The sequence below is a fragment of the Gracilinanus agilis genome, chromosome 3 (assembly GCF_016433145.1).
Source record: "Gracilinanus agilis isolate LMUSP501 chromosome 3, AgileGrace, whole genome shotgun sequence".
In the NCBI taxonomy this organism is placed as follows: Eukaryota; Metazoa; Chordata; class Mammalia; order Didelphimorphia; family Didelphidae; genus Gracilinanus; species Gracilinanus agilis.
Genome location: NC_058132.1, coordinates 583,799,372 through 583,871,460, shown reverse-complemented (window position 1 = coordinate 583,871,460; position 72,089 = coordinate 583,799,372).

Genomic DNA, 72,089 nt, shown 5'->3' with positions numbered 1-72,089 from the left:
ATTTAGATCAATAAAAGTCAAGTTCTCAATTAAAAATGATTATTTCCTTCTATCCAAGAGTCAGATACAATGTCCTTTCTAAAATACACTAAAAAATTTTCAAGTTGGATATATGAATTATATGATCATTAGACAATTTTCTAGCACCTTTATTTTATCAGATCCTATAAGAGAAATGGGAGAAACAGAAGATAAAAATACCATTGGGGATTGGAGATATAAGTCTTTATCACTGAGGGAAGGTGTCTAAGAGTTCTACCACCTATTTCTTCTGTCTGTTCAAAAGAATATTTTTCTTTTTTTAATTTTAATTTTGAATATTTCCCCTACTTACATATTTTATATTCTTTCCTTCTCACCCAAGCCCCCCAACTCCCCTTAGCCTACTCACAATTCCACTGGGTTTTACATGTATCATTGATCAAGACCTAGTTCCATATTATTGATAGTTAGACTAGAGTTATCATTTAGTGTCTATATCCCCCAATAATATCCCCATCAGCCCATGTGTTCAAGCAGTTGTTTTTCTTCTGTGTTTCTCCTCCCACAGTTCTTCCTCTGAATGTGGCTAGTTTTCTTTCTCATGAGTGCCTCACCGTTGCTCTGGATTCTTGCATTGCTGCTAGTAGAGAAGTGCATTATGTTCAATTGTACCACAGTACCACAGTGTTCAAAATAATATTAAGAATATACTTTGTATTTTATTTGTGCCTTAATTGTTTATATAAAGCAAAACATGAAACTAAGAATGATGAGTGCTAAAGTCTACAGTGTTAATGCTAAATATTATGTGTTCTAAGAGTAGAGAAATCAGACCAGTGTCTATTGAGACAACTAAAGAAATTGGGACTGAAGTTAGAATTTAATGGGTGAATATGATTAATAATAAGAGAAGAGGAAGGGTCTTCCAAGTGAAGACTACAAGAGAAGTTAATAACTGATCGTCTTTGGATCAAATCTATCTTCAGAAACTACCTGTGTTAAGTAGGCCAAGTAACTTAACTTCATTTTGCCTCAGTTTTTTTCAATTGCAAAGTGAGAATGATAATAGCAACTAACTCACAGGCTTGTTTTGGGAATCAAATGAGATCACTTACCACAGTGCCTGGCACATAATAAGTACCACATTCATGTTATTATTGTTGTTGTACATTTGGAGGTGAGAGAAATCTTAGAGGTCAAATAATTCAACATGTTCCTTTTACAGATGAAGAAATTGAGTTATAGAGATGATAAATGACTTGTGAGGTGGTAATTTGCAGTGTTAGGATGTGAACTTAAGTCCCCAATTGGGCATTCTTTCCACTTTATCATGCTACGTGAAGGCATGAAGACAGAAGTGACCAGTATGTATTCACTGGATTTTGAGGGAAATATTTCAGAACCACTTTGACCATTCTAATTTCTATTTTAACTTGCAAGAGTTCAAAAGATTATTTATTTTTAATAATTTGTATTCCATTCATTTAAAAGTTTGAGTAGACAGTGCATATGCTATATGAGCTAACTTATAAGTTGAGAGGGTCTGAGAATTAGATATTGCCCCTCTCCCACCACACTGACAGGAAAAGGGCTGAGCACTAATCAAATCATGACCTTCAGGTGTATGTGACTATAGTGTATCCTATCCTAATCAGATTCTATTTTCTTTTTAGTTCTGTTAGGTAATTTGACCTTTATAAATCGATTTTACCATCCTAATCAAAGAACCATAACATTTTAAAATGACATGATATTAGCAATTTTTATAAGAAGAGTATAACTCTTCTGTAAACAAATTTCTCTTTGCCTCCCAAATCCATTTTTGCTTCTGGATTTGCCCAGCTAACTTACCAATATAACTGATTACTTGCATTCAAGTAACCTTATCTAAAATTTCAGCATCATATCAAAGTATGAACTCTGGATATATTATCTACCACATTCCAAGGAGGCAGACAGAAACATTGACTGGTTTGTCCTCACACAAATTCTAAATAATTATAAATTAGGTCAAAAGAGCTGTCAGGTGAATCACAGTGTTGGAAGAGAACTTATTGCTTTTGAGTTGTCCAGTTGTGTCCAACTCTTTGTGAGGCCACAGCCTTTTTTCCATGAAGTTTTCTGACTAAAGATAGTGAAGTGGTTTGTCATTTCCTTCTCTAATGTGTCCACATTTTACAGATGGGAACTGAGACAAATAGGAATTGTGACTTCCCCAGGGTCACTCAACTAGAGTCTGAGACTACACAGATCTTCCTGATTTCAGGGCCACTATAACTCCTAGCTGCCCAGAAGAGATAATAGTTCCATCTAAATTTACAAACAAAGAAGATGCAGTAGAATGAGGTAAAATAGTCATTTTGATCAACATTGGACAATTATTTCATGGCAGAACCAGAACCAGAGGCAGATCTTCTGACACACAGAAAATTGTTCTTTCCTCCTTAAGGCAGCATAAAAGCTGAGGAAATAAAACACTGAGTTATTCCAAAGGTTCCCTTCTATTATTCTACCTGAGTCACTCTTAGGGCTACGAACTGGTTTAGAGCCATCTACTCTTTATTTTAAGGACCGTCAGGTCAATTTACAAACTCAAGATCATCACACTTTTCCCATACTGAGGAAAGGAATTGAGCCAAGGAGTCTTTCCCGCTTTGCTTGCATTTGCTACTTGCATCAATATGGTTCAATGCTGTCTCTGTAATACATCAAGTCCTGAAATGGGACTATCATTATAGAAACTCTGCTTTAAAAGAAATAGAACATGAGAAGTCATTCCATCTATTATGTTCAAAGTCCAACACAGTGCAAATCAATTTGTTACCATTCCAGGTTGATACTAATTCTTCTGCCTGGCCAGATGTCCTATTGCATGCCACATTATCTAATTTCCAATGAGATTTCATTGCTCTGGCCTTTTAGTGACAACAGAATGCAATCTTGGGCCAAAAGCTCAAAGGTTTATTTCTATTTCTTCTGTAGTATGAGAAATTAAGGAATTTTGAGCACTAAGTTGAAACTGGATTCAGGAATGTATAGATTTTCAGAGTATTTCAGTAAAATAATCATTTTAGTAGAATCAAGGAAAATCTGGCTGGGGGAATGAATTCCAACTCTGGATTAAAGAAGGTAACTTAAATTTTCCATAAATCTGCTAGTTATAGAAGGCATAAAACTGTGATTGATTTTATTTGTTCCTCCCCTGAGGGAGTGAATTTACCAAAAGTTTGAATGATCACTTCAGAATGAAATGTTCACAATCTTATCCAAACTGGGCAGAATCATATATTACTGAACAAAGAGAGAGAAAATTTCTCTACGGAGCGATACTTTTTAACCTTTAAAAATTTTGTTTTCACTCATTGATGACAATATGGAATAGTGATAAGACAACTGGGCTTGGAGTCACTAAAACCTGTGTTCAAATCTTGGCTCTGATACACATACTCAATGTGTGACCCTGAGCAAGTCACTTAACAAACTAAAACAATTCTCTAAGACTTTAAATTGCTGAGTAGTTTCTAATCCATAACAGGGAGATTTCTCACTGGGAATTCATTGTACTAATGATATCCCAGTCTTCAACCCCAGCCCCTATCTTATAAACTAAACAAATAAGTCCTAATCACATACATTTCTAGTTTGGTATGTGGCAAAGACCATAGAGCAGAACTAGTCACCATATGCCTAAACAATTTCTGAATTTGTTTTTCTAATGTTTCCTAACACTTCTAAATTCTTCAGGCCACAGAGACTACCTGTGCTGAACAATTTGAAGATCGAGAATAAATAGAAGGGATTTGTACCTTCACGAACCCCTGTGAACTTCAGTGGTTGAAGAAGAATTCATTTTTATATATTTAATTCAGAGAATAAAAATTTTAAACATCTTTAAATTTCTAACCATATTCTCTAAATCAGATAACTCTTGGCCTAAGGTTCAGATCTTTTGGTAATGGATAATAATGTATCCAGCAATCTACAGTTCTATATGAAGCAATATTTTTGCTTCATTTGTGTGATAATAAAAAGCAAGTTAGAACAGAGTCCCTTAGAATAATCTTACAGAGTGATGTTTGGAAAAATGACGCATAAATACTATATCTAAAAACTATACTATAATAATAATACTATGCTATAATACTATAATAAATGACACATAAATACTATATCACTACTTAAAATGATCAAAATGGTGGGCTCTTTTCCTTAGGTGGTGTATTTGTGTGTACTTGTGTTTGTGTGCCTGAGTGTGTGACCATGTGTTGGCCGGAGGAGGAGATATAGGAGAATGAGGTAGAAGAAGAATGGAAATTTACTAGAGACTTGCAAATCTCACAGAGATGACTTTAACAGGAAAATGGTAATGGAGGAATGTAACAGTTGACAATTACCTGTCAAGCTAGGTATGAAAGAATAGTAAATACAGCATAGAAAGAAGAAAGCCAATAGAGGATTCTAGTAAGTCACAGGAGTTGAAATCCAAAAAAAGCCATTTACTACAGCTGTTTATTCACAAAGCATAGATAATTCTAGAACTTATAAAAAGATGCTAAATTTCACTTTATACTTATCACTGATTCTTGGTGAAATCATGCACATGAATAGAATATGGCTACAAAATATACCTTATTTTTTAAAGGAAAAAAAGATAGGACCAAATTGGCAGTGGAATAACATTGCCTAATGAGAATACATAATCATATGAGGAAATGCATGAATCAGAAGAATAAATAATGATAAAAATCAATGGGAGTTGGAAGAAGGAGAGAACTAAAATTGTAGTGAAGATACAGCATAGGCTATTGGCAAGAAGGAGGGAATCAATGATAAGTTCTGGAAATATATTCATAAACTTGGCATGGAGACCTAATAGAGTGTTATGAGACATTTGAATACTCAGATATCTGATGATATACTTTTCCTCTGCCAAAAACAGAGCTATTGCTAAATATATGACTTAACTTAATGAAAATTTCATTCTTTAAAAGGCAAAGGAGAAAAAATGTTATACTGGATCGTATTCTTGCCAAGGAGGAATTGGTTGCTAAAAATAGAAGTGACAATAAGCTTGGTACAAAATGCCCTCTACATCAGTGGTTCCCAAACTTTTTTGGCCTACCACCCCCTTTCCAGAAAAAATATTACTTAGCCCCCTGGAAATTAATTTTCAAAAATTTTAATAACAATTAATAGGAAAGATAAATGCACCTGTGGCCATCACTGCTCTCCTGGATTGCTGCAGCACCCACCAGGGGGTGGTGGTGCCCACTTTGGGAATCACTGAGTCTACATCTTAGAATAACTATCAGAGAGGAAAGTCCTGAATAATCTGGCATTCACTCTAGAATTTAAGGGGGACCAAATCTTATAGATTCTGAAAAAAATGGTTTAAATTTATGACCTAAATTTTGAGAAGGCAGATTGTCTGAAAAAGAATGAAATGTCTCAGAGAATGACATTCTATTGATAATTGAAAATTATTCCAATATGTAAGAAATAAGGTAGTTGAGAATGTGAATGCACAGAAACCTCACGAACCATCTTAGACTTTTAAAAGATGTACAAAGGAAAGAAGCAAAGACATGTAACTTTGAATGAAATCATGCCATGCCATAATCATTTCTACAATGATGCTTATTTCAAAAAAGGTGAATTTGTTTGCTACATCAGGGATCATATTGAGTATAATATCAATTTAGAGTTGGCTTATGAATCGTTTCTTAGGCAGAAAGCTCCACTACACTCATAATCATTTATAAGTTGTAGTCCTTTCAATGCCTACTACTACAAGCAAACTTTGGGTCTTTTTCAAAAAGTGATGTTTATTGTATCTTCTGGTATATTAAGAGGTATGGGCAGAGTGGTATTGGTTTATTCTTCACCCCTTTACCCACTTCCTCAATGACCAGAGGTCCCACAGTTGAACTTGTAGCTTGTTAATCTTGCAGGAAGATTTACAAGACCTTCTTATGGGAACCAGAGCAATATCCAAACCACAACTGGAGGCTTTTAACAGTTGGAGTCTGAAAACTATCACTATTTATTGTAGTATTTCTCAATTTCTTAATCACAACATTTATAAAACATCAATTTTATCAGATGCCTATATTTTATGTCATTGATGCATTTTTGAGCATTGTTCCCCTAATCCCAATTTCCCCATAAATCCTATTTTTTACATAATTTTGCATAGTGAGTTGATTTTGAGGAGTACATGTTTCCCATTGTAGCAAGACTGTCCTGTTACAATATCAAGAACAGGGGAGCTCAGCATGAATTGAGACTACTGCACAATGCTAACAATAAAAAGAGATATTATTTATAGGGATAATAAGGAAAAGAAAGGATTAAAGAAGTAAAACAAATAATAGTCTAATAATTTGAGCTATTCAAAAGTGGAATGCCTTATATTAAAAGTTTGTGGCTATTGTTCCTATCTAGAGAACCTAAAGCAAGTTGAGTGATCAACTCATTGGGATGGTAAAATGAATATTCCAGTTTAGAAACAGGTTGATCTTAACATTTTGTAAAGTGATTTCTAATCTGACAATCAATTTTTCATAAAGAGGACAAAAATAAAGGACAATAGAAAGAGAGCAGAACTACTTAACTCTGATTATATGTTTCTTCTTTTTGTTTCATCAAAAATGAAAAAAAAAACAGATGTATTTACTGACTTCTCTGATTACTCCTTTTTCCCATAGAAATGTATTATCCTTCCCAATGGAAATGGCCATGACCATTTTCTCCTTACCTATAGAAAAAAGTATGTGGGAGAGAAAGGAAAAAGAAAGAAGGAAATGTGACTCGCCAACCTAGACCCCTATTAAAAACTACAAAGAAATTGATTAATTTTGTCTAAGGCCTAGAATTTGTCATCTTTCCTTAGAAAATCTGCAGAATAGAATTCATGGCTTAATTCTGAAATGTACATTTGATGAGGAAAATCATCCTCATATAGAGAGTTTTCCTCCTCTTTCAGTTGGGATAGTTGGAATTAATGTCCCTGACAGATCTCCATCTGCTGTTCCATCTGCCTCAGAATATCAACTAGATGTTGGGCCTGGGGAGTGAGGAAGTGTCCACGAAGACCCAGGAGCAGCAGCCCCAGCTAGAACGCTTTCCTGGTCTCTACCTTGTCACTGGCCTCTCCTTTATCCTGGGGACAGAAAGCTTGTCATCTCACCAAATAACTCTATTTCCCTACATGCTGCCTCAGAATTTCCATTGTCCACTGGGTCCTAAATTCTTGGCATTGCTTACCCAGAAAACTGTAGGAAGTTGTAAATATATATGGATACTTCTTTGAACATTTTCAAAGGCTTTCAATGGTCTTTCAAAGATCATTTAAATAAAGACAGGCCATACTGCCCTTCATATGCTAAAAAAAAAGTCCCTGAGTCCCTGACTCTACTTACCTTAGAATCATTTAAAGCTAATAAACTAATAATACCTCATCTTATATCATTCCTGAGGCCCAAGAAGTGATTGTCCATATTTGCCAATCATTAACCATCAAGTAACACTGTTGAATAGGTATCTGGCACTATTCAACATAAGGATCAAGCAATGTTATTTACACATTCATTTATTAAACTTGTTTTACCCAACAACAGAGAGCCCTCTTGAGTAAAAGGCTTTATGTTTCTCAGAAAACTTTGTACAGTCTTTCTCCTTTTCCCACTCCTTTTGCAGATGGCATTTTTAGTGTCATTATTCTATGGATTTGGAGAATATGAATTTATGTAGCCACAAACAAAGTATAATATTATCCCACTTTCCATTTCTATCCTGCTGTTTCATTAGAATTTTATTCCTGGCTATGGGTGGGGGAGTTAAAGGGGGTGAAGGGGAAAGTAAAAACATGAATCATGTAAACATGGAAATTTTTTCTAAAAAAATTAAATATTAAAAAAAAATAATTTTATTCCTTAAAAATGATATCACCATTTAGATCATTGATCATGACTTCTTGTTGTTCAGTCATGTCTCACTCTTTCTGAATCCATTTTGATATTTTCTTGGCAAAGGTACTAGAATGGCTTGCTGTTTCCTTCTCCAGCTCATTTTACAAATGAGGAACTGGGGCAAACAGGATTAAGTGACTTGCCCAGGGTTACAAAGTAAGTGTCAGAGGACAGATTTGAATTCATGAAGATGAGTCTTTGTGATTCCAAGCCCAATCTCTATCCATTTTGCTACCTAACTGCCTTTAAATATGACTATAGGAAAATAAATAAAACAAAGTGTATTAAACATCCTGGATAGGTTATGTATTGACAGCTTCTTTGAGACAATATAGTAGAAAACCTTTTAGTCTTCACAAAAGGCCAAATCTCAGATGTTTGAAGAAACAGATATTTGGATTAAAAGTTCCCCTTTATCTGAAGACAAGCTAAACAAAGAACTCCAAAAACACAGTTCATATAGTAAATATGTCCTTCTGGTCAACTCAGTACCACCAATTCGAGTAAGAATTTGGATTAGATACTGATTCCTCTTCTAGTAATACCCACCACTGGTAACTTTCCTTTGGCTATATTTCTAACCTTTGGCTCTTCATATATCCATTGTTTGCTCCTGAACCAACTATTGTCTCCTTATAAAGTCTTGTCATCCGGAAGGCAAATACAAGACTAGAAAAATTCTGAGACTTTGTCAATGACCATTTTTTGTTTTTCCTTAAAATTTATATGCATTGGTAATATCTAACTGATTAATTCAAACCCCACCTTAGCCATACCTGATCTATTCCCTGCCCTCCTCCATCTTTTCCCTCTTCCTTATTCTACATCCCTGCCAATATTCCCACCCCATTAAGCATGTGGTTGGGTCAGAATGAAAATCATATCAAGGGCATCTAACTAAATCAGGAAGCAGATTGTTAAATTTACACCTTGGAAATTGTTAAATGCTACAGATTTAGGCTTTATTGGGTTTTTTTTTTTTTTGCTGGTCTAGATTTAAGAAGGTGATGGAGAAAACCTCATAATGCAAATTAAATGTAAATTCATATCATGTGTATATTCCCCCTATCTGAATAGCCAGTTGTTAAACATTTACCAGCACACCACAGGGTGTTGGATATTATTATATTTTGCTTAATGAAAAGAAGTAATGAAAAAAAGTTAATTAGGAACAGATCATATCAAACTGAACTCATTTTTTTTGGATAGGATTATACTAATAGAAAATTCATAGATAAAATTTATCTAGAGTTAATTTCATAAAATTCTTCCATTTTTAATGGAAAAGATGGACACTAACCTGCCACACAAATGAAAATGTATATGTATTTTGAAGTGGTTATATTTAGCAATTCCCAAAGAATACAGTTTAATATTAGCTCAGAAAGAAATTTCTAGTATGCTTCAGATATCTGTGCTTATACTCTGATATTAGATATTTTTTAATCAATGAATTTTTAAAAAATATGAATAGATGGTATCATTATCAAGTTCACACTAGAAAAATATTAGTTATTTGTTTCAGGTTCTGATTCAAATCAACTGGTTCAACTCATTAAATATTTATGTACCAGATACTACACTATGTGTGAGGAATACAGAGAGGTAAATTAAATAATTCCCTACCCTCAAGCAGTTTACATTTTAATGTAATGCGGTAACCAAAAGGAACTAAGGCAACTAAAGCAATCTGAAATTAATAATAATAATTTTGTTAAATCTTCTTTTAAGAAAGTAGTAAATTTAAAACTCTATTACTTTGAAATATTAGTTTACCCCAATTTTTCATAGGATTTAAAATATTTCTGTAATATGCAATACTTTAGGAAAAAAACACCTTGATAATCAGTAAATAATTTTAATAAATACAATTGAATTTCAATGTTAATTCACTTGGGATATGGGAAGATTAACCTATTGAGCTCTCTGCTTTTCATCTTTACTCTCTCCAATCCTTCATTTCACAGTTTTTGAAATAATTATCTTATCCTTGGATTCAGAAATATTCACATCACTTGTCTGCTCCAAACATTCAGTGATTATGCATGCATTTAGAATTTACAAAAGAAAGAAGTACAAAATTAAGCCTTATATCACACATTTTCACTTTGTGGACTTTATGTTCTTGTCTAATTTTTCTATTAAATATTTTTCACACTAAACAATTTATCTTCTGTTTCTAAACATTGACACAAATTTCTTTCATTTTGGAATTTGCTAATTCTTCATTTCAGAGTCTCAAATACTTATATTCAAAACTGTCAGTACTACCATGAAGACTTCTTTGATATTGTTAATGTTTTCTGCTTCACCAAATTGCCTTTTGTTTAGTGACATTTTTATTTATTGTATCACTATAAAATAATATCTGCTATGTGAGAGCAGGAGATATTTTATTTTTGTCTTTGATTACACAGAATTCTCTATAATTCTTTACATTTTTGACGGGGTGTGGTTGGGGAGTGAGGCTTGGGCAATTAGTGTAGTAGTGACTTCCCAGGGACCGAAACTTCTTGATTAAGTTATTAATATTATAAAATGATTCTGGTAGAGTGTTTGCTTTCTCAGTTTTTGGCAACAATTTGCCTAGTATTGATACTATTTTTTTTTTAGATTTTAGAATTAGAATTTAGTAGAATTCAACTGTGAATCTATCATGACCATGAGGTTTGTTTTTCCCTCCTCCTTCAATAGTTCCTTTATAACTATAGCTGTATTTTCTTTTCTGAGATTGGGTTATTTAAGAACTCTACTTGGTCCTCTGTTAATCTAAGCATTTATTGTTTTTAAATGTATTCCTTTATTTCTCTTTTGATCGTTTTTTTCCATTTTTTCCTGGTTTGGTTGAGATTTTACACTGTTCATTTGATTTTTTTTACTTGATTTTCTGATGGTCTATAAATGTTATTATTCTTTTCAAAGAACCAGATTCCATTTTGATTGATTATCCTTTTATCATTTTTGAGGGAAGCTAAAGGTTTACCTATTTCTTCTTTAATTTGGATGTCTCCTATTTTGTGCTTATTTTAGGTTTGTTTATTTTTTGTGTACTAATTTTTCAGTACATTATTTATTTCATGAATTGTCTACATTTCTGTTTTGTTAATGTATATTTGTAAGGATATATATTTTCCCCTGAGCCCTTCTTTAGCACAGAGATTTTATGTAATGTTTCACCATATTAGTGAAAGTCTGCTATTTGGGATGACTTTGCAGGAGACAGATTCAGGTACAATAGGAAATGTAGGTAATGTAAGTAGATTAATATAATCAATTTAACAATGATTCACTAACCAACTTTAAATAATAATAAGTAAAAAATACATGGTTAAATCATTTTATAAAAGACATAAATAAGCTATAAATTCCTAATAGTATGGAAAATGGAAACCTGAGTACATCTTGAAAAAGCAGAGTTTGAAAAAACTGTTTTCATTGAAGAAAGGGAGGCTGCTAAAAGCAAAACCCTTGTTGACTTTAGAGCATTCAGTCAAGCAGCATTGCATGAATTTTTCTTTATTAGACTACATATCTAGAAAATACATTTTTATTTATTTTTAAAAAAGAAAAAAAAACTTTGCTTTCCCAAGAAGAATGAAGGTGCTTCTAGAGAAAAGATTTTTTTCTTCAAGATGGGTGGCTAACTTCAAAACCTAACTTTAAAGGAGGAATTATATTTGAACAAAGAAGACAGCAATATCTATCTGTCTATCTCTCTCTCACACACTCTCCATATTTATGTCAAAGAAAAATTTATGCAAATATAAGAATCTTCTTATTGCTAGTCACAAAAGCTTTCATTTATACCAACTAATTCTCTAGCACTTTTGGGAGATTGGAAGGCTTGGAGAGTAATGTATCTTTGGTCAAGTCAATTCATCTCTCTAGGACTCTAAGATCTGCATAACACATGCATTATGCAGGAGGATATTGTCTAAGATCCTTCAATTATAGCATACAGTGATCCTCCTATTTTTTAACAGGAAAGAGAGGAAGCTATTTAAACTTTATAGAGATAAAAGCTTTCTAGGACTCTTTCAAAGCAAATATACTCTAAAGAAAAAAGTTCTGATAAATTATGTTTATTAAATGGGACTTCAAATGATTAGAAAGCATATTTGATGTTTTATTTATACATAAATAATTTAAGGGATCATTTTATTATTATTATTTCTTTCTTTTCAGTATTCTTTTTTAAAAGAGTTCTGGATCCATCCTCTCTCCTCCACTGAACATTGAGAAGTTTAGAAATTTGTTATCAATTATACATGTGAAATCATGCAAAACATACTTCCAATATTAGTCACATTGGGGGGAAAATAAGAAGAAAAATTTTAAGCAATGCTTCAACCCACACTCAGTTTTCATTAGTTCTCTTTCTCTGGAGGTGGATACTATTTTTCATCATAAGTGTAAGGAATTATTTTAATAACATTAATGAATGACTTGAGATACATCTTTGTGAACATTGATATTGTCTAATATTATTTTTCCTTTTAAGGAAAGGGTCAGACTAAGTTTATGCATAAAATACTTGAATTATTTTTTAATTTTAAAATATATTTTGCTTTATTGAAATTTTCATAAAGATGTTATAACATATTTTATGATTCATTAATAAGAGCTTAGTTTGTTACAATATCAGTTTTTGTGCTGCCTTATAGTTAATAGTCTATCTATTAGCTAGTATGGTCCAAGATACAAAAAAGATGATGAAGCTATAGGATTATTGCCTTTTCTGGAGGTAGTTTCCTGTCTTCCATAGCCACCAGTTTTCCCCAAACCCATTCAGCCTAGAGAAGGACCCAAGGGTGCACTCAAATATATGTGTGTGCTTGTGTGTATGTGTGTGTGTGTGTGTGTGTGTGTGTGTGTGTGTGAGCAGTCAAATTTCTCACACCAATTCAAAGCCTAAGTTCCTCTTCTGTTCTACAAAATGTGACCACTTTATCTTCCTCCTTTATGTAGTCTAAGGAAAGTTTTACTTTTTGCCTCCTTATTTACATAGTTTTCAAGTGACAAAAAGTGGGGATGAGGAACAGAAAGGGAATAGTTGGTGTCCTAGCTGAGGCCATTATCTTTGGTCAAAGCAGGTTTAATTGTTGAAGGATGATGTAATGGCCTATTTCTTTCATGTTTTCCTTCCTCTAAAATGTTACCTTGACTTTTCCCCAATCTCCACAAACACAAAACACATTGAAAAAATTAACAATAGTTCACTTGTCATTTATTCTTATTTCAGCTCCTAATATTGTGAAGAGGAAATAATGAGTGTAAAGTAACTTCCCTTGATTCACATGCTTAGCAAGTACCTTATTTGGAATCAAAACTTGGGGCAATGATATTCAATATTCCATTTCTTTTGCTCCATCTACTATGCCGTCATTGTCAACTTCAGCAAGAAATGGGAGGCATTAAATCATACATAAGGATGTAAGGATCACTGCAGGGTATATATTGACCTAGAAAAATCAAATATTTATACTATGTTTATTTTATACATTATATACATATAGTGTATGCTCACATATTTTATTAAATGAATCCCAATTACATTTTAATCTGATTAGATTACACATGGGAGTATTGTGGGCTTAAATGGCATGTTTGATATGAATGCACTATCCCATGTTTCTCTTTGTTACAAAAGAAATTTATATTTGAGCAACCACAAAGAAAAACTAGAAATTTAATAAAGATGAGGTATGTTCATAGCAAAGAGTCTCTGAAATTATGATGTCCAGGGGAAAAATACAAAACAAAACAAAAATATTGTATTTATAATTGGCGAATTAAAATTATATTCTTCTTGGGTAGGGCAATTACTACCTACGTGGAGTTAGAAAAGCCACTGTACCTGAATCTTTCTAACATGCAAAACATGTGAATTTAACCTATCATCTTTTTTTTTTTATTTTGTGAACTTTTAATATTCAAGAGATACAAAACAAATTCTCTATTTTTTAATTTTTTAGAAAAATTTTTCTTATGGTTACATGATTCATGCTTTTGCTCTCTCTCCCCGCAACCCCTCACCCCCAATAGAGGACACACATTTCCTCTGGTTACTTCCTGTGTCATTGATCAAGACCTATTTCCATATTATTGATACTTGTTCTAAGGTGATCATTAAGAGTCTACATCCAAATTGTGTCTGCATCAACCCATGTGTTCAAGCAGTTGTTTTTCTTCTGTGTTTCCCCTCCTTCCTCTGAATGTGGATAGCGTTCTTTTCCATAAATCTCTCAGAGGTCCATTACATTTCATTTTACCACAATGTATCAGAGTCTCTGTGTACAATGTTCTTCTGGTTCTGCAACTTTCACTCTGCATCAGTTCCTGGAGGTCATTCAAGTTCACATGGAATTCCTCCAGTTTGTTATTCCTTTGAGCACAATAGTATTCCATCACCAGCATATACCACAATTTGTTCAGCCATTCCCCAATTGATGGACATCTTTTCTTTAAGGGACCCAATAAGTTCAATTAATTTGTATCCCTAGAAGAAAAAAAAGATATTGGCAAATATTAAAAATTATTATTATCAACAGGATAACTAGAAGAAATTTACATAGAGGGAACAGTGAAATGAAATGCATGATATGTCTATATATATATATATATATATATATATATGTATATATGTACAAATATATACAAAACTAGAGGGGAAAAAAAGAAGGTAATAATAAGAAAATTGGTAAAAGAAACAAAATGGAGTAAATTTATATTCCATAAAGAAGTGCATGGGGCCAACATGGAAGAATAACAATACACTGGAAGGGTAAAGAGGTTGGAGAGAGGAAATATTTAATACTTAAGTGCATTGAAATCAACTTAAAGAGGGAAGAATAATCAGATCCATTTGGGCAGAGAATTGATTTGAGGCCTATAGAGAAGTAGAAGGGTAACAAAAGGACTGGTGGGGAGGGAAGTAACACTAGGAAGGGAGAGGGCCGGGGGTGGGGGTAGCTTAACCTATCATCTTTTTGTTAATTTCTGTCCCTGAAATCCTTTAATATTGGAACAAATGAGTGAGCACACATATGTAATAAGCAATTTAAGTTAGACTAGATAAGATCTACATCAATGAGAGGTAGTGCCATGTAAGATCATCAACCTGAGGCTATGGAAAATTGTGATACCTTCAAAAGAAATAAAGAAGTTTAGAAAAAAATGGAGAATTAGGAGGAAAAAATGTGTGTGTGTGTGTGTGTGTGTGTGTGTGTGTGTGTGTGTGTGTGTGTATGTGTGTGTGGAGAGGCGGGGGACAGAGGGGAAGAAAGGGGAAGAGGGTAATATTTGTAATTATTATCTTACTTGAATGTAACAATAATACTCTAAATTTAGATGTTATCCTTCTCAGCATTATTATTTGTATTTTACTGTTCATTAAAGTAAGGAAAATAGAGATTAAAACACTTTCATGGTCACAAAGTCAGTAAGCATCTGAGGCTGAACTTGAAGTCATGTCATCTTGACTCCAGGCAGAGTTTTATCTACAATACCATCTTTTATCTACAATACCATCTTACCTCATATATATACATATATATATATATACATACATACATACCTCATATATATACATATATATACATACATACACACAAACACAAAATGAGTGGCAGTGCTGCATAATGGATAATGGACTGACATAAGAGTCATAAAAGCCAAGGGTCAAGTATCACTTATGACAGCTACTGTCTCTATTACTCTTGGCAAGTCACTTAACTTCCCAGTGCCCAGTCTAAGCCAATTTATAGGACCATAAATTGCAAATCGGGAGCCAGTCTACATCAGTAAAGGGAGGCTTCTTATCCAGGATTTCATTATAACAATGAAATCAATAGCCCTATCTGAAGCTCCTAATCTACTACTATGCTACACTACCCATTTGGGATATTCTGTATTTCCTATTTCTATGTATCATTAGAGAATTTAGAGCTTATAAAAATGACTAAGAATATTAGGGACTAATCAGAAAAAAAAAACACTTAATAGGAGATGTGAATCATTTAGGAGTGTTTTGCAGGTCAGGAACTCTGTCATTACATAATGAGAAAGGTGAGGGAGACTTATCCATAGAAGAATTCTGATATTCAGGTGTGTAAGCAAGTGAATACGAGTATGTTTGCTGTTGACACATGGATTCCTACAGTTGTACACAGAGAGAATAATTGATTCAGAGACTTAAAGCCGAGGACTAGGAGATTTGATATGATTCGCAAAGCAATAATTCAATAAAAATCTTGCTGCTCACAGACATGAGTAATGAAAAGAAAGGCAGATTTAGTGATATGGAGTGTATTTCTAATTGGTATTAAGCTTGTAAATCTATAGCTAAATTTCTCTTAGGACCTTTTTTGTTTGTTTGTTTCACAGTCTCGGGTTAATGTAGTCAGATGCCTGCTTCATTCATTCATTCAATGAGAAATTAGAAACTCCTTCTCTGGGTTAGGTATTGTGCTAGATGCTGCAGTTAAAGAAGATGAAAATTAAATTTCCCTCCCCTACACTTGAGGAATTGATACCTACTAGTCTGGGAAATCAAGAAATAAAAATATAAGTACATACAAAACATGGAGAATTGAAGGAGGCTATGCATTTGGGAGGATTGGGAACTTGCAATTGAGCTGAACCTTGACATTCTTAACTGCTTATTTTAACCATTTTCAGAAAGTAATGAAATAATGACATTAACCAGAAGATACAGGATATCTTGAAAGGACCTTAATCCAAAAAAGAAACTGAAGTATCAAGAGGCTAAGTAACCTTCCCAAGGGCACATACGGAATAAGGAGAGTTCAGACTAGAGTCTGGATTTTGTGGAATCATTCTTTCTACTGTTGTAAACTGTTGTTTCCATTTTGAACACCATTTTTGTCCCACTCTGAATGCTTCATATATCTATTTTTCAACTTTGAATATTTTATTACTGAAATGAAAGTGACAAGGGATTTTGAGATAATTTAGCTTGGGAAGTGTTGCCATGTGCAATTGAATGTAAAGCTAATTGGAAAGCATAGGGAATAACATCAAAGAATAAATGCATTTAAAATGTGGCATTTATTTAGTGAGAGTTCCTTTAACCAGTAAAATCGCAGGCCCAATTAAAAACAAATGCTGTTTTAAAAAGTACAGATTTTATCTAAAATTATAATTGTCCAAACTAATAGAAGTAGAGATCATTGAAATTGTTTACCATCTTTATTAACAAAACTAGATTATTCTGTAATTGATTTGGAAAAGGAATATTTTAACAGAAAGGAAACTTAAAGATCACCTATTTCATTCCTGTACCCTGCTTTAATAGGCAGGAAAAAAAGAAAAACAGAAATTCGTAAAGGTCAATGACTTATCTAAGGTAACACAGCTAAGTAGCAAAATAATTGAACTTGGAACCCATATTTCTTAGGACCTTCTCTAGTGATAGAAAATTTTTCTTTCTATTAGTTGTGATCATGGATAAGCTGTTCATCCCAATTTTGTAATGTGTCAGGCAGACAAACAGAAACAGAGAGGCAGACAGACAGAGAGAGAGAGACAGAAATAGAGAGAAAGGTAGACAGAGACAGACAGAAACAGAGACAGAGAGGCAGACAGAGACAGAGAGAGACTGAAACAGAAAAACAAGTAGATAGAGACAGAGACAGATAGACAGAGAGAGACAGAGTCTAAAGAGCTTGGGTCCTTGGATATCTTCCAAAAAGTATAACAACTTGCTACCAGAGATCTTTGCAGAAAGACCAAAAGTCAGGGAAAGTAAGTTTTAGGAACTAGGGAAAGATTTTTCTCATCCAAGGCAATCTTTTGGGACAAGAGATGTCCTTTCATATATGTATGTTCAGTGAGTTTTGAGTGTGGAAGGGATTGAAGCCAAAGGTAAAGACTAATTGTAAGAAGGGGAGGCAGTTAGAGGAGACAGATAAAGCTCAGATTCCTCTGTCTATAAAAGATGTTTTGTGGAAACTGATTCTCAGTGTGCTCTATACTTAATATCAAAATTTTGTAGAAGACATTCAGGCAAAGAAAGGTGAGATTCAAGATGAATAAAGCCTAGTTCTTTGTGCATCTGCCTCTAGGAACAATCTTAACAGACAAATCCTTATAATCCCATATATTCATTGCATTTACCAGTTGTTCCTCTTATATTTTTCTCCCTGTTACTACAAAGTAAAAATCTTAAAAATACTAAAGAAAAAGCAGGTGCCAGTTTTGAGAGAGAGAGAGAGAGAGAGAGAGAGAGAGAGAGAGAGAGAGAGTAAAGGATAAAGATGAATCCTTGGTTTGATTATTTTGGCAAACCTAGGGTTGTGGGGAAAACAACATCCTGTAAGAGAGTTGGTAGCAATAAATAACTAGCTAAGGTAGTATCAATTAGAAGCCAGATTCTAAAACTGATGGAAAAAAAGAGAATAATCTCTTGGCCTCTCACCCTACCTTGGTGTGTCACCTAAGGGAATAGTACTTAAGTTAGATGTAGTCTGTAATTTCTAACAAAATGGAAATTGAGTTTCTTCAACCTTGGAAATGAAATCTATATGGATATAAAAATGTGTTTTAGTTTCCTGTAAATGATGTTTAAGTGACCTAAAATGAAGTACTTTTTGAACTCTACAATTTTTACAGCTTGTTTTAATTGGCCAAAACTTCATTTTAATGAAAATTGGCCTGAGGTGCTATTATTTTCTTTGGCAAGACAGATGTGCCGCCCGATAGCCTGCAGTAGATAATTCTTCAGGATAATTCTCAGGTGACTAATTCTCACAGAAAAAAGGCACCAAATGTATTGCAGGAAATGAAATTCTGATGGAATTTATGTCTGTTTATTGCCAATAAAACAAACAAACAGGGAGGCAATGATAAAATTAGACTACATATACAAACAAAATTCCTTAAGAGAAAATTTAATCATTTCCATTTGTGAGCAGTGGTATTAAGTATATAAATTAACAAGTTTACCACCAACTACAGCCCCGTTATTTGAAACTTACATTGTATACTTTACATTGGTCTCTGCCCAAGTGACGTTGCATATATTTTGTAGTCATATATAGAGATTTTTTTTCTTGTGTGATGGATAGAGGTGAATCTGGAGTTAGGAAGAAATGAGTTAAAATCTGGCCTTAGACTTTTACTAGCTGTGTGGCACTGGACAAATCACTTAACTTCTGTTTACCTCAGTTTCTTCATCTTTATTTGTTTTGTTTTGTTTTGTTTTTTAATTTTTTAAACCCTTAACTTCTATGTATTGACTTATAGGTGGAAGATTGGTAACGGTAGGCAATGGGGGTCAAGTGACTTGCCCAGGGTCACACAGCTGGGAAGTGTCTGAGGCCGGATTTGAACCTAGGACCTCCTGTCTCTAGGCCTGGCTCTCAATCCACTGAGCTACCCAGCTGCCCTCTCTTCATCTTTAAAATTGGGAATATATGAATATCTGCCTCTTAGGGCTATTGTGAGGATCAGATGAGATAATAATTATAGAATACTATATAAATGCTAATTATATAAAATTATATTTATTATTAATGGTGACCCAGCAAAACAAGGCATCAAATCTATTTTAGAGACAACATGACAACATAGTTTAATGAATATTTTTGGAAGACTTGGGTTCAAAATGTACTTTTTTTTTTGCTTACTCTGTTTCCAGAGAACATGATAGTAAGTTCCTTAACCTCTGTCACCTTCAGAAAACTATGGCTATTTGTTAGTCACACACTGGTTTTTGTCTCTGTTGCTGGATGGAGTGGTCATGTCACCAAAATCAGATACTGACACATTTGAAGAGAAAGTGACTCTTAATCCCTCTTCTACCAGTACTTCTGAGCTATCCATCAGGATCAGATTAGCCCAGTAATGATAAATTGGTTACTTTATGCTCCTGGGTAAAGTAGTGCTAACTCAGCCATCTCTTGTGAAAGCAAATAAAAATCTGAAAGGTGGCTAAATATGTCTTCCTCCTCTCCACTGATGCAATAGCAAAAGTTGTAGACAATATTCTGAATATACAGTGTATTTATTTGACTTTTGGTTCAGAAACATCAGTGTGGGGCAGTGAACATGACAGGATCTCAAGGCTACTCCTACTTATTCCTGTTATCATTTCATAAATAATTCCTTTTGGCTAAGGGAAGATTTCCAGAATGAGCCTTGTCAAATAGTAAAGGGTTATAGAATCATGGACTTGGGTGAAATAAGAACTACATAAAAGAAGTAAATTTTCACAGTTCACAGATCTTGTAAGTAACCAAACAGTAACTTGAACAGAGGTCCACCTAATCCAGATTCAGAGCTTAGAGTTTATACTTGGTGACCTTACTAAGTGACAAAAAGGAAAAGTGCTAGACTCAAAGTCAGAAGACCTGCATTAGAGCCTTGCCACTCTCCACTAGTTACATGAAAACAATGATGCTATTTTCTCTTATACCCCAAACTAGGATTGCTTAAGGGTCTAACTATTCCTTTTCACATGTGAAAATTACAGGGAATCCCTATGAAGATAGCCAATGTGATATGAAAAAATTTGATTGCATTTTCTCAACACTGTTCCATCTTCTCCTCTCTCTTTCCCCAAACTGATATGGCTGTGTCATCAGGGCACAGGCTACAGATCCAGTGCAATGCCTCTGAGGCTTTGATGCACACATATGGTGAAATAGCCTTGCTACTACTAGCAAGGTAGTAGTGGTAGAAGTAGTAGTATATAACACCTATCATTTCCTTTCTCTTCTCTTCCTCAGGTCAAGGCATTAAAATATCTCACATTGTTACACTTATGCTCAAAATCCTAGGCTTCTTTGACATGTCATCTTTTTACTCTCTCATATAATATACATGCATACATTTCTATAATTTTGGGTCCATATTTGGATTAAAATTGGTTTTGGATTAAAAATTTGGATTAAAAAATCTATAATTTTGGATCCCCTTTATATACATGTATATATGATGATGATGATAAGAATAGATTTTGGTTTTTGTTCAGAAAGTTAAGCAAGGTTTATAAGTGAAAGCATAAGAAAATTCTGAAAAAGTTGCCTCAGGCTTGGCTTGGAATTTGGAGAGCAGCGGAGATGCCTGAGATTCTGTGGAATGTTGAAATTTTTTTTTGAATCAAATGCCACTCCTCTGGGCTCTCTGAATCTGGAGCTTGATCAGAGAGGTTGCTAACCTCTTGAGCTTCTTGGTGTTCCCTGTATCAGTCTGGGAATACCAGGATCAAAGTTCAGTGACTTTTTGGTTATGGATGGAGAGCTATTACTAACTGAGAAGAAACAAGAAGATTGGTTTTGTCTCTGTGGGTCTGGCAGAATGAAGACAGACTGCTGGCACAAGCTGGTCAAGAAACCATTCTTGGCCTACCCGGCCTAACCTTAGAGGCAGTATATATTTTGATCAATAAGGATTTTGGACATGGGTTTAGATAAGATAGATATTGAGATTTAATACAGTATAGGGAGCAATAGGATGGTTTTGAGGTTACTCGAGGCATAAAGAAGAGCTTTGCAGCTCAGAAGGGAGTGGGAAAAAGCTTAGTACCCCAAATAGACTTTAGGGAACTCTCTACCTCAACTCCATTTACTATCCTTCCTTCTTTAAACCTCAATATATTAAATAATGTTTCTGTTTTTATAACCTGCCTCCAAGGAGTTTTTTAACTACTCCATATCTTACCTCAACTTAAACACAGTCAGATTGCTTTTATCAAAAACAATAATATAGTAAGGGATTTTGGATAAAATTTAATATCCACTTTTACAACACACACACACACACACACACACACACACACACACACAGACGTGTGCGCGCGCGCCCGTGTGTGTGTGTGTGTGTGTGTGTGTGTGTGTGTGTGTGTGTGTATTGTCAAAGTCACAAAGTCACAAAGTCACCAAAGGGGATTGATTCATAGTTGTAGACTTCATAATAAACTCATCCTCAGAAGTTTAAACAAGATAATGTTTTGTGAAATCCTTTGCAAAATTTGCTGTATGAATGCTATCATTTTCATTATAATGGTTAAGATTTTCTAGCTTCTTCCTATTATATTTCCATTGTAATCCACCTTCTGCTTCTGACCTGGTCCCCCCAACTCTCGCTTTGGAGTGTTCATTTGTTATATGAGATCAGGCCATCAGATGAGGTCATCATATTGAGCTATCACCAGAGCCATTCTACAGTCCAACCATTTTCCTGCCATATTGTGAAATGTTCATCTACTCCCTCCTACTAGTTCCTCTTTTTGCTCTGGGGAGAGCAATCAATTCAGTGCTACCATTCCTGGAAAGTGCATGTCAATCTATTCTTCTATTCATCTTCTCTATAACTTCCAAGACCAAAACACCCTTATCTATTTGTTAGATTTCCTATTAGAATGTAAATGTCTTATGGATAGGGATTGTCTTGTCTGGCATTTTCTCATTTTATTTCCAGATCTTAGCACATATCTGGCACTTAGTATATATTTTATGAATGTGTTTTCATTTTTTTCATAAATTCATTTATTCATCTAAGGGGTCTAGCCTCTGGAGAGAGTCTGTAGCATTTTGAGTCCCTCTTTTTATCTTTTGTAAGTTGAAATTATAGCTATTCTATTTATCTTAGACTTATGGTGAGAAAAGAACTTTTAAACTAAAAAAGAATAATATGATTTATTTTACTATTAATTCTTCAATTTTTCTTCCATTTTTTCTCTCCCTTCACCTGAAAGTTATAGCCTCCCCCAAACTCAAGATGATTAATTGTTTTAGTCTTACATAAAATGATTATAATTATGATAACTTTACAAATAAATTTTAGAACGCTATAGTTCTCTGGAAAATAATTTAAGATCTATGAAAAAAGTTGATTTAACTGCCTTAGGAGGCATTCATGACTAGAGCTCTCACCAGAAGTCTTTATTTTGTTCAAAGCCTTTATTTTCTGTCTTGGAACTAAGTTCCAAGACAGAAGAATAGTGTTAGTGGCCAGGCATTTGAAATTAATGGACTTGCCCAGGGTCAAACAGCTAGTAAGTATCTGACACCAGATTTGAACCTAGGACCACCTGTTCTTGTATCTGGTTCTCAGTCCATTGAGGCATCTGGCTACCTATCACTAGAAATATTTAAATGGTAGCAAAACAACTGGAAAACAAGGGTATGCCCAAACGATTGAGGAATGGATAAACAAATTGTGGTATCTGCTGGTGATGGAATAATACTATGCTCAAAGGAATAATAAACTGGAGGAATTCCATATGAACTGGAGAGATCTCCAGGAATTGATGCAGAACGAAAGAAGCAGATCCAGAAGAACATTGTACACAGAGACGGATACACTGTGGTAAAATCAAATGTAATGGACTTCTGTACTAGCAGCAATGCAATGATCGAGGACAATTCTGAGGGATTTATGGAAAAGAACCCTACCCACATTCAGAGGAAGGAATGCAGGAGAGGAAACACAGAAGAAGAACAACTGCTTGAACACATGAGTTGATACGGACATGATTTGGAAAGTAAACTCTAAACTACCACCCTAATACAACTATCAATAATATGGAAATAAGCCTTGATCAATGAAACATGAAGAAACCAGTGGAAATGTGCATCGGCTCTGGGGGTAAGGGATCGGGGGGAGAGAGTAAGAACATGAATCATATAACCATGAAAAAAATTTTTCAAAAAAAATAAAATAAAAAAAACTAGAAATATTTAAATACAGGCTGTTTGACCATTTGCTAGGGAGAATATAGCAGGGATTTTTAGTCAAGTGTAGGTTAATTTGATAGCTCCTGAGGTTGCCTTGTTCCATCTCTCTGATCAAAACCCCCATTCATAACCTGCATTTTCAAAATATGTAAAATATTATGAGCATCTTCATAATGTATGCTTGTTAGCCAATGTTTATAACCAAAAGCAAAAGATCCAGAATTCTTTTTTCTGGTAAGTTTATGTCTTCTGCTTTCAAATGAAATGATTCCTAATCTTGACTGTGAATTTCCCCTTGAGTATATTAGAGAAGGGTGTATTTGCAGAGAGGCAAATTTATATGACTACCCTTCCCTTGAGGTGTATTTACATGAAACAGAATTTTACTTAATATTCTGTTGGAAGTCCTTTGGTGAACATTCTAGTACAACTACTGTTAATTATTGAGTAAGCATTTTGCTTCCAAAAAAAAATAAAGAATGCATTGATAAATATTGACTTAGAGATATTTATCCCCCACTTGTTAGAAGTGAATGAACAGGAGCTGTTAGGTAACTTAGTGGATTGAGAATCAGGCCTGGAGACATCAGGTCCTGGATTAAATTCTGGCCTCAGACCCTTCCTTCCTGTGTGACCTTGGGCAAGTTACCTAGCTCTGACTGCTTAGACCTCACCACTCTTCTGCCTTGGAATCAATACTTAGTATTACTTCTAAGATGGAGAGTAAGTATTAAAAAATGAAAGAAATTGAGAGCCATTAAATTTTTTGATAGAGGTTGATGTTGTCTGATCTGTGCTTTGGAAGATTAGTTTCATGACTGAGTGAGGTGGATTAGAGTATGAAGAAACTTGTAGGAGGCAGATTAATCAATAGGCTATTGCCACTGTCCAGGTACAAAATGAAGATAACACACACAGGGTGGTGGCAATAGCAGAAGAGAGAAGGCGGGCATATGCTTGAAATGGTATGCAGGTAAATTTGTCAGGCCTTAACAACAGATTCTTAAAAACAAAACAAAACAAAAAACCACTTATTCTTATTTTCTGTCTTAAAAATCCTAAGAGAGAAGGGCAAGGGCAAGGGAAACAGGGTTAAGTGACTTAAACTGAGTCACACAGTGAAGAAGTGTCTAAGATCAGATTGAAACTAGATCTTCCAGACTCTTAAGTCTGATTCTCTATCCACTGTGCCACCCTTAGCAATAATAGATGCTTTATGGGGACTGAGAAAAGATGAGGAGTTGAGGATAAAACCTAGATTATGAACCTGGGTAATTCAAAAGATGGTGATGCCCTGAAATAAATCATGTTTTTTTTTCAGTTGTATCTTACTCTTTATAACCTCATTTAAAATTTTTCTTGGCAAAGATACTGGAGTGGTTTGTGATTTCCTTCTCTAGCTGATTTTCTCAGATAAAGAAAATGAAACAAGGATAGTTAACTAACTTGTCCAGGAACTCACAAATAATAAGTGTCTGAGGTCAGATTCAAACTTAGGAAGATGAGTCTTCCTCAGTCTAGGCACAACACTATCTACTGTGCCACCTACCTGCCCAAATAAATGGAGAAATTCAAGAAGGGGAAAGATTTGAGAGGTAGGGGAGGGAAAAATGGGTTCAATTATTGATACATTAAATTTAAAATGTTTGTAAGGGATCTAACTTTAGATTTCAAATATGCAATTGGAGAGGTAAATCTGGGGGTTTAGAAGAGGTAAGAATTGAATAAGTAGAACCAATATCTTTTAGGGATGATAATAGAATTCATAGGAGCTGATGAAATAACCAGTAAATTAGAATAGAAGAAAAAGAAGACCCAAGATATAGCTCTGGAGGATTGCCAATGTCAATGGGCTACTTTTAAGTGACTTATGTTTTTTTATGGAGAATAGTAGGGAAAAGCATTAAAACCCTCCCTAAGACTTCCTTTATAGGGGCTCTGACTTTTCAGAATTTTCCAGCTAACTCTCATTTCCATTAGCAGTTCTGCGTGGTTTAGGTTCCACAGGAAACCATGACCTCACTCTGCATCCTCCTAATCTCCTTGAAGGCAGGGGCTATCCTTTCTTCCTTTTATTTCCCTTATTTGTATCGCCTGCACTGAGTAATGTCTGTTATATAAGAGATATTTAATAAGTATTCATTGAATTGAATTGAACTGGAAAAATATCTAACAGGATATTAAGGAGTGTTCAGACAGACAAATGGAAAACCAGGATGGAACCACATCTTAGAAGTTAGGAAAGAATTGTAAAAGGAAAATAAATACTGCTGGGAAGCAAATTTCTGGATTTAAACTGACATTTTATTGGAAATTTCATAAATTAAAAAATGTCAGAGTATAGACTCATCCCAACTCAGCAAAAAGACACAGAGAAGAAGGAATGACCATTATATTTAGTGTACACACAAAAGAGTCAGATTATCCCCAGAAAGAGGGTGGAGGTCAGCTGAATGTTTTTTCTCAGGACAACAAAGTTTTCATCTAAAAGGCTTCCTTCTTCCAGAAAATAAATTCTTATCTTGGGACCAATTATGTCATCTCTGTTCCATGTGGCAAAAAGTCAAGGTCACTTTATAACTTCAAAGACTACTGAGATGTCATAAATTTCCAGTCTTAGGAACATCTGCATATTATTCAATACACAATTGAGATTTTTACTTACTATTAAATCTATGGTTATAGTTTATGATTATATACTGGGTTTCTAATAATAACATTATATATAATCAATAATAACATATAGAGGTATAGCTCTAAAGAGTCATAAAACAATGTATATAAATTTATTAAAGTTACTTAGATTATTTTTTTTACAATTCCCTCTTTGGTCCACCTTTGGACTCAGTGATAGTTATGAGAGAAAAAGCCTTATAAAGCTTATAGATAAAAGGGTTTTTCACTTTTAATTTTTCCACATAGTAGTTAACTTTTCATTTTTTAAAATTCTCTCATCTCAAATTTTTCTTTTTTTCTTGTTTGTCCTCACCAAATCTTATCACTCTATAATGGACCTAACTTAAGGGATTTATCCAAAATTATTACAATTTATGTATCTGGGAGTTCTCAGGGGCTATAGGCTTGTTTCTCTTTTTCTTTTAAAAATTGCTCCTTTGGTAGTGGGTAAACAAGGCAGTTCTTAAATTTCAATGAAAAAAATTTCAATTACAAAACAAATAGATGATACATACACTTGACAGTAAGTCTCCTTAATGTCTAAACGTTCCAGTCAAAACTCTAGTACTTTTTGGTTATTTCCAAATTGATACACATTTTTTTCTTTTTTTGTGAGCCAGGAAAGGGTTTATAAATTTGCAGAGAGTTTGATATATTTTTTAAACTTTCACAAGCACTGCCCCCAAAACTCTATAATTAACAATGGCTTCATCTAGTTGTTTACCCATAAAACTGCAATAATGGATGTTGGGAGATAGAAAAATGTTCTTAGTTGCTTTAAAACAGAATAACAATAGCTCAAAGTTATTAGGATTTAAACATTCAAACATTTTACCTTCAAACCATCTGTTTATTCTGTTAATGCAAACAGATTACAACTTTCTTTAACTTTCTTCACTCCTTTTATTTCTATATACTTAAAACTTTCTCCAAATACTTCCCATTAGATTCTTATTGCCTCCTTTGGACTTTAGTTAAAACCCCTTACTAAAACTTCATATCTTGTTTCTTTTATATTCAGACCCAATTCTCCTTGTAACTTATTTAATTTGCTTGCTTTCACCTATTATTTCAAATTATCTAAACTTCACCAAGAATAATTTTAACTGCTAATCAATAATACCTAGGAATCCAGATTTTAAGAAAGGATTTGCAATTCAATCATTAGATCTTAGTACAATGCTTTTTTTCAAACCTGTATCAAGCATTAATTTATTCCATACTACAAATTGGTAAACTGAGAAAGCTTCTCAGAAATGAAAAAAGAGTCCTTGATACATGCAATTAGTATCTATCACACTGAGTCAATTTTTGTACAAATTGCTTGGTATGAAATTTTTACATCAAATCAAAGAAATCCTTTTATTCTGAAAGTATCTATTTGAATTAAGAAGATCATTGGTAATTTCTGAGAGATCAGCTTTTTGTTGAAGGATGACATTGGAAGCCAGTCTAGAGCAAGGTAAGAAGAAAGTGAGAGAAAAGGAAGTGGAGATACAGATTGTTGATAACAGAGAGGAGAAATATGGAATTCTAGTTAGTGGGAATGGATGAATAAAGTGAGGTTTTTTTTATTATTATTTTGGGGGAAATGGGCATGTTTGCACGCAGTAGGGAGGGAGCCAGTGTTTTTTTGAAACTCATTATCCTTTAGTGTTCTGTTTTGATGTTGGTAAGGGCCAACTGGCTGTCAGTTGAAGCTGAACTGGTTTGAGGTAATGTTCAAATGTAACTGCTTTTGTCCTACACAGAGTGAATGGCTCAGAGACAGATTTAGGGAAAAACCCTTCTGTTTAATAGGTTTGAAAAGGTTTAAAAGAAAGGTAAAAAGGTTTTAGGATAAGGTCCCTAATTCTAAGGGTTATCTATCTTATCCCACATTCCAAGGCTTCTCACAAAGGCTGCTTCTGTCTGGGAATTCCCAGACCTGCTCTATCTCCTTATCTCTATCTTAACCCAATTTCCAACTACATAAACCTATTATATATATAAATGCCAGCCTAGTCAGGGTTAGGCCTACTCATCCAGAAATGGCTTCCCAGCCTAGGTAGGCCCAAAGCCTTGTCTTCATGCCACAGGCTCACAGAGATAAAGAACAAGGTCTTCTGTCCTCTTTCTGTTAGTTTTCTTCTGTAGTCACTGCCAAACTGTCACCTTCTCTCTTTTCAAACTGTCAATCTGGAATTCCCAAGGTTTCAAAGGAAAATCCCAAAGAGCCAGAAAACCACCAGCCCCCAGAGCCAAGGCAAGCTCACAGAGACTCTGACAGTTGGAAAAACCAACCCTTATCAGTACCTCAGAATTTCAGCAGGAAAATCTGGCTCCAAGTTCTAAGCTGGGCCTAAAAGCCCAAGACAGTATGTCTCATTCTATTCTTAGATACTAATCTTTTAATTAATCCCAAATCTATAATATTCCCAATACCAGAGGATAAGGAGAATTTGAAGGTAAATTCAAGAGTGGGGATATAAGAGGGGGCAATTATCTGGACAAGACAAGATTATCAGTTCAGTGTGAACTTCATTTTTGTTTCTCTAGTAAAGTCCTTTTTCAAGGCCTCATTATATTGTAAATCTCACTCAGGATTCTTAAGGTCAATCAAACAATCCCTTGGTTCCATTAGATTCTCCAAATATGGACCTTATGACAATGTCTGCTGTTTGAAAACCAAAAAGTAGTTTTAAGTTCAATTGAGGTTTGTTAACCCAAGAGGTTCATGACAAGAAAACAGATGACAGGGTAATGGTTTTGTTTCTGTGAGTGTGTATGTGTGTTTTGTATGGTTATATTTTGGCTAATTCATCATCATAGAGAAAATGCTGCATCATTTCAAGTACAAAAAAAGGAGTATATGAAAATAGGCCTAATGCACTTAGAATATTGAACTTTATTCTCCCTTTTACATCTGTGAGTATCTCTCATTCACTTGAAAGTCCCAAAAAATCTACACACACACACACACACACACACACACACACACACACACACACACACACACAAGTAAATTCAAAGGGATAGCTTATAGCCTTTTGGTAGGGGTGATGAGAGCCTTAAGTTATTGCTCGGGGATAGCAAGAGATTGCTGTTAGTGTGAGAGCTCTGTAGGGTGGAAGGGTGGGAGCCTGCCAGAACCCCGGAGTTGGGAGAGCCCCAAAGAGCAGCCCTTCCTCCAGGCGCTCTGCGTCTGCGCACACCTCCACTAGAAGGCCACCCTTCTGACTGTGCTTGGTGTGACCTTAGTGAAATGAGTGTTTATCTGGAGATGGAGAATTGCCAATATCTGTAAAAATTTATAGAGAAGAAATAATTTTTTTGTTTAGCTCAGACATCTATTTTACTCATTAGCTCAAGACAGTAGTGTGCCTTGGACAGACGGTAAGCTTTAACTTGATCATTCTTGTCTGCCAGATGGGTCTGGTACCCAACTGACACATGGAGCAGATTACTACTATAATGCCAAAGGGTTCAATAATTTTTAATGTGCATAAAGAAATAATTGGTAACCACCTTGCTTTTAAAAAATAAATAAATAATGTATCAATGTACATACAATGTGGTTTATTTTTATAGGTATATGTATATAAAAAGATAGTAGGTAATACAATATAAGTTGTAAATGTTTATCATATATATTTGACATTCATAATGTTGTGAAATAAGGCATATTGCTTACACTAGAAAAAATTCATGGGGAAAATAAATTGAAGAATATTATATTTCAAAGTTCATTGAGATTATTACTTCCTATGACAGGGGTTTGTCTTATTCTTTAGATGTTCCTTAGGATTTTTCTGGATTTGAGTTTTGCTGATAATAGTTAATTCATTCACAATTTATCATTGTACATTATTGCTGTTACTCAGTACATCATTCTCCTTGCTCTGCTCACTTTGCTTTACATCGCTTCATATAAATTATTTCAGGTATTTTTTTGTGTGTGTGATTGTATTATTTGTCATTTCTCATTGCAATCATATACCACAGTCTTCAGCTATTCTCGAAATGAAGCACATTCCTTCAATTTCTAGATTTTTGCCACCACAAAAAGAACAAATATTTTTTGTACAAATAGGTCCTTTTTGTCTTTCTGCAATCTCTTTTGGGTATAGAACAAGTGATATTTCTGAGGCAAAGGATGACTATTTGATAATCCTTTGGGCCTGGTTCATAATTTCTTTCCAAAATGATTGAATTAGTTTACAGTCCCACCAATAATGTATCAGTGTCCCAGTTTTCCTACATTCCCTTCAACGTTTGTCATTTTCCTTTTTGTCATATTAGCCAGGCTGATAAGTATAATAGAAAGAATTAGAGTGGTTTTAATTTCCAGTTTAATTGATAATGATTTGGAGGACTCTTATTTTATTAAAGATAGTTTTAAATTTCTTCATATGAAAATTGCCTATTCATTTTCTTTGACCATTTATCAGTTGGGAAATGTTTTGTATTCTTATTAATTTGATTCCATTCTCTATATAGTCGATAAAAAAGCCTTTGCAGTCACTTGCTATATTTTTTTTTCCTTGCAGTTTATTTCCCTTCTAATCTTGGTTGCACTGTTTGCACTTGTGAACACCCTTTTTAATTTAATGAAGTCAGAGTCATAAATTTTATATCTTTTAGTGTTCTCTCTGTCTTTTTTGGATATAAGTTCTTCCCTTATCCATAGTTCTAACAGGCAAATTATTCAATTCTCCCCTAATTTGTTTATATCACCCTTTATTTCCAAATCATATATCCATTTTGAGTTTTCCTTGGCATATGGCATGATATATTATCTGTGCCTAGTTTCTGCCATACTATTTTCCAATTTTCTCAGTAATTTCTCTCAAAGTGCAAATTCTGAAACGAGTTTTGAGGAAAGGTAGGGAAACTAAGAGGCATATTTAAGGAAGCAGAATCTTCCAAGCACAGGAAGAGCCAGTATAAATAAATAAACAGGACCAAGCTTTGGAGTATAGCATTTGTGAGAAACAGCAAGTAGTGCAGGTTGGGGGGTAAAGAGTAAGAAGAGTTTTTTATATGTTGAATAGATGATTTTGTATTTGATCCAAGAGGTAAGAGGGGAGCAGTGAATTTGTTTAATTTGGGAAGAATGGTAAAAGCACATCTAAACGTCAAGAAATTCACTTTTGTACCTGAGTAGGACAGAGATTGTAAAGGGGAGAGATTTAAAACATAGAGATCAATTAGAAGGTTATTGTGATTGTGGAGGTAAGAGATGATGGAAGTCTGTACCAATTTAGTTGCTCTGTGAATGTAGTGAAAGAGACAGCATATATGATAAATGTTGTCAAGGTAGAAATGGCAAGATTTGACATCTGATTAAATAAGTGAGTTTAATGTAAGTGTGGAGTTCAATATAACACTGATATTGTGAGTATAGGTAGGTACATGATCTGGTTTAAGTTTATTTGGAAAGTGTTTGTTATTTTTTGCTAAATAGCTTTCTTTATAAGTAAACTCTGGGGAGCCATTGGTTGAGAGGAAAAACCCTGGACAAGAAACCCATCAATAAGTGTTCTATTCTTGTTCTTTGGTTTGATTGTATGACTGTGGAAAAGGTTTATAACTTGTTTCATCTTCATATTCTCCATCTATTAAATGTCAAAATATAAAAATTGACTTCTTTCTTACCCCATTATGAGGTAGCAAGTTAGACATGTGGTTGAGGAGATGAAATCCATGAAACTTACTGTAAAATTTTTTCAGTATAAATTATTGTGACTAAGCCCTACAATATTTGTTATTTAGACATACAAAACCTATCAGCTTAACATTGATTTTCATACAATGGCTTTTCTTCATGTAAAGCAAACCTAACAATGAATTGTGCCTGCTTTTAACCTCTGTTTGATGGCATTAGCAACTGCCAACCCAATATGAAGAAAAAAAAAGTAAACATTGTCACTGCTTTACTTCTGAAGAGTCATTTGGGGAAATCAAGCATAAGTAACCTGTGAAACAACTTCATTTTGGACTAATTATTTCTATAAAAATTCTTTTTCAAAGTTGCTGTTTGTATAGTTTATGGTTCTCAGTCTTCTTTGTCCTGGGGAACACTAATTTCTTTTGGGCAGAATGAGGAGTAGCTTCCTCCACCTTCCTTCTTTCTTCTTCTTGATTGTTATAAATGTCACAGCACCATGGAACCTCAGATCTTGGATAGACCTCAGAGGTCATCTATTTGAAACCATAATGGAATAGGAATGAAGTCTACACAATCCCTGATGAAAGTTCCTCCAGCCTTTGCTTTGAGATCAATAGTGATGGGTCCCAACTCCCAATAGCACATTCCAAAGCTCAAAATTTAGTTTCAGGGAGTAATTTAACTTCTGTAGTCTATAACCTCCATGAAGCTCCCAGGTCACATTTAAACTTTTGTATGGCCTTTTCAGAATATCATAAATGAAAGAAAATAGATTTGGTTCCAGGAAAAATTGTTAGAGGTCACTTCTAGCCAGCTGTGACCCTGAAAAACAACCAACCAACTAAAAGTACTGAATCAGAGCATATCCATAAACATTCATTTTATTAATGTACAGCAAAGGGCAACTATTTGTGCTTACAGAAGACTTTCCCTGATATTATTACATTATTATCAATCATAAAAGTTCCTTCAATTCTCTTGTTTCTCTCATAATTTAGCTACATTGATTCCAAAGTGTACCATTATAAACTGAAAATAAGAAAAGTTGTCTTTGGGAAAGAAGCTCTAAGTGATGGTTAAACCACTAACAATTTTTCTCTAGACTGTCAAATATGGAAATGGAAGTTGCTGTTTTGCAGTCCCTTGTCCAGAGTTTAAGACATATTGCTTGTAAGTCACTTAATCTCACTTTATGTACAATGACCCTACAGCTTGCTCTCTTGTCCTATTAGGAGTCCTAAGGTCTCATTGTTATGGAATATAGGTACCTGGGTCTTCCTTTCCATTACCTCAATCCCCTTGAGGATATTGATGCTCCTTTCAATGAAATGAATGATTGGATTGTCTTTCCTATTTTTCTTCCCTTTCCATCCCAAATCATATTTTGGGTCCATATACCCACATTCTGATATATACCTGCTCCTCACTTGCTTTTTCTATCATGTCTATGCTATATAATCTGCCTATTCAGTACAGGAAAAGGTATTTCTAGATAGACTTCCTCTACATCTCAGCCACAAGTACTAGGATTAGGAAAATGGATTGAAGATATTTTTATATTTTGTTTTCAATAACTTTCTATGTATTACTTTACAGAGGCAGCATGATGCTCTGGATTTCACATCAGAGGGCCAGCTTTGCCACTGTGACCCATATAACCTTGAGCCAGTCACTTAAGATCTCTTGGTCTCATCTATAGAATGACAAGGTTGGCCTGGGTGAACTCTAAGGTTCCTTTTGACTTAAAAATCTTTTATTTCTTATAAAAACTATGCCTCAATTTAACTATCATTAAATGGTGAGAAAATGTTCTAGTTACTAGATACATTTTAAGTCTCAGAAGTTATTGAGCATGTGAGAGAAAGATCAAGAAAAATTTTCTTATAAATGTATATTTTCCTATGCATGTTTTTTTATAACTCAGATTTATGTTTAACCTTCTGCAACTTTCTAATAGAGCTGATTCTTAAAACTAATAGGCAGGACTATCTTTTTTATCCAGAGGACTATCTATTATTAACCTGGGCTAGCTGTTATTTTAAAGTATCCAAGCTCTAATTGCCTGGAAAAATGCTTTTATCTTAGTAACAGGAGCTCTGATACTTGCATAAAATTGGATGAGAGAAACTCTTTTTCAGGGAAAGTCAAACTATCAAAATCAATGTCTGCTCCTCCTGACCACTGCAAGCATGGCTAGCTTCTTCTCCTTTGATGCCTCTCTCCTACCACTTCAATATATTTTTCTATCTGTTCTTAATTTGAAAAGTACATCAAATGAACTCTTTTAACATCACAATAATTTTCCAATTGCCCCTTCATGTGAAAGAAAGAGAAAAGTCTATGTACTTTGACCTGCTCTGTCCAGCTTTTTTCTTTTATTCTGTCAATATACAGCACCTGTCTTCCTAACATGTTAAGGATACTCTGCAGGGTGCAAAGTCTATATTCTGCTTACTTGCCTATGATTCCCACAGACTTTAACATGAGATACATTGGGGTTGGACTGGCCTCTGTACACTGAAATTGGAGCAAAACTTGCTTCTTTGTTGAAGGCATTTTAGATCCAGATTTAAAACAGGATTGACTAAGATACAAAAAAAAAAAGATCAAATGTCTTAACCAGTGACAGTTGACATCTGTTTGTTCATCTACATTGTGATATCTAATTGTGACTTATCTTTCCACTAATTACACTAAAAGCATCTTCAGTAGTGAAGATTCTGCCATATTAGTGCTAAGTAATGGGAACCAGTAGAATGAACTAATCCTATCAAATTGAAATTGAGTCAATTTCCCATCTTGAGAAAGGCTTAGCTCCTGATATTGCTTTAGTTTTCCCTTAGGGTCTATAAAAGACACTAAATAATAGCAAAATAAATGTGGGTAGAAGTTCGAAAGTATCAAGTGGGACAGGTGAAATAGGTAAATAATTTTTAATCATTATAGTTATTAATGTGAAGGTTAACAATTATAAACCTAGTATAATTATAAGCCTGAAATAAAGATATTTCTCTCTAGCAGTGGTTCATGATAACACTGAAATGAATAATAGCCATTCCATTATAATTACCTTATTTTGTTATGGCAGTAGATATGTCATGTTTGTAGAGAAAATAAGAGTAGTATCATGCCATTAATGGAGGAATATATATGTACACACACACACATATGTATATATATAGATAGATAGATAGATAGATAGATATATTTGCTTTAAAAACCTAAAGCCCTGGCTATCACAAAAAAACAAACATGGCATACACTATTATTCACATAATTTATGGTGCAACATAGATTTTATTTAAACTTTTGATATAATTGCCTCATTTTTACACTCATCATATGTAGGAACATTTTCCTCCTAACTATAAAGAAAAGATTTTAATAGTTAAAATATACAGTGAGATCCCAATTTGCAAACAATACATTTTGTGAAGTGGTCAGATTTTTTGAATTTGCATGGCATATCTCCAATGATCAAGAACTGATTACCTATTTTGCATAATTGTAAATTCAAATAATTTAATTTCAAATCCATGTGATAAATTCACTTATTTAATTATTTGCACCAACAGTCCCTTAACTATATTAGAAAAAATTTAAAATGAACATATTCTGTGAGCTAGGTGTGTGTGTGTGGGGGGGGGGTGGTGCATGTATGTGCACACCTCACTTAGGGGTAGGAAAGAACTAAATTTACATAAGGCATAATCTCTACCTTAATGGAATTTTTAATCTAGTAAGAAGACAAACAAATTTTGATTCTTGAACTTTCAACTAACATCTCCTTAGTGATGTCCAAAACGACATTGTTCGTTTCATGAACAAGTATAACATTGACTTTTAAAGGGTAATTCAAAACATTTTGCTGTAGCATTATTGAAGAAAAAAAAAAAAGAAATCTCACCTCTCAAATTGAGTTCATGAAGTAGCAAAGGAGAGTGATTCACAGTGGATTCAGCTAGAGTACTTGAGTTCCAATTCTACTTTGATTACCTATGATTGTGGAACTTGGGTTTCTCAGTTATTTCACTTCTTTATGCCTCATTTTCCTCAACATTAAAATGAGAATATTTGATTAGATGACCTCTAATGTCCTTTTCACCATAAATATATACCCTATTCTTTTAGGCAACAATGCTATATTTTTAATTTCATATTTAAAAACCATTATGTTCTGAAAAAATCTGCATCCTGATTGAAGGTATATCATAGAAAGTATCAGTTTCTTTTTTTTTCTTTTTCTGTAACATGTTGATGCAATTTTTAGTAATCATTTTCTGACATTTTGGGATATATGTCCTCTCTCTCTCTCCCCCCTCTTCAAGATAACAGGTAGTATGATATATGCTGTACATGTGTTATCCTACAATAAATATTTCCATGTTCATCTTATTGTGAAAGAAGACATATATCTCTTAAAATAGAGAGAAATTATGGAGGAAATAAAGTGAAGAATAGCATGTTTCAATATGCATTCAGATTCCATCATTTGCTTCTATGATGGTGGATAGTCTTTTTCATAATGAAGCCCTTGGAATGGTCCTGAATCTTTTCACTGTGATAGAAATGATTCTTTATACAATGTCTTTGCAAAATGAAGAGTAAATTTCTGAAAATAAAGATAAATTGGAAAATTTCACAATACATAAATTTTGTAGGCATTCCATTCAAGCATTTGACATTCATATTATTTTTCAGAGTAGTTCATTAGTAGAAAATAATTCACTGAGAACTTTCGTGTATCATTAGTTTATCAGAAAAAATCACTAGAGAGTTGAATTATGTAACCTTCTTCAACTATCACTCATTCCTGATTTCTCAAATATTTTATATGTCAGAATTTTCCAAAAGTAATGACCTATAGATAAAAGTTAGTGTGAGGCACAAAGCAAAGACATATAATCAAATAGTATACATGATGAATGGATCATAAATACATCAATTTTTTCAACATAAATTTCTAACCTGATAATAGAAATTTGCCTTGAGTCAAGCAGTAAGTAAATAATCATTTATTAAATGCCAGGAAATATAAAAACATTAGGAATATAAAGAATTGGAGGGAAAAAATACAACCTCTACTTTAAAGGATCTCAAAGATAAAAAAGAGAGACTCTGCATAAACTTATATGTAAAAAAAGTGCAAGATGAATTGGAAATAATCGAGGGAAGGCATTAAAATTAATTCAAAATGGGAACAGTTTCCTGTAGAAGGTGTGATATTAGTTGGGACTATTTAGTCACTAGGACAGGAACGTAAGATTTTGGTGGAGAAAGAACTCTTTCTCTTACAATCTATTTAACCTAATAGAGTTCTAGAGTTGCTCACACTCTGAAATCAAGCAAACAATAAGCATTTATTAAGGGCAATGCTAAGTGATTTGTTTTCAGAAAGTAAATTCCCAAAAGGATAAATCATCTTAATATAGAAAGTGAAAGCATAGTTCAATTAGAAAAGTGAATAGTTTTATCTTTTACATGTTTTGATAGTAAGACTCTTCTTAAGCTATAGATAAATTAAGGATATTATGTAAAACAAAATAGATATTAAAACTATAGAGAAATAAATGTTTTAGTATAAATAAAATCATGGCAGTTAGAATAAGAAAATGAAAAATAGAAAAGGAAATTATTTTCATTAGACATCTCTAATGAGCATGGGGCACTGAAATTTTTGGGGAAATTAGCACAAATCTTTCAAAATCATGTTCCCAAAGACAAGTGGTGAATGATTTTTAAATAGATAGGAATTACCAGTTTGCAAAATATTTTAAAACTCAAAAATTTTCTGGAGAGGGTTTATAAATTGTAATGATCAAATTCCCAAGTAAAGCAACTCTAATAATATATCATCCCATATCCATCAACTGGGCAAAGATGAAAAAAGATGGAAATGTATTTGTATCAATTCTGGAAATATATATATACATATATATATTCACTTTTAGTCACTTTGTAAATAGGTTCAACAATTTTGATGAACAATGTGGAATAATACAAAAAATTATGTGACAGTTTTTGTACCTTTTGAATCAGGGGACATAATATGCATTAATAAATGCTTGCTTACTAATTCAATAATTGGTTTAAGTATGTTGAAAAAATGAGAAGAAAATGTTATGCACATACATTTACCACAGCTATGTAATTAAATATATTTCTAATATTTCTTGATTCTATAAATCTTCCAATAGTTACAAAATACATTGTCACATGGAATGGAAAATATTTGGAATAATATTTTAAGTTCCACAATTTTTCTTTCCTTTATAAAAGAGGTTTTAAGATCATCCCTTCCCATTTTAGTTATGATGCCTTAACTTGCTGAGTTAACATGTCACTTAATCATAGGTTTTGTATGCCAGTACACAATAATGTTCAACCAATTTGAAGAGATGTGGTCATGCCTTGGAGTTTGTCTATAGATTAATAAGGCAGTTGTAAAGGAATTCATTCCTGAAAATCAGGTGGAGCAAGGTTTAAATGTTAGACTGGCATCTCCTCCTCTCTCTTATTCAAAGGAAGATTGGATACAGATGAAAATATTTAAGGGCAATTTATTTAGCTCCCAACAAATGGGAGAAAAGGACTTTTATCAGGAACTCTGAATAACCTTTGCTGTTTAAGTTTGAAGCTACCTTTTCATAGATTGTATGTACTTTTTGCATAGTTTGGAGAGATGTGCCAACTCTTCTTGTTTTACAGTTGTAGTAAATACATTTTTCTAAAATTTAATCAAGACTGGCTAATTATATTTCAATGAATAATGTTAGTAGGGAGAAGTTTATGTATTAGTGCTCAAGTCAATGGTCTTATAGAATTACCCTTGAACATGAGTTTATCCTTACAATCTCGAAAGGAGTGATAAAGCCATGTTATGGGGAGAGTCAACTCATTGGAAAGAACAGGAATTAAGATGAGGATATCCAAGAACTTAAATGGGTGCTCTTTAATAAAATTATAAATTATAAAAACATAAGATCAAATGTACTATCAGTTACAAATTCTTTCTTTTCCAGTGTTTTATTTTTTAGGGGGAAGGGAAAAAACTTTGTTGATAATTCATTTTTCTGTTGTTCAAGAGAGTTTATTATATTTAAATTGTGCATTTAAAAGCTAACTTTCAATTTATATTTGCTTACTAATTTATTTGGAATTATGTATGTCTTTGTTACCCTTTAATTGTCAAAATGAATGTATCACTTAATCCAAAGCGATTCTCAGAAATGCTCTCTCTAATAAAGCTACATCCTAATGAAGCAAAACAAAAACAAAAACAAAAACAAGAAAACATTAGTTGTGTAAAAGTGTTAGTGTTCACTCAGAGACACTACCTCTCGCCTATAAGATTTAATAATGTGACAGAAAAGGACAATGATCAATGTTGGAGGAGGCATGGAAAAATGGAAATATTAATGTATTGTTGGTGGAGTTGTGAACTGTTACAAGCATTCTAAATACCAATTTGGAACCAGTCTCAATAGACTTTAAAACTTTGCATACCCTTTGATTCAGCAATGCCCCAAATAGGCCCATATCTCAAAGAGATATAAAGGGGGGGGGGCAGCTGGGTAGCTCAGTGGAATGAGAGTCAGGCCTAGAGACGGGAGGTCCTAGGTTCAAATCTGACCTCAGACACTTCTCAGCTGTGTGACCCTGGGCAAGTCACTTGACTTCCATTGCCTACTCTTACCACGCTTCTGCCTTGGCTCCAAGACAGAAGGTAAGGGTTTAAAAAATTTTTTTAAAAAAGATAAAAAAGGGAAAATGACTTATTTATTTAAAAAAATAACTTTTTATTAGCAAATAATTGGAAATTGAAATGTTTAACAATTAGAGGATAACTGAATAAGTTGTGGTATATGATTATAATGGAATACTTTTACGTCATAAAAATGATCAAGATGATTTCAGAAAATCTGGAAAGATGTACCTAAACTGATGCCAAGTGAAGTTAGAAGAACCAGGAGAACATTTTACACAGTAATGGCAATATTTAAGATGAATAGTTGTTAATGGCTTAGCTATTCTTAGCAATGTAATGATCTATGACAATTCTCAAAGACTCGTGATGAAAAATACTATGCAATTCCAAAAGAACTGCATAGTATATTTCATCTTATTTTTTCATTTTTGTTCATTTTTTTAATATAAGATGACCAATATGAAAAAATGTTTTACATTTTTGCACATGAAAAATCTGTGTCAGATTTTATGTGACCTTAGGAAGAGGAGGGAGAGATGTAGAGAGGTAGAAAATGTCTCAAAATTTAAAAAATAATGAAAGTTAAAAATATATTTATATGTAATAGAGTAAAAAATAAGATATTGTTAAAAAAGAATTAACATCACGAAATGACTGATTTTTTTGAGAGTAATTTAAAGGCTAGATATAAGTTTTCATACTGAAAATGAAAGGAACACTCATAGTACATAAAATATTTCCTTTTGATTGTTCTGTAAATAGGGCCTGTATTTTAATTTCTTGAACTTCTGTGTCATAAATCTGGCCTCAGAAATGTCCAAGCTGTGTGACCCTGAGCAAGTCAATGAAGCCCAGTTTCCCTAGTCCTTCTGCCTCTTCTGCCTTGGAACTAATATTTAATATTGAATCTAAGACAAGAAGGTAAGGGTTAAAAGAAGGGTCAATGTTGCAGTAGAGCTATTGAATATAGAAAAGATTAAAAAAGATTCTTGTCCTCAAAGAACATGTAATCTTCTATGGAAGTTGCACAATAAGACTTCATGAACATTGAAAATGGAAGGTCTGGATTAAGAGACATAAATGGATACTTTCCAAATTTTCAAGTATTAAAAGGATAAAAAAAGACCCCTTTACTTGAAATAGGCCTATTTTTCCCCTTTTACATTTATTCACTTACAATTTACAAATTAATTTGTATTAAAAATATTAACAAAAAATTTTAGGCACAAGGACCCATACACAGACAGCCCAGAAGCTTTCAATATTTCAAAGATCTAAGCTGCTTCTCACATTAACACCTGTGCTCTCTCTGTAACCCTGTACTTCTGGTTCAAAACCGACATCATTAGCCTCCCATTGTTTTTCCCATGCATTTAACCTGTCAATTGGAATCACCACCTGGGCCACAGTTAAGAAGCCAGGTGTGGCAACCATAGCCCTCAATGGGTGACCTTTCCATTTCAAAGGGCTCTTCTTGCCTTTGAAACCATCCATGGCAATTTGTAGTTTCTTCTAAAAGGGGATTATTCCCATGGGGTAGTTCAGTGATGTAATGACACAGGGGCATTTAAAAAAATTAACCTCTCTAGATAGATACTATTTCACAAATTTCCTAGTTCTTTCTGTTTCTTTATGAAAATATTTTCCTCTGTGCATATGGCACATAATTTTCCTTATTCATATTGTTAGACAAAAGCCACAAACTTGAAAAAAATCTATATTCTCTAAGAAAAAGACATTTAAACTAAAATTGACATTTTGCTGATTCCTAGTTTCATTTCTGAACTCCATCTGATGTTCGAAAATTCATGGCATTTCAATGAGTTATATATAAAACAACCAGATTAGTACTATTCAAAATGATGATAATGATGGGATAGCAAAATCTGTTGATGTGAAATGTAATCATTTTGATGCATTGGATGTCTATTGCATTCTTATAGTTTACTGAGTGAATAATTCAGTCAATAAACATTTATTAAATATCTATGTGCTGGGCACTAAGCTAAGTGCCAGGAATATAAAAAAGAGCCAAAAGGCAGCCTTGGCCTTCAGGAAACTCACAATCTGTTTGGAAAGACAAAATGCAAAATGTAAACAAATATGTAAAAACTATATCCAGAATAAATATAAATATATACAGAAAACAGTGCCAAAGGGGAAATACTAGAATTAAGTGGTGTCAGGAAAGACTTCCTATAGAAGATACAATTTTATTTGGGAATTAAAGGTAGCCACTGAAACCAGAATGCAGAAAAGAAAAGGGATAGAATTCCAGACTAAAGAACAGCCAGAGAAAGTATCCAGAGTTAAGAGATGGAACAGCAAATAGTCCGATTTCACTGGATTGAAGAGTACATACAGAAATGGGTAAGGTGGGAGAAGACTGGAAAGAGAGGAGGATTTTAGATTATGAAGAGCATTGAATGCCCAAGAGAGGAGTTTTTATTTGATCCTGAAAGAGATTGAAGCCATACAGTTTATTGAACAAGGAGGTGACATGATCAGATCTTCAATAAGGTTGCTCCTCTACTAGGGCACTTAATTCCTTAGAAAGCAATTTCTACTACCATGTTTGGTATAATAGAACTAAATCTGAAATAAATATAAAGGGGGAAAGGCTTAACGTTGTTTGAATAATATAGTATGATAGAATTTATTTAGATCAAATTTCTCAATCCAAGTTATCATAAAAGCCTTACTACAGTTTTTAAAACCTGAAACTTCACTAAAACTTTTGAGAAAATGGCTATTTATCATAGACATACAGATATTAATCCTATAATTCTTATTTTAATTATAATGACCTATAATTTTCTTATAATAGTTACATTTTACTTTCATCTATCTATCATATATTATCCTTGTCCAGTTAATGACTAGTTGCAAATCATATTTATTTAAATGGTATTATTTATTCCTAATATAATTCCAGACCCTTGATAACTAAATTGTTTCTCATCAAAGTTACACTGTTTGAATGGATTGTGATTCGTAAGACTTGGGATGAAATGCCATTATTGTCACTGCTCTGTTACTATGAACCAGTCACTCTAGCTTCGTTGTAAAGGTAACACTTTAGGTACAATACAATACCTGTCATCATACAAAAAAACTCAGTGTCTTCTTTGTCTCCTCTTTATCCTTTCCTATGTTATCTATTCTTTTGCTAAGTCTGAATGATTTGATCCCTGAAATATCTGTTGTATAATTTCATCCATTTTCAGTGTTTCTATCTTGTACTTTAAGGACTATGGAAATTGATGAATGAACCCCAAAGACTCCATCTTCTGACTCAATTCTAGATCAGTTCATTTTCTACTTAATTATTGATCTAGTCCAATTTCTGTCTTGTGAGAAAACTTTATTGCTTTGTTTAAATCTAGCCTTGCAAGGCAGCAAAGCTGGACCACCTCTACCTGTTGCTTAAAGACTATTAAGAAAGATCCCAATTTATGATGACCAGAAACCCAGTCAGATCCAAAGATTGATACAAAGGGATTTTTTCAGAATTATATATCTCAAGCAACCCATATTTCTTACCTGAAAACTGGCTTCATTCTCATCAATCAGTTATACAGGGAATGGGGCTCCTCTTTTTCTGATTTCAGGGAATTGTACTTGTTTGCTCTACCTTTATCCAAATCAGAAAACTCTTAATATTTCTTCCTTTTTAGAAATCAAATTATCTAATTTGGTATCTTGGTTAATTGTTTATTTGAACTAATTGGTTTTATTTGGTGAGATGATTTTAATTCCAAAAAATCTGTTTTCCCCAGTATTCAAAGCCTATTGTTATAAATGAAGAGGCTTGGTCCCAGTTTTTATGTGATTATCATGCATTTCTAAATAAATTGATATGTTAGGAAGTTCAAACTTTTGTTTTCTCAATCATTTTATCTTTCATCTGCCACTGGACTTTAGTCTCATCCCTCACAAATCAATTATATTCCATTTTACTCCAGTTAATTAAATTCAACAAACAACTTTAATGTACTGGGTATTCTAGCCAAATTTCATTCCACAGAGTACTCTATATATCTTCCAAATTTCCCCACCTGAATATCTTTATGCATGATGTTTTACATTATAGATGATGATAATGATGATATTGATAATGACAATGATGATGATAAGTTACATTTATAAAGGGTTCTAAAATTTGTGAAGTTCTTTTCACATATCATCCTTCCCAAATCTAATTTTCTAATCTTGAATGAAATGATTGTAAATTCAATTACATTCTTCAGGGCAGGGATTATTTCATATTTTGTTACTTTCAGTCTAACATTCTGCTCAGCATATAATAGGCATTGGAAAATATTTATTAAAATTAATTCCTTTCTGCTTCAATTTTGCCTCCTATATGGAAACTTCCATTATCTTAACCTAACATGAGTTATGATCCCTTCTTTCTCTCAGCTTCCTTAGAATATTGTGCTTCTTTTGTTGCACTTGTGCATTTCACCTTTTCTTTATTTTCCAGTAATTACCTTTATAATTATAATAGGTCTTTGAGGGCAAGGTTAGTATTGTATTCTTCTTTTTATCCTTCACAGTATGTTTCATATAGTCATGATGTTTGTTTAATATTTTTCATTAACTATTTTATAAGTGATTACTTATAAGCACTTTTTCAAAATGTTTTCACATACATCATTTAAGTTGACAGATTTTCACCTATGAATTATTTTTTAAACACTTACCTTCTGTCTCAGAGCCAAATCCAAGGTAGAAGTGTGTGAGGGCTAAGCAATGGGGGTTAAGTGACTTGCCCAGGGTCACACAGCTGGGAAGTGTCTAAGGCCAGATTTGAACCTAGGACCTCCCGTCTCTAGGCTTGGCTCTCGATACACTGACCAACCTAGCTGTCCCCTCTCCTATGAATTCTAAAGGACAATATGCAAAAAAGAAAAAGGTTTTAGTATTTCCATTTTCTATAAGAATGGCTTACATTCTGAAATCAAGTGGTTCAATATACTTTGCATTTTGGGGGAATGTTAACTTCATTTTACAAATAGCATTTATGCAACTCAGTTCATTCAACATAAAAAATGCCAAATTTTGATAAATTTCTTAAGACAACAAGGCACATTAAAAATATCCTATTTTGCAATCATATGAAATAAGAATTTTTATTTTCTTCTCTACATTTATATTTTAAATTAGTGTAGATAGATTTTCTTCAAAAGTGAAGTGTGCCTCTTTTTTGTAAAGATATTTTATTTTAACAATTACATATAAGAGCAGTTTTCCAAATAATTTTTCTCCAAATTGTGTCATTCCTTCCCTTCTGCTTCTCTTCCTGGAAATGGTAAGTAAGTTGATCTGGTTTATAAATGTATTATTCAAAACATATTTCCATATGGTTAATTTTATAAGAGAATACTCATATAAAACCAAACCAACAAAATAAAAACCTAAATAAAGTGAAAAATTGTATGTATTTTGACTACAACAATTTTTTTTCTGTGTAGGTAGATAGTATTCTTTGTCATAAATCTTCTATACAGTATTCTTCTGGTTCTGCTTATTTCACTCTGCATTAGTTTATGTAGGCCTTTCAAGCTTTTTTAGAAATTGTTATACTCATCATTTCTTACAGTACAATCCTATTCCATCACCATAATACTCCACAATTTGTTTAGCCATTTCCCAAGTAATAGATGGCCCCAAATTTCCAATTCTTTGCCACATTTTTTTTTACATTTGATCCCCCCACCAACCTTTTTCTTATCCCTTTGGGATACAGTCATAGTCATAATATTACTGGATCAAAGAGTATGCAGAGTTTTATATCCCTTTGGGCATAGTCCAAAATTGCCCTCCATAATGGTTAGGTAAGTTCAAGATTCCACCAACAATACATGTCTCAATTTTCCTACTTTCCCTCCAACATTTATCACTTTCCTTTAATACCATATTGGCCAATCTGATAAGTATGAGAGTACCTCAGCATTATTTAAATTTGAATTTTTCTAATCAAGAGTTATTTAGAATTTTTTTGTCATGTGATTACTGATAATTTTGATTTTTTCATATGAAAACTACAAATTCGTATCCTTTGACCATTTGTCAATTGGGGAATGGCTTGCATTCTAATCAATTTGATTTAGTTCTCTATATACTTGAGAAAAGAAACCTTTATCAAAGAAAATTGCTATATTTTCCCCCAGTTTGTTGTTTTTCTTCTAAGACTGTTTACATTGGTTTCATTTGTACAAAACTTTTTAAATTTAATATAGTCAAAATTATTCATTTTGTATCTGGTATCCTGTATCTCTTGTTTGATCATAATTTCTTCACTTCTCTGTAGATATAACAGATATACTATTCTATGATCCCCTAATTTACTTATGAAATAACTCTTTATGTCTAAATCATATACACATTTTGACCTCATCTTGGTATAGGGTGTGAGATATTGGTGTCTATCTACTTTCTGCCTTGCTGTTTGCCAGTTTTATCAGCATGTTTTTGTCAAAGAGTGAATTCTTATTCCAAAAACTGAGATAGTAGGGTTTATCAAACACTATATTGCTAAGGTCCCTTAAACCTATTATAATCTGTTGATCCACCATTCTATATTTTAGCCAGTACCATATTATTTTGATGATTAAGACTTTAGAGTACAATTTAAGATATTGTACTTCTAAGCTACTTCTAGGCTTCCCATTTTTGTTAATTCCTTTATTATTATTAATATTTGGGTTTTTTTAGATTAATTTTTCTATTTTTTTCCATTTCTCTTAAGAGTTTTTTTTTGTAGTTCGATTTGTTTGGCATTGAATAATTAAATTAATTTAGGTAGAATTATTTTTTATCATATTAGCTTGGCCTACAAATAAAATTAATGTTTTTCCAGTTCTTTAGATATGATTTTACTTGTGTGAAATGTTTTGTAATTGTGTCCATATAATTAAATGTTTTTGTCTCAACAAGAAGATTCCCAGGTATTTTAAATTATCTAGTTATTTTAAATGTAATTTCTCTTCCTGCCTCTTGATGCTGAACTTTGTTGGTAATATTAAAATTATGGTGATTTATGTAGGCTTATTTTGTATCCTGCAAATTTGCTAAAGTTATTAATTATTTCAATAAGTTTTTGATTGATTCTCTATAATTATCCAAGTATAGCATCTCATTATCCACAAAGAGTGATAGTGTAGTTTTCTCATTGCCAATTTTAACTCCTTTAATTTCTTTTTCTTCTCTTATTGATAAAGCTAGCATTTCTAGTGCAATATTAAATAATGGTGATAATAAAGGACACCCTTGCTTCACCCCCGATCTTATTTGGGAGGCTTCTAACATCCTTACTGCATGTGGTACTTGTTGATGGTTATAGATAGATATTATTTATCATTTTAAAGAAAGACCCATTTATTCCTATGCTTTCTCATGTTTTTGATAGGAATTTGTGTTGTATTTTGTTGAAGGCTTTTTCTATATCTCTTGATATTATTGATATGGTCAGTTATACTGATTATTTTACTAATATTAAACCAGCCTTTCATTCCTGGTATAATTAAATCCCACCTAGTCATAATGAATTTTCCTTGTGATATATTGCTTTAATCTCTTAGGATGCTTTTAAAAAATAGTTAGAATACTTTTAAATGTTCTTTGTTGAATGTCTGAAATTAAACTGCTAGAGAATAGTTTATAATTACCTCTGCAACTATACTTAACACTTCTATAACCTTCTGGACACACATGGACATTTTATGAGTAGACTAAAATAAATGAATGAAAAATCATTTACTTATGAATATGTGCCAAACAGTGTACAAATCCTAAAGGTCCAGGGTCAACTTTACTAAACTCTGTTAACCAATGGAATGAGTAAGATAAATGACTTCTACCATGCATATACATAAATTAAGGGGAAGGGTGCCTTTCATCTTTGGATGAGCCTCTTGAGTATCTCACTCTGGGGAAAACTGCTGCTTTCCTGGGGTCAGTAATGGAAAAAGCCCAGTAGAGCCAGAAAATCAGCACAGTAAATTACTGTGCTTTTTGCTTCAATTATACTGTTAAAAAACCTGGAAAGTGATGGTAGATTCATATAAGTCAAGGAGTTTGGGAAATAAAAGCCATGTTTATATGACTTGGATATCAATAAAGAAGTCTTCCTCAATTTAGCTTACCTCCATAGCATACTTGCCTTACATTATTGGTTGCTGTGCAACCTGAATATGGTGTAGGCAATGCCTGGCAATCTAAGACTACATAAATTAGAGGATCTGGGAATGGGTCCAAGAATGACTCTTCTCTTTTCAGTTCTCAAGAGTGAATGCTCTTAATAACACACTTGGCTCCAAGCAGGGAGATTGAGTACTACGAATACTTTTAAAAGATAATTATGGCACCCCAGTTGACACATTCTCAGTCAATGGTCCATCAAAAGGGATGACTTTTCTACTACACTGACACAACAATAATTATCCCCATTCCTCAGCTATGTATATTATTTCTTCCTATGAACTAAGTGCTCTTGTGTTTGGTTCTTTTGTTTTGGTTACTTCACTGGATTGTTAATAATTTTGAATTTCTGTCCTTTCTGTTGTAAGACTGGCCACATCTCTAATAAATTAATGTCACCTGGAAATTTAAAGACAATGATCTAGACTGTGAGGATATTTTAAAAATTAAGTTTGTTTATCTAATTAATTTAGAATATTTTTCCATGCTTCCATGATTCATATTCTTCCCTTTCCCTCCTCCCAACCTCCACCCATAGCCAATGAGCAATTCCATTGGGTTTTACATGTGTCATTGATCAAGACCTATTTCCATATTCTTAATATTTGCACTAGGGTGATTATTTAGAGTCTACATCCCCAAACATATTGTCATTGAACCATGGGATCAAGCAGTTGTTTTTCTTCTTTGTTTCTATTCCTACAGTTCATTCTCTGGTTGTGGATAGTGTTCTTTATCCCAAGTCCCTCAGAATTGTCCTGGATCATTGCATTCCTGCTAATTGAGAAGTCCATTATGTTCGATTATGTGCCATAGTGTATCTCTCTCTGCACATAATGTTCTCCTGGTTCTGCTTCTTTCACTCTGCATCAATTCCCAGAGGTAGTTCCAGTTCACATGAAATTCCTCCAGGTCAGCATTCCTTTTAGCACAATAATATTCAATCCCAACAGATACGACAGTTTGTTCGGCCATCCCAAATTGAAGGACATCCTCTCATTTTCAAATTTTTGGCACCACAAAGAGCTTGGCTATAAATATTTTATGCCAGTCTTTTTCTTTATTATCTCTTTGAGGTATAAACCCAGCAGTGGTAAGCCTAGATCAAAGGGTGGGCAGTCTTTTAAAGACCTTTGGGAATAATTCCAAATTCCTATCCATAATGGTTGGATCAATTCACAACTCCACCAGCAATGCATTAAGGTCCAATTTTGCTACATCACTTCCCAAATTTATTACTTTCCTTTGCTGTCATATTAGCCAATCTGCTAGGTGTGAGGTGGTACCTCAAAGTTGTTTTGATTTGCATTTCTCTAATTATAAGAGATTTAGGACACTTTTCCATGTTTATTGATAGTTTTGATTTCTTTATCTGAAAATTGCCTATTCGTGTCCCTTGACCATTTATCAACTGGAGAATGGCTTGATTTTTTGTACAATTGATTTAGTTCTTTATAAATTTAAGTAATTAGACCTTTGTTAGAGGTTTTTGTTACAAAGATTTTTTCCCAATTTATTGCTTTTCTTCTAATTTTGGTTTCATTGGTTTTGTTTGTATGAAATCTTATTAATTTAATGTAATCAAAACTATTCATTTTACATTTTATAATATTCTCTATCTCTTGCTTGGTCTTAAAATTTTTCCTTTCCCATAGATCTGACAGGCATAGTATTCTATCTTTACCTTAATTACCTGTATTTTCCTTCCTTAAATATTTAAGTCATTCACCCACTCTGTATTTATCTTGGTATAGGGTGTGAGATGTTAATCAAAACAGTATCTCTCCCATACTGTTTTCCAATTTTCACAGCAGTTTTTGTCAAATAGTGGGTTTAAATCTGAAAAGCTAGCATCTTTGGGTTTATCATATACTGTTTTGCTAAGGTCATTTACCCCAAGTCTATTCCTCTCATCTTCCCTTCTGTCTCTTACTCAGTACTGCATTGTTTCGATGACCACTACTTTATGATACAGTTTAATATCTGGTGCTAGTAGGCCCCAATATTTCACATTTTTTCCATTATTTCCCTTGATATTCTTGATCTTTTGTTCTTCCAAATGAATTTTGTTATAGTTTTTTTTTTCTAATTTAGTAAAAATTTTTCTTGGTAGTTTGATAGGTATAGCACTGAATAAGTAAATTAATTTGGGTAGGATTGTCATTTTTATTATGTTAGCTCATTCTACCCATGAGCAATTAATGTTTTTTTCCAATTTTTTAGATTTAGTTTTAATTATGTGGAAACTGTTTTGTAGTGGTGTTCCTATAATTCCTATGTTTGTCTTGACAAAAAATTCCTAAATATTTTATATTGTCAAGAGTGATTTTAAATGGAATTTCTCTTTCTAACTCTTGCTACTGAGATGTATTGGAAATATATAGAAATGCTGTTGATTTATGTGGGTTTATTTTGTATCCTGCGATTTTACTAAAGTAAAAAACCACTGGGTTTTTAGTTGATTCTCTAGGATTCTTTAAGTAGACCATGATATCATCTGCAAAGAGTGACATTTTAGTCTCATAATTGCCTATTTTAATATCTTCAATTTATTTTTTCTTCTCTCATTGCTATTGCTAGTGTTTCTAGTACAATGTTAAATAATTGAGGTGATAGTGGACATCCTTGTTTCACTCTTGATCTTATTGGGAAGGCTTCTAATTTATTCCCATTAAAGATGATGCTTGCTGATGATTTTAAATATATACTGTTTATTATTTTTAGGAAAGGCCCATCTATTCTATACTTTCTAGTGTTTTCAATAGGAATGTGCATTGTATTTTGTCAAAGGCTTTTTCTGTAACTATTGCTATAATCATGTGATTTTTGTTTCTTTGGTTGTTGATATGGTCAATTATGTGGGTGGTTTTCCCAATATTGAACCATTCCTGCATTCCTGGTATATATCCTAACTGATCATAGTGAATAACCTTTGTGATCACTTGCTGGAGTTTTTTTTGTTAGTATTGTTTTTAAGAATTTTGCATCTATGTTCATTAAGGAGATTGGTCTGTAGTTTTCTTTCCCTGTTTTTGATCTGCTTTGCTTAGGAATCAGTACCATATTTGTGTCATAAAAAGAATTTGGTAGAACTCTTTTTTTGCTTAATTTGTCAAATAGTTTGTATAGTGTTCAAGGTTAGTTTGTATTTAAATGTTTGATAAAATTCACTCATGAATCAATCTGGCCCTGGAGACTTTTTTCTTAGGGAGTTTTTTGATGGCTTGTTCAATTTCATTTTCTGATATGGAATTATTTAAGTGTTCTATTTCTTCTTCTGTTAATATCAGCAATTTATATATTTTTTAAATTATCATCCCTATTACCTTGTTTGCCTTATTTGTGGTCATATAATTAGGGAAAAGTTCTTAATTAATTAATTTCCTCTTCATTAGAGATGAGATCACCCTTTTCATCTTTGATACTGCCATTACTTTATCTAGTTCATTTGTTTTTTAAAAGGATCATTTATTTATTACTGTTATTTATTACTTCAATCTTATTTAGTAATTCAATAATTCTTTCACTTTAAATTTTAGTAATTTCTCCTTTAATATTTAGGATTTCTAATTTAGTTTTTATCTGTGGATTTTTAATTTGTTTTCTTTCAAGTTTTTAAATTTGTATGCCCAATTCATTGACCTCTTCCCTCTCTGATTTGTTATTATATGCACCCATGGATTTAAATCCCCCCCAAGGACTGCTTTGGCTGCATCCCATAGATTTTGGTATGATGTCTCATCATTATCATTCTTTTCAATGAAATTATGATTTGTTCTTTAATCAACCAATTTTAGAGAATCATATTATTTAATTTCCAATTAATTTTTATTAATTAATCTCCATGTACATTTACTAATTATTATTTTATTGCATTATTATCTGAAAAGGTTGCATTTATTATTCTTGCTTTTTTGCATTTGTTTGCAATGTTTTTATGACCTAGTACATTGTCAGTCTTTGTGAATGTACCATGTGCTGCTGAAAAGGTGTATTCCTTTTTATCCCTGTTTAATTTTCTCTACATATCTAATAAGTCAATTTTTCTAAGATTTCATTCACCTCTCTTACCTCTTTCTAATTTAATTTTAATTTTTATTTATATTGATCTAATAGAGTTTCCCACTAATATGCTTTCAATTTTCCCACTAATATCCTTTTACTATCTATTTCCTCCTCATTCTCCAAATAGTTTCTGCTTTAACATTTCAGATGCTTTACCACTTAGTGCATACATGTTGAGAGCTGATACTTCCTCATTATTTATACTGCATTTTGTCAGGAAGTAATTACCTTCCCTATCCCTTTTAATCAGACCTATTTTTACTTTGGCTTTGTCAGATATCATGATTGAGACTTCTTCCTTCCTTTTCTCAGTTGATGCCCAATAGATTTTGCTCCAGCCTTTTACCTTGGCCCTGTCTGTGTCGGCCTGCCCCGTGTGTGTCTTGTTGACAACAAAGGTTAGGATTTTTGTTTCTAATCCACTCTGCTATTTGATTCCATTTTATAGGTGAGTTCATACCATTCACATTCAGAGTTGTGATTGCCACCTGTGTATTCCTCATAATTTTGATTTCCTCTCCTAGTCCTGCCCTTTCTTCTTTCATTATTTCCTGCTATGCCAGTGTTTTGCTTTCAGTCAGTCCCCCTAATCCTCACCCTTATTTTACTTCCTTTCCCATCCTCTCTCTTCTTATTCCCCTCTTATTTTTCTTTAGGGTCTATTAAATTCCCTCCCCCCCTCTCTTTCCCTCCCTTTTTGTACTCCATGCCCCCTCCCCTCCATTGTATTTTTTCCCTCTCAACTTGCCTGTAGGGTAAGTTAGAATTCGATACTCCAATGAACCTAGATACTTTTACCTCTCAGAATAATTCCACTGAAAGTAAGCTTTAAGTATTACCTATCAGCATTCTTTTCATCTGCTTCTTATGATAGTATTCTTCTCCTCCCCCTCCCATGTGCCTCTTTATATGATGTAATTTATCTTATTTTTCTTATTCCTTCAGGTTGCTCTTGGTGCCATCTTCTATTCCCTACCTTTTCGTTTTTTTATATATCATCTTAAACCACTTAGTACTCCAACCTCTATCTATGAATAATTCTTCTAACTACTCTGATAGAGAATAAAGTTTTTGAGAGTTACAAATATCATTTTTTTCCATATAGGAATATAAACAATTTGATCTAACTGAAGTCCTTAATTTTTCCCCTCTCATTCTTGTTTACCTTTTCATGTTTCTCTTGAATTTTCTATTTGGACAACAAATTTTCCATTTATTTCTGGTCTTTTTTCACAAATACTTGGAAGTCATCTACTTTATTAACTGATCATACCTTTCTCTGGAAATATATAGTCAGTTTTGATGGGTAGGTGATGTTTGGTTATAGACCCAATTCTATTGCCTTTCGGAATAGCATATTCCAAGCCTTGCAGTCCTTTCTTTTAAAGGCTGCCAAATCCAGGGTAATCCTGATTGGTGCTCCTTGATATCAAATTGTCTTTTTCTGGTATCTTGCAATATTTTCTCCTTAGCTTGAAAGCTCTTGAATTTGGCAATTACGTTCCTGGGGGTTGTCTTTTGAGGATTTAATGTAGAGGATGTTATATGGAATATTTCAATGTCTGTTTGGCTCTCTTGTTCAAGAATTCAGTGTAATTTTCTTGGGTAATTTCTTGTAGTATGATGTCAAGATTTCTATTCATTTCTAGATTTTTGGGTAGCCCAATGATTCTCAAATTGTTTCTCTTGCACCTCTTTTCTACATCAGTCATCTTCTCAATGAGATATTCCATGTTTCCTTCTATTTTGTCATTCTTTTGACTTTGTTTTATTAATTCTTGCTGTCTTGTGAGATCATTAGCTTCTACTTGCCCAATTCTAGTCTTTAAAGACTGGTTTTCAGGTATGATATTTTGATTTTCCTTTTCAATTTTGTCTATCCCATTTCTCTTGTCTTCCAAGGGGTCAATTCTGGTCTCCAATTTGCTTATCATTTAAATTGATTTCTGGGTTTCTTTTTACAAGTGGGAGATTCTGTCTTTTAAACCTTTATTTTATTTTTTTACTATTTACCACTTTTCTTTTTATTGCCAAGTTTCTTCTATCTTTCTTACTTGGTTTTGAACTCCAGTTTGAGTTCCTGGAGAACTTGTGACCAATTTCCTTTTTTTTTATTTTTGGAAAGTTTGGCTGTGTGGGCTTGTTTGTTATCCTCTGCTGTCTCCTCTGTAGTCTGCTGCTTTTCTCCATAGAAGTTATCTAGGATTAGAGGGGTTTTTTTGGTAGTTGTAGATCATAGTTCTTGGGTGTTGGTGGCCATTACTGTGTTAGTTTTTTCTTCATTTTCCAACCAGAAGTCTGGGTAAGGAGGGCAGACTCTCCGTATCAAGCTACAGAGTGGTTTTTGCCCTGAGGCTATTTTTTGTCTCTGATGCATCTGCTGTGGGCAGCCCCTCTCTGCCCTATCTCTAAGCTCAAGCTCTGTGTTTCTCAGCTTCCTGTTGTCCCAAGTCTCATTGCTCTCAGGGGTAAGTCTGTGGTATCCTTAGCCAGGCCCCCGAGAAACTAGAGTTTGCTTCATGCTCACTCTGACTCTGGTGCCATAGGTAGAGTGTGAGAGGGGTGATTAGCTTATACTTTGGTGGAGTAATTTTACCCCCTTGTAGTGTGGAAATACCCAAACCCTGACTATCTTTAATGCTGTGCCCTATGGTAGAGACCTTTGCTCATATGATCTTGATTTTTGTCCTTTTGAGGAGCTTTATTTTGGTCATTGGTGAGGAGAAGAAGAATCTTGCTTCTACTCTGTGGCCATCTTAGCCCAGAAGTCCTGTGAAGATATTTTTAAATTATATTTGACTCATTATATTTGACAAAATGAATTAATTGATTTATATTGCACTGGACATGAAATTAGATAGTGCATAAGTGTGATGAGGAATAAAAAATTTTATGGTGATCCCTGTAATTCATGTATTAGATTCTTGTACTCATTCATTATTTGTATCATTGATAATAATATTATTAAAATATTATTTGTCAAAGTGACAATCACAATATGTCTTTGACATGGTGATTTATGTCCAGATTTATCTAAAAACCTTGAAATAGTATGAATATTCTATATGCCAAGCCAGTTTTTAGTAAAGGAGAAATAGCATGAAAATAGATGAGACTAAATTTGGTTCTGTTTGTTTCTGGGAAGTTAGCACCCACATGCTGCTAACTGTAAGAATGGAAAAAGGGACAAATCTTTTATGGCCACATAAATCTCCATGAGCAAACCTTAGATTCCCTAAAGCTTATTTTCTATGCCTAGTATCTTTAACCTTTAAGCTGTTATTTTCAGTCCCAAGTAGTAACAACTGCCATTACAATTAACTCTCAATTATCCATCCCTCTTTCTCCTTTCAACACCCCTCATCATTCTCATTTTATCTTCTTCACTTTTGTGTCTCTGCTTTTAATACTGTCTCTGCTCTTAAAATACTTTATATTATAAGGGGCAGCTAGGTAGCTCAGTGGATTGAGAGTCAGGCCTAGAGACGGGAGGTCCTAGGTTCAAATCAGGCCTCAGACACTTCCCAGCTGTGTGACCCTGAGCAAGTCACTTGACCCCCATTGACAACCCTTACCACTCTTACACCTATGAGCCAATACACAGAAGTTAATGGTTTAAAAAATTAAAAGATTAAAAAAATACTTTATACCACTTTTCTGCCTCTCAAGATCCAGTCCTGAAAATGAAGCATAATTATAATTTTAAATTAATCAAATCACCTTTTCCAAATATCTTTTCCATTTATTCAAGCTCATACTGATCTTTCACATTCTATACTTCTTTCTTTATTGGCATTTTAACTATATTTTAATTACATACTCTTATCTCCATATCCAGAACAGCAGAATTTCAAAGTTGTGGGAAACTAAGAAATAATCTGGTCCTATTCATAGATTAAGGGTTGTTTACCTATTTTTTGCTCCATGGATCCATTTGGTAGTCTGCTGAAGCTAATTGACTCCATTCTCAGAATAATGACTTTGAATTCATAAAATAAAACATATAGCTTTACAAAGCAAACTAATTATATGGAATTAATGATGCATTTTCCCCCCCATACAAATTTATGTACTCACGGAACTCTAGCCACAGAGAATTTGACTATCCCTTAAGACCAGGTTAAGTACCCTCGTCATAGAGGAACAAAAATTCCCTCAGCAAAATACCTAGTCAGTGTTTATTAAGTTTTTATTTGAAGTTCTCTGAAAAAAAGCCCTGTCTCCCAAGACAGATCACTTCACTTTTTAATTTCTCTAATTAAGAATCTTTTCTTTACATCAATCCTAAATTTGACTCTTTATAAATTCCTCCCATTGAGGAACATTTTGTTACCCAAAGCCAACCAAAATGCCTATTTCTTATTAGTCAACATTTAAATTCTTGAAGACAATTATAATGGTTGCCTCCATGGCTGTCATTACTTTTTCAGGCTAAACATCATGATTTTTGAGAAGTACTATTTTATGGGAGCATGATGTCAAGGCCCACCATTCCACTTGTCTTCCTCTCAGATATTCATTGACTTTGTTACAATGCAGCTCCCACATGTAAATGCAGAGTATAGTAGGACTATCACATCCATCATAATATGCCTTACCATGCAGCATAACAGACTATTGACTCTACCAGGTGTATACGTGGGACAATTCTCATTTTTTCCAACTTAACCTGCTTCTTCTATTTTTTATTTTGATACTTAGCTTGTGGTCTACTTAATTTTTGAATTCTTTTCCCCCCTTTCATGTAAACCCCTACATAATGAAATACTAGTTTGTTCAATACTTTTGAAGTTAATATATTTTAATCTTGTGTACAATTTTACATTTGTACATGGTTCATTTTCATTTTATTAATTTTGGGCCAAGTTTCTAGTCAGTCACAATGTTGTAGGATCCTAAACCTCATTAAACACACACACACACACACACACACACACACACACACACACACACACACACACACAAACATCCCTTTTAGTTTATCATCCACAGTTCTAAAAAGCATGCTAGCTATGCCTTTATCAAAACAGTAATAAAAAATAAACAGCATAGGTACATGCAAATACTCCTGAATACATTCTTTCAAATTCCATACATAATTATACCATTACCAAACGGTATGAAGACCATATGGTTACACTAAATCGAGTCATTCAAATAGACTTGAACCTTTCTAATTATACATTGGTCTATCCATTTATCTATGAGGATGGCATGAAACTTTTTCAAATATTTTACTGAAATAGAGTGTTGTGTGCAGATGCAAAGCATGGAATCCCTGCAAAGGTACAGGGATAGCCTCACCCAGAATTCCAGGGGACCCCCCTGGAGAACTTTGGATGAGGGGCAGTTGAGAAGGGTTGGGGACAGTTAATTTGTGGGAGTGGATGTGAGCAGACACTCTGCTTACTTCTCCTGAATTGGGGGTTTCTCCTGAGGTGGCCATTGTAGCATAAGCCAGTGGTTTCTACTCATAGGGTTAGGCTATTTGTTATTAATATTCTTCATTAATATAATTATATAATTACTTAGTGATTAGAGAATAAGATATTTATCAATAGCAAGAGAGCCAGTTTTAGTTAAGTGCTTCATCCCCTCCATTGAGGAGGGGGGAAGGGCGGCATCAATTTAACAGTTCAGTGTCACCTTTCCTTTATCCTAAAACCTTCATTAACTTCTCTAATTTTCCTTGTTAATTCCTAATATAACTTTTTACCTTCAAATCTGTGCCTGATAATTATTTGGGAAGATACTTACAATTCAGTCTGTACATTTAGTTTGAATCCTGTTGGCTGCCAGTTTAAGAAGATCTCCTCTGACCTCAACTGTTAGATAACTAATTTCTATATACTCATCATACTGACCTGTGAGGAATATAAATTTAAGAAAAGGAACATCAATTGGGGTTTCAGCCATAACTGAAACTTACCAGAGGAATCTTATTCCTGTCTTCATTACCAGCTGAAGCAGAAGCAGTTAGAGGAGGAGGGGTTTGAGAATCAGGAGTGTTTTACCCCCTCCTTTCCTCACTGTAGCCTGTCAATCTCTGGCTCTTGACTTAAAGCTCTATTTGGCCCTGACACATTTATCTGCTTCTCCAAACTATCTGTTATTATCATCATAACAAGAGTCAATCATTATTATTACCTTATCCTTATCCAAGTACCTTGCCTCCCTACACCCAAAAAAACTGTCTTATTTATGAAAAAAATTATTTTTACTTCACCATTATTTACAAACATATATCAAGTAATCAGTAAAATATAGGACTAGATATTTTGTATGAGCCTCACAACCTCACAAATCTTTCCCAAAATAATTATACTCAAGAGATAAAGTAATTTTAACTGTCTTCATGGTCTAAGAAACCAAGAACCCAAACAAAGTGAAAATCTGATGAAGTGACCCCAGAGTAGGTTAGTAACCCTTATCTCCCATATGGTCACTCAGCAACCACCCACCTACTGCCCATGTGGATGGAAGAAGCAGGATTGCACAAACATAATTTAGTACTTAACCCTACGTCCTCCCAAAGACCCAGAAATCCAAAAGAAAAAAGATTGTTAGAAACTGCTCTGAGTCAGTTGAATGCTCAGCCAGATAACTAAGGTGCAGAGGCAACCAGACCAGGATATATTTGTTGACTGTGTCACATTCCATTAAGCCTAAAGCAAAAACATCAATCTGGAGTCATTTCTGTATACCCAGATGTCAATTGGGGAAGAAACTGAGACTAAAGAATGAGTGAATTGTACAGAGTGGAAGAAGAAAACAATCAGTATTGATATCTAGACCCTAGGAAAATATCATCAAAAGTAAAGGAGATAAAATGAGCAAAACGATATTGTGAGAGAAAAATAAATGAAATGGCCAAAGATTCAAAAAAGAAAAATTAACCAAATATTATTTTTCAATTATTTTTCCTGAGTTTGCATGTTGATATAATTTTCAGTCATAATTTTCTGATATTTTTATGATCCATATGCTTTCCCTTCCTCACATGCCTTCCTCTTCCCAAGACAGCAGGTAATATGGCATAGATTTTATATGGGTCATCATAGCCTACATAATTTTATATTCTTCATTTGAAAGAAAAACATATTTCAAATACTAGAGAAAAATCATGTTTCAATGTACATTCAGACTCTGGCAATTCATTTTATTACAGTGGAATGGCCTTTTTTTTATGAATCCCTTGGAGTTGTCCTAGATATTTGCATTGCTGATAATAGTTAAATCATTTACAGTTGATCATCATACTGCTGTTATTGTGTATAACCTTCTCCTGGTTCTGCTCACTTCACTTTGCATCATTTCATATAAATCTTTCCAGTTTTTTTATCTTGTTAGTCATTTCTTAGAATGTAATCATATTCCATTACAATCATATACCATAAGTTATTCAACCATTCCCCAATTGATGCACATCTCTTCAACTGTATTTCTTTTCCAATACAAAAAAGAGCTAAAATAAATATTTTTGTCCAAGTAGGTTGTCCATTTTTGATCTCTTTGCTGGGTCAATGATCATGCATAGTTTTAGAACCCTTTGGACATGGCTCCAAATTGTTCTTCAAAATGGTAGGGTCAGTTCACAGCTACACCAACAGTATATAAGTGTCCTAACTATTCCACATCTACTCCAACTTGTTCATTTTCATCTTTTTTTGTCATATTAACTGGTCCTTTGGATGAGAAATCATTACTCAGAATTTTTTTAATGTGTATTTCTCTAATTATTGTCAATTTGGAACATTTTTTCATCTGACTAAAGATAGTTTCTGTTTACTTATCTGAAAAATTGTTTTGTAGTTGTGATCATAAAGTTCCTGAGTTTATTTTGACAGATGGACTCTAAGGTATTTTATATTGTCTAAAATTATTTTAAATGAGATTTCTATTTCTCTCTCTTGCTATTGGATTTTTTAGATAGTTCAGCAAAATATTAATGATTTATGTGGGTATATTTTGTATCTTGCAATTTTCCTAAATTTTTATTTATTTTATTTATTTTATTTTTTAATTATTTTAATTTTTTTGATGATTCTCTATGATTTTTTAAGAATAACATTATGTCATCTGCATCGAGTGATAGTTTTATTTCCTATTCTAATTCCTCTAACCTCTTCTTTTCTTATTGCCATAGCTCATATTTCTCTTACAATACTTGACAGTAGCGTTGGTAATGGGCATCTTTCCTTCACCCCTTATTTCATTAGAAAGGCTTCTCTCACTTTATTGAAAATAATGTTTGCTGATGATTTTAGATAGATGCTATTTATCATTTTGAGAATGTTCTGTTTATTCCAGTGTTCTCTAGTGTTTTTAGAAGGAATGGGTATTAGATTTTGTCAAAAGATTTTTCTACCTCTATAGAAATAATCACATAGTTTCTATAGATTTTGTTACCTATACTAACAATTTTGCTGATGGTTTTCCTAATATTGAATCATTTTTCCTTTCCTAGTATAAAATCTGGTCATGGTGTATGATACTTGATATATGTTGATGTTTCTCATTGCTAGTATTTTATTTAAAATTTTTAAATCAATCAATCAAATATTCTGATCATAATCAGACAAACCAATAGAAAAGATAGTAATAAAATAATTCAGTATACCACTGAGATCCAATAAGAGTGCAGACATACACTGATAAGCATTTAGAAGGTATATTTTCCTACTACATTCTCCAAAGCTTTATATCATATGAAGGGAGATGGGGAGAAAGTCTTTCATGAAAACTATCCAATATTTCAGTTAAGTGGAGCAATATTCCCATTTTTAAATCCATACATCAACAAAGAAGAAAGAGGTGCATTTTATCATCTATTATTAGAGATTTGATTTATAATTTATCAACAAAGAAGAGATGCATTTTATCATCTATTATTAGAGATTTGATTTATAATTATAACTAGATAGTTTTCAATTTCATTATTTAGTTGTTATTAAGGGAAACATCTAATTTTCATGAACCCTATTTGTCCCCAACCCTTTGTTTTCTATTCACTAATAATTTTATATTATATGCTTTTAATATATAAATTTTTTTTAAAATTTATGAATTTTTTCATCAGGAATTTGAATTAAAGCTCACTAATTTATAATTGTCATCTTATCTATTCTTCCCTTTTAAAAAACCAAGCTATTAATCTATACTAAATTTTGCATCCCCTTTCCTGTTATTCTTTTTTAAAGATCAATGGTGATGACTCAGAAACATTTGCAAATTACTTCAGAAGCTGAAATGTACTTTTAAAAGTCCTAATCACTTTAAAGTTTTAGATGATCTCACCTAATATAATGTTTTAGAACTCACTTTGCCTTTGCTCTTTTATACAAACCAATAATCAGTGGCCTTAGAGATAACATATGAAGAGTGTCAATTGAATAAAGTTTCCTTCTTTCTACTATCTGTTATAAACATTTAGTACTTCTCTATATAGGTTCTTACCCCAACCCACAGTCACATAAAATATAATTTTAATAATTAACTTTTTATTGTCCTTAGAATTCATGATCACCTAATGATTCCCTCATTATAAGCTTTAGAATTCCTGATAATATACCTATAGAATTTCATGATCTTTTTGCATTTGATTTCTGTTACTTAACCTTGATTCTATATTCTTTAAATGTCTTTTAAAAGTCTAAGATAATGAATTGCCTATGAATCAACACATTTTTAACAAATGTGTTTTTACTCTTTATTTAAATTTTGTTTTTTATTTCTCAAAAATTTAAATTTTGAGAACTTCCCATGGTTTGTTAGGTAAATTGTTTGACATAAATTTAGAAATGAATGGGATTGATTCTTTTTTGAAACCTTTAAAATTTTATTGCTCCTAATCTAGGGTTCATATAAGATTATGCCTAATTTTCTTATCAATTTTCATCATTAATTTTAAATTGGAGAAGCCAATTTATCCTAAGGATCACATTCTTTCCACTTCATCAATTGGTTCCTTCTAATTTTCAGAATTTGACTCAAAATATCTATTCCTCTAAGTATAAATTTATAACTAAGGCAAATAAGAAATGTATTAATTACTCCACTTTTGGGGGGGGAAAGAATAAGCTCTACATACATTTGGCTAATTGTGGTCCCATTCAACCTCATGTATTGATATCCAAGCCCTTGGAAAGTGTAGGAATAAAAAAAAGGAAGAAAAGTGGTTTGAGGGAATTAACTCATTTGACAAAGAATGACCAACAAAACAATCAAGAAGTTTCAAGAAAAAAGAACTGGTTAGCAGCTGCAGCAGTACTAGTAGGTCTAGTATATGCAGGGCCAAAAAAGCAAGAACTGAAGTTTATTTAAATATTTACCTTATGCATAATGCTGTCTTGTTCCTTCAGGAAGGCAGAAATAAACTTCCCAGCTTATTCATCTTATTTTTGCATATAGAAACAAACGAATATCCTGAATTCAGTAACAGGTGAGATTACAGAGAGCAGAACCACACTTAATAAGGGAATATCTTATGATAAAGGATTTTCCCTTGGCTATTCAGCCAGAGAAAACTGAATCATGCAGCAATAAATGTAGTCTCTAAGAGTATATGAAGTTCCGTTGATTGTCTTTGAATTTATAAAATATAGATTCACCTCTATCATACTCCATTGCATTTATTTATTTATTTATCTACTTATTCATTTATTTATTTATTTATTTGTTTGTTTGTTTGTTTATTTACTTATTTGTTTGTTTGTTTGTTTGTTTATTCATTCATTTATTTGTTTGTTTGTTTGTTTATTTATTTATTTTAACCTTCATCTCCTGTCTTGGAGTCAATACTGTGTATTGACTCCAAGGCAGAAGAGTGGTAAGGGTAGGCAATGGGGGTCAAGTGACTTGCCCAGGGTCACACAGCTGGGAAGTGTCTGAGGCCAGATTTGAACCTAGGACCTCCCGTCTCTAGGTCTGGCTCTCAATCCACTGAGCTACCCAGCTGCCCCCTATCATACTCTATTTTAAAAGAAAAAAATAAAGACACTCATCATGATATTCATGAAGGAGTTAATTTATCCTAAATTAAATACTTTACTAAACAATTTCTCCAAACTCATTTACATTTATCATTAGTTTTCATTCGGGTTCTCTAAACTGGTTTCAGTCCATGAAACTTCTCATATGCAAGTCAATTTCAATCATTTTTCTGGTAGATTCTTTGAGACATTCTGCCAAATGATTTATTTTATTTTATTTTTAAACCATTACCTTCCATTTTAGCATCAATACTGTATAGTAGTTCCAAAGCATAAGAGGGCTAAGGGATGGGTAAATGGAGGTTAAGTGACTTGCCAACGATCACACAGCTAGGAATTATCTGAGGCCAGATTTTAACCTAGAATCTCCCATGTCTTCCAGCAGATTCATTAAAGCCAACATATATTGCATAAAATGCATTAACATAACTTATTAATTTTTAAAAACAAATTAACTTTTTGGTTTTATTATGAATAATTCTCCTTACTATTTAATACAAAAGGTTAGATTATCCTAAACAGATTTCACATTTATCTTTCTCTTTATCTTTGTCTAATGATTTAATGAAAGCCACCCCATAATGAAAGCAGCATTGAATCAGTCTGAAGAAGAACTCGTTTTGAGTCCTTTCTGTTTCTTTCTTTTAAACCTTAGGATCTAGGACAGTTCTCCTGTCCTAGGGCTTCAAATATCTACAAAATGAGAATAATGATTCTAAGGTGACTCAAATGGTTAATTTAAGAAAATATTTCTGTGAAGATCTGTAAAAAATAAATTATGTTTTACTATTATTAAGCCTTTCACATAAGTTATGCTTTAATGTCACATATTGTAATGGAAATAAACTGGGATTCTCAAATATTTTCTATAGGAACACAAGAGCTAACACATTTCGCAAAGTTAAAAGACTTTGAATATAGACTGAATTGAATATAGTTTGGATATAGATTTATTGATTGACCATTATTTAATCACTTAAAAATTTTTATTTTATTTTGTGTTATCCATGTTAATTTAGGAAATAAATAAAATGCAAAAATGCCTAGATTCTAGATTATTTTTTTCTCAATTTTATAGTTGACTAACAGAATAGGAGGCTGGTGTAGTAAGAATCACACAGTTCTTAAACTATCTATGAGCTTTAATTTAAGGATTTGAATTCTTAGTATTAAATCTTCATTCAACAGTCATGTACATGCATTGTTAGAGAAATTGAACCACATCACATATATTGACCATTTTGTGAAAAATGATCTAAATAAGTCACTCAAATGGCATAAAGAAATTTCAATTAAATGGAAAGTTAGATTACAAATTTTCCTAAGAGAAGTAAATAGAATTAGGAGATTTAATTTCATGTTTTATCTAAGGAGAAAAAGACACATACTTTTATAAGGCATGTGTTAGCAAAAGACAATCATGAAGATAATTGCAGCTTATGTTCTAACCATTATGTCAGATTGTAAAATAAAGAAAATCTATTAATTATCATTTCATCATTCAAAAAGAATTTTAATACTATTAGATGCTAGGCCAGAATAAGTCATAATATCACTTAATACTTGCTGACTTCAAATGGAAAGAACTACAACATATAAATAACAGGTACTTAAATAAATTATTGTGGTGGCACATATTGTGCATAGCAAAAGAAATACTGCATAATGAACAACTGTGAATGATAACTATTATCAGCAGTGGAAGGATGCAAGATAAATCCAAGGGAATCATGATGAAAAATACTATCACCACAGAAATAACTGATTGAGTGAGTGCAGATTAAAATGCATCATTTTCTACTTTACTCCTTCATGAGTATTTTCTTATATGTTTGATACGTCTCTTCTTTCATAATGTGGTGAATATGGAAATATTTGTTGCATAGCAGCACATGTATAACATATCAGATTACTTGCCATCTTGGAGGAGTGAAAGGAGAGGGAGGAAGAAAGATAATTTCTATTGCAAAATGGTAAAAAATACAAATGATAAAAATTATGTGTACATATAATTGATGAAAATACCATAAAAATTACGGGGGTATGATAAAAATGATGAGTAGAATTGTTTTAGAAAAACCTAGGAAATCTTAAGAAAAATTCTGTCTCCCTCCAGAGAAGAATTGATGAACTCTGAGTAAAGAATGAAGCATATTTTATCACCTTCTTCATTTTCCTTGTTTTGGGGTGTGCTTTCTCTAAAACTATGCTTTTTATGGAAATATATTTTAATGACTTCACACACATATTCCATATTATATTGCTTATCTTCTTGACAGGTGGAAGAGGATTGGAGAGAGAAAAACTTTAAACACAAAATTTAAGAAAAGGGAAGGTTAAATGGAATTCAGAAATACCTAAAAACACACACACATATGTACATATATATGCATATATCATCTTAAATAGAAACTTGCTGACAATAGTGAAAGGAAATATCTTTAAGAAAAAAAAATTGAACTCTGTGTCAGTGTCAGTGCATTTTACTAGAGGACTTTTTCTCCTATTTCTCCATGACCCTCATTGATAATACCTCTTTAATGGCTGATTAGAAACATTATAAAATTTTCATCAAGGCATACATGATTCCAAAAGGCAGAAGAGAAGTCATTCACAAGTGTGAAGGACAACAACTGAAAAGCCATATTTGTTTCTATTGTCTTTTATGGATGATGCATGACTTACCAAAAAAAAAAAAAAAGAATAGTATGGAAGAGTTCCAAATCTACAACAGTTTAAATGGTCTTTATACATATTAGAATATAGACATCAGTATGCAAGTATCAATAAAGAGATCTAGATGAGATGATTTTTTAGACTATAAAAGGTGGAAGAAACTTAAGTAATTATCTAGTATAGGTATGTCATTATCCATGAAAAAAAAACCTAAAACTAAAGAGCAATGAAGTTAAGTGACTTGGCCAAGGTCACATAAGTATTAAGTAACAGAGCTGATCTGTAATCACAGTTCTTTCCATGACAGTTGTACTCTCTAAAAGAAGAAATTTTCCCCTGAATGTTGACTTTCTTTTCTGGAAAGACAAACAAAACTGTTAACCAATAGCTTTGATTTCCTAATTTCGAGAGAGAACATTATTGGAAGAAAAAATATACATATATGTACATTAATATTATAATATTTAAAATATGTTAATTTATTGAGTGATTATATAATGACATTATTATGACTACATGAAGATAAATAATTTTGGGAAGACCAAGTTTTGCAACTAAGTTATAAATGATAAAATTCTTAATATGAATGATAATCATTCTCATACTATCAATATAAATGAGTAGTTTTCACTTTTTAGATATATCCCATAAATAGATAGTCTAAATGGAATGAAATAAAATGAGACAAAATGATGAAAAATAATGAAAAAGTTGCGTTTAGTATTAAGTCAGTCCTTAGAAGAAGAAAATTATTTATTTATTTGGAAATACATATTTATATACACTGATCTTGACATCACCATGACAATGTAGCAGATTTATATAATATGAGAAAAAGGCATTTGAGATGTAAAAATAAGCTAAACATTGAGAAAAGTGGGCAATTCTATTTTTTCTGTGTTTTTGGAGACAATGTAATTAAGGTATACAGAAGCCACATTTTATGCTTTCCATAAACATACATCAGTCAACCTTAATTTTTTTCCTAAGTAACTAATTAGGAATTACTAACTCATGATATTATCTAAATTATTTTAATCTATTACTATATTCATTTCTACATTTTCTTGGTGTACAGAATTCAATTTATGTGCAATTTTTTAATAAGTCTTGCAGAGAAGACATCCATATGCATGGTTAAAGGAATTTTCATCTTTAGAAGTTCCTTATATCAATAAAATCACAGATGTTACCCCTTTCCCCTAAAATGTGGAATTCATAAAATGTCATAAGATTATTTTATAGAACTCTATTTTTAGAAATATATAGGATCACTGGAATAATTTACAGATCCTTTAATAGGATATAACATTTATTTTCCCATAATCCGTCCTACAATGAATTGATTCATTTTAAAACCTTTCCCAGTTTTTATTCACTATAAATTATGCCAATTTATAAGAAGGAAAAAAATCCATAAATTTCCATATTTTTGGAAAATCTTAAATGAAAATCAAAGCATTTATGATCCTCCATTACTTTTCAACTTGATATTGAACCTGTCTATAATTTGTGAGCTCTGATTTTTTTTAAAAAGCTGTTTTGCAATGATTCAGATTGAATTAGGTCCCTTTAAAAATACATTGACTCATGATATTTTAAAAATTACTCATTTGCAAAAAGTACTTAACATTTCTATTTTTATAGTTAGTTCTCTAAAAAAACCCAATATGTGCCATATTGATAAATTGAAGAATTTAAAATGGCCATAACTAAGCTTATTTCATTCTCAGAATAAAAATGTCATTTTAAGCAGGATTCCATATTGCAGGTTTTGATCCTTCTCATGATTTGCCCCAAGAGTGGACTATAAAAATATATTTGAATATTCAAATATATTTGAATTTTGTGACCATATAAGTGTGGCTTTGAAACAATATGTTTTCAATTAATATATTTTTTCCTATGGAAAAAATAAAAAATGAAGTTTCCAAGTATGTTTCTTTCTTTTTTTTTTTAAACCCTTAACTTCTGTGTATTGGCTCCTTGGTGGAAGAGTGATTAGGGTGGGCAATGGGAGTCAATTGACTTGCCCAGGGTCACACAGCTGGGAAGTGCCTGAGGCCGGATTTGAACCTAGGACCTCCCATCTCTAGGCCTGACTCTCAATCCATTGAGCTACTGCCCCCAAGCATGTTTCTTTTTATGGGGAATGACCCCAAAACATCTTAGTGTGCCAATTTTCAGATCTTAGATTTCTACAGACCTTCTGCAAAATGAAAGGAATTAAAAGGTCTCCAAAGTGATCAGAACTATTATGAACTTTCCAACCCCCATGTATTATTACCAGCAAATCCACTAGACATGGTTACATATCTAAATATGTCATATGATGTAGGGAAAAAATTCCCAGCTATTTTGTTTTCAATTTTTAGCTAGGCATTTTGATGCTATAATGGCACAGCCAAATTACTGCCTTTTTTTACATTAAAATAAAATAACTTTCATTTCCCTTGAGGATTTTTTATCATAATTTTTTGCTTTTGAAATGTTTTTCTTCTTGTTATGAAAAATGTTAAAACAAAAGCAGACAATATTTCAGTGCAATAGTATTAATCAGTACAGAACTTGACTGCTGTTTTATTAATGAATTGGCTTTTCCAATTAAAGTTTACCTTTCTTAACTAATTTACCTAGACATCATCCCATAATCAATGGCAGAACAATTTACCTCAGTTGGAGCTTTTCAGGAAAACTCTGACAAGTCAGGATTAGAAGCCTCTACTATAATTGGAATAAGTAACTTTATTATGTAGACCCAAAACAAAGAAGGTCGATTTTAATAATGTTTTCTGTCAGTTATATCACTGATGTCAAGTTATTGAAATATAGTTAAGACACAATTGCTGGTAGATACAGCCTATCAACCTATCATTTTCTCTAATACTATGACTAATGATTCCTTGGACTATTACATATTGGTGTTGAAAATTTTTTAATATAAAAGTCATTATTTAATAGGTTAATGTTTTAACCTGAGTGCCTTACTCCAATTTTCAGATTTTATTTTAGTTATTTCACCCCACATTTTAAAAATTATACAAAATTTAACTCAGTAGTTTAAATATCTATGTATTTTTCTGATTTATGCAAAAGAAGTTAAAATGTGAAAATCACTATTAGTAACCACCAAAAAAGTAAAGAAAAAGAGAGGAAAGAAGAGATAGCAAATGTTCATACATAAATATATAAAATATTTCTACACAAACAATGTAGCCAGATATGGCTTATTAGGAAGGTCTAACTCCATGAAAGAGATATCTTTTTTTTTTTACTCAAGATTGCTAAAGGACTATTTGGGGCTAGCTAAATGAAATAATTGGATACAGTTCTGTACCTGACATCAGGTAGACTCATTTTACTGAGTTCAAATCTGACCGCAGACACTTACCGTGTATATCTGAAAAAGTCACTTTGCACTGCGTGGCTCAGTTTCTCATCTATAAAAAGAGCTGGAGAAGGACATGGCAAACTACTCCGGTATTTTTGCCAAGAAAACCCCAAATGGAGTAACAAAGAGTCAGACATGATTGAAAAAATACTGAATGACAACAAGAAATAAAGGATTATTTATTGAAAATCTCCACTCCTATGAGAGAAGTATAAGGTCACTAGAATAGTGATATTTTTTGATAAGTTGTAGGAAGCTGTTTTTAAAATCTAAATCCATAGCCAAGGACCTGCAATATGTTAAGTTAATACTCAATATCGGTCATATCCATAACGAGAATAGTTGGGGGTCTAGGAAGTTTGGAATGAAGTTAAGGTTGAAGAAATTCAGTAAGTCACCACTATATTCAAATATGGAATTAAATGGAGCTTGGAGAATATAGAGACTTATTTTAAGACTTGGGATAGGAGAAGAGACAGGATAGAATAAGAGTATGGGAGGAAAAAAAGAATATTTTTGAAAATCTTGTACTCCATAATTTTATATATTACCAATTTTTATTAAAGGTATGATTAGCTAAATTAATCAAGCCTTTTACCTGAGTAGAAGTATTTTTCAGTCATTAGGAATGATATTGACTTAATATTTTAATATTATGTCTTTCTAAGACACACATTTGCATGATCAATGCCTTAAGATAACAGCTCCATTCTCTGAGGGAAGACACCTTTTTTGAGAACATATTTAAATAGCACATCTTGGTATGCAAGTAGCTCTGAACTGTCCTATTCTATGCCAGTGGAACACAATCTTTATTCTGTCTAAATAAGCAGGAAAGTTTGGAGCATGGGCATGCAATCTGAAGAAATCATTGCTAAATTGGCTATAGAGAGATAACTTTCCAGGGACAACCACTTTCATAGACAACTTATGAAATTTTAAGGAAGTTGTAAGAAAGTGACTATTGTCATATTCAAACTCTGGGAGTTGTGAGTCTCACCTTGACTGATAGGTGAAGACAGTTGGAGACATTGGAATGTCCCAGATGCTGTGAGGACAAGAGGAAAGGCAGTTGGCCAGGGGATATAAATACCCTTTTGGCTTTCAACCTTGGCCTGGAACCCTTGCCCTTGGACATTGATCTTGGAACATTGACCTGTGGACCTCTGACCGTGGGTCCTCTGATTCTCTCTGAATTCCCCCTAGATATTTAGACATCTGAACCATCATTAGATATTTAGGTATCTGGGCCTGGGTGGGAATCAGGAAGAGGGAAGGAGAAGAAGCAGGGAGAGGTAAGGAAGGTATTTCCTAAAAGCTGTAGGACTGACATAACAACTGGCAATAAGAAGCTGAGAGGGATCATCAATATCTGTATCAACCAAGAAGAATGCTTTCTTTGGTTTGGCCTTGGCCAAACTGAGCCAGAGGAGGTGAAGAACAAAAGCTCCAGCATTACTGAAATAGCCTACAATCCTGAGGGATTAGTGATCATAGCCATTAGTGACAGGGTCTCCTATACCCAATCCATTCCTGATTATTCCTTTCCCTTATTAACATCCATAGATAAAGTTTATTAAGTACCTTCCTGAGTAGTTATTACATCACAACTCTTGGGGAGGGAGCAACACAGTCAGATGAAAACATTATCCAAGGCTAATAGAGTAGAACCCAATATTAATAATCAATCCAACCCCAGGTGGGACCTGAAAGGGTTACCCATCCACCTGACCTTTAAGGATCCTGCCTCGGCACAGTTATTGAGAAGGGGCAGTTATTATAACATCCAGCTGAGTGACAGGACTTGGGTGTCCCTGCACCAGCTATCAAGGAAATCCAAAGCACAGCTTCCCTGATTAATATACCCTATAATAACTATAATAGTAGAGAAATATACCTTCTTTATAACACTATACAAATAAATTAAATATTGGGGTTAATAAGTAAATTGAAGAAAAATATCTTTTAGTGACCTTTTATCAATTTCACTATGAATTAATTGTATAATTAGTTGAATTGCAATGGAATTTTTTAAAAGGGCAGTGATTCAAGAATAAATTCTGTTTTTAAATGGACTAGAAAAATTATTGGGATAGAGGGAGGTGGGATAATGGTTAGCCAATTAATTGAAGTGAAAAAATAGAACTTGCAAATATTCATTAATAAATATTAGCTGGAGGACATTATAGCTCATTCTTGATTATCAGGAGCAGCTAGGTAGAGTGTCAAACCCAAGGTCAGGAAAATTCATCTTCCTGAGCTGACATCTGTCCTTAGACACTTAGTAGCTATATAACCCTGGGCATCATGTAACTGTTTGCTTCAGTTTGTCCATTTGTATACTGAGTTGGAGTAGGAAATGGCAAATCATTTCACTCTCTTTGCCAAGAAGACCTCAAATGGGTTTATGAAGTTACATATGTCTGAAAATAAACAAACAACAACTTATGGATAAATATATTTTCTCTGATGCTTAGTATTTCTTTGTATTTGGAAAAGTAATTTAACTTACATGAATCTATCTTCTCATTTGTTGTCAGGAAGACCTGAGTTGAAATTGGGCCTCAGACACTGAGATCCTTCACAATTTATGTATTGTCTTTATCTGTTCTATGTTACCAAGACTGACCCTCTTCTTTATCTTCTTCATTTTCTTTATTTTAAAAAATGGAGATAACAGGTAGAGACAAGATGGTAGTGTAGATATTTCAAATAGAATTGTAGAGAAGCATTACCAGTAAAAAAGTTAGGGTGAGACATTTTTCTAGGTCAAGAAAATTTAGTTCAGGAGAGGTCTGGTGACATTATTGTCAGGGTTGGCTGAGAGGGTTATATGGTAGCAACAACAATTTTGGGTCTTGAAAGCAGTGCCAATAATGGCAGCATCTTCAGAAGTTCTCATTCTAACAACAGTAAGGAGAATGGGCAATTGACCAGAAAGATGGGTTACAGGAACCTCTGATTTAGCAATGAATGCAGAACCAGGCATTGGTGGCAATTCTATTGCTCACCCCCACTTCAAGGACACTGTTCCAAAGGTTAGAGGAGATCTTCAAACCCCAGAAAAGAAGGTA